Below are 72,089 nucleotides of genomic sequence, written 5' to 3'. Positions count from 1 at the left end.
TTAAACAAATACTAACCATGCAGTAAAAATATCTGTTGCTAAGTTGTATATCTTTTCTAAACAGAATATGAATATTAAATGTTAAATTTTACTTCACTTGTTCAAAACCAGGAGGAGCGCTAGCATGGAGTAGACGTGCTTAGTCTCAGCTCTGTGATTTTTCATTTGTTTAAAGGTTTATGTAAGAGTTATTTATAAAATACTTATTTATTAGGTTACTTTTGACGTAAACTCTTACCAAGTTATTTTCAGTGGATGTGTTTTAATAAACCTTTTTAACTGTAATTACTTCTGCCTCGTGCAAAGTGAGGTTACTTGTGTTGGGAGCTGAGACACCAGTTAAAGCACGTGTATCAAGTCAGCTGTGTTGATATCTGTCAACTGGAATCAGTCGTCTACTTCTATGGGCGATAACAACAAGACTGTGCGTACCCGTGCTCGGAGTGCCAGTGACATGCAAGCTACAGAAGAAAAACTTGACCTTATCCTTTCTAAGATTACTCGTATGGAATGGAACAGTGCCTCATTGAAATCTGATATTAATTCAATAAAAGAAGATAACAAGAAATTCACAGCTGAAATTAATAAAACGCTGGACTTTTATTCGGAAAAGCTGGTGGAAATTGAAAGGAATGTAGGCCATACTGAAGGCAAAGTGAAGATCCAGAGTGAAAACATCGACTTGTTGATAAGTGACAGCATTTCGCTTAGGCGAGAGCTGTCTAGCCTGAGAAAAAACTGAATTCTAATTCGCAGTATTTGAAGAGCAACTGTTTGGAAATTCAAGGTATTCCAGAAAATAAAACTGAAAATGTGACTGATTTGGTGATAGCAGTGGCTGATGTCTTGGGATTCAAGATGGTTCCGTCAATGATCGACGCGGCGCATCGCCTGGCTGCCATTCCTGGAAGATGTGGTCCATGACACATCATTGTGAAGCTTTGTCCTAGGTTCGACATGGAGCAAGTTCACCGCCTGGCCATGAAGAAAAGAGGCTTCTCGGCTTCAAACTTAGGCTTCTCCAGTGATCTGTCAGTATACGTGATCCTGGCGATGACTCGTGAAACAAGTATTCTGTGGGCAGACACTCGCAAGCTGAAGGAAGAGCTAAGTTTCAAGTTTGTCTGGATTACTGTTGCCGGTAAGATCTTTCTACGAAAATCTGATGGAGATCGACCTGAGGTGATAGAGGAGCACTTGGACCTGGAGCGACTGAGACGTGAATCGAGGACGGGACCAGGGATGGAGGGAAGGAGCGAAGCCGAAGCTTGAGCTGCCAGCTGTTATCGCAACGCCAATGTATGTTTTGTTCTTATTTTTTATCTTGGTATATCCTCTGTATTTATTCATCGCATGTGTTATTTGTTTCTCTTAGTTTATTAGGTGTTTTGATTCTACGTAAGTGCATGTCTTGCATCCTGCCTCATTTTGAATTAGTTACAATTGAAATTTCTGAATATGTATGTTTTTTTTATTCTTTAAGAATGTAGGTTCACATTAAATTATTAGTCGCATATATTCAGTTTATATATTTGTATATTTATTTTTTACTTAAATAATGTGTAGTAATATAAATATTTATTATCAAAATGTAAGGGGTCTTAGGACCAAGACATTACCTTTTACATTGGGAGTCATAAATAACAGCTATAAAATCATTGCACTCACAGAAAGCTGGCTTTATGAATCTATAAGTAACTCGGAACTATTTGATGATAGCTATAGTGTATACAGGAGAGATAGAGGAGGGTTGGGTGTAATGGGTGGGGGAGTCTTGGTAGCTATTAAAAATAATTTAAAATCTAGTCGCATTTATAGTTTAGAAACTAATGGGGAACACATCTGGGTGCGAATTAATTTAACTAAATCTTTTTCAATTATTCTGGCTGTAGTGTATTTTCCTCCTAATTCATCAATATCAATGTATAAAGGGTTTTTTGAAAAATTGGAACAATTCAAACTCTCCAAAGTTGAACAAATTTTAATCATTGGAGATTTCAATTTGCCTATAACTGGAATCAATTTTACTTTGACTAATGGAGGAGACATTTGCAGACAGTTATTATTTTTTATGCAAATGTTCAATCTTAATTGAAGAATAATGTGTTGAATTGTTCCGGGAGAACTTTGGATCTAGTTTTAACAGATATAGATTTAAAAGTGTTAGAGGAAGAGCCTTTGGTGTTGGATCGTTATCAACCACCATTGCAAATTCTTTTTGAATGTGTCATAGATAAGACAACAGATTTGTTTCTGAGAAATAACAGGTATAATTTTAAAAAAGGTGATTACTTAGCTCTCTATAATTCGGCTAATTTCCTGAACTGGGAAGATGTCTTAAATACTTATAACGTTAATGACGGTGTCGATATTTTTTATAATATATTGTATTATAAACTTAATAAACACATACCTTTAACAAAGCAACATAAAATTAAATATCCATTCTGGTTTTCATACGGTACAATAAAAGTTATTAAAAAGAAAGAAAGATTACGCAAACAATTCAAAAAGTTAAAATTTGAATACATGTTGGATGAATTTAATTTAATTAGAGCGGAATCAACGCAGTGTATCAAATCTGATTATCTAAATTATACTTCCTCTTTAGAACAAGATATTGTAAACAATCCTATGTCATTCTGAAGTGCGGTGGGGAGGTTGAGGTCGACTGATAGCAGAACTACAACAATGATGGTGGACGGGGGTGAGGTGGAGGGCGGTGCGGAGATAGCAGAGGCCTTTGCTCGGTATTTTAAATCAGTGTACGATAACTCTGCACTGGACTGTGATCAGCTGGCGGGCATTGCGCTCAGTTCTTCCGTTCACTCTAGTATTGGTTGTTTCCGTTTAGGAGCTGTTACTGACCAGGAGCTGTTGCAAACTTTTAAAAAGCTCAAATTCAAGCAATTGTGTGGTCCAGATAGCATTCCCTCTTATATTTTTAAAGGTTGTTTTCAATCTTTAATGGAACCTTTAAAGCACTTATTTAACATTTCAATTAAATTAAATGTTTTTCCTGACCGCTGGAAACTAACTAAAGTAGTTCCAATATTTAAGAAAGTCTTAAAAAATTATATACAAAACTATAGACCAGTTGCCTTGTTGTCAACTCCAGCTAAACTATTCGAGTCAATTTTATACAATAGAATTTTCAATCAAGTGCAAAATTATATTACGCCTTTTCAGCATTGCTTGTTTCCCGGGTGTTCTATTAATACAAACCTGTTATACTTCACAGATTTTTGCTCTTCAATTTTAGATCAAGGGGGCCAGGTTGACGTAGTTTATACTGATTTTCGAAAGAATTTGACAAGGTCAATCATTTAGAATTACTAAACTATTATTTTTTGGATTTTCTGAAAGTTCTATAAAATTTTTTTCATCGTACCTTGTAAACAGGAAACAGATAGTGACATACAGTGGATTTTCTTCTAGTGAATTTTATGTACAATCTGGTGTACCTCAGGGCTCTAATCTTGGTCCGCTATTATTTATTATATTTATAAATGATATTGTGGAATGTGTAAAAAATAGTAAAGTCTTGTTGTATGCGGATGATACGAAAATTTTTCGGGAAATCAATACTATGAATGACTGTGAATTGATGCAAGATGACTTAGATCGTTTATTCATGTGGAGCCAAACAGGCCTACGATTTAATGCGGACAAGTGTGTTGGCATGAGGTACACTAGGAAAACAAGGAACGTCTTACAATTTGATTACTCATTAAACAACAATATTTTGTCAGTTTGTTCAAATTTCAAAGATTTGGGTGTTATTTTTGATACTAATTTTTCCTTTTCTAATCATATAATTGATATGTGTAAAAAAGCATACAAAACATTTAGAGTTTTATGCAGATCTAGCGATTTTTTCAAAAAAGTTTTCAACGTTAAAATTATTGTACCTTTCTTTAGTTTGTTCAAAACTTGACTTTGGATTTATAATTTGGAACCCATTCCAATATTATTTAATTGAAATGATCGATCAAATACAAATCAAGTTTTTAAGATTGTTGTACTTTAAACATTTGGAGTTTATACTTATTTGATGAAGTATTCCAAACTATTGACTTTGTTTGAGTTCGAGAGCCTTCGTAGGTGGCGCTGTGTGGGTTTGCTAGTTTTCTTAAAGAAGCTAATAACTGGTAAGGTAGACTGCAGTGTACTGCTTGCCCGTTTGGACTTTAATGTTCCCCGCCCCTCGTCTAGGGTTAGAGCGTTGTTCAGTTCTCATTTTGCTTACTCAAATCTAGGCACAAATTCCCCTATCAATACAATGATGCGACTACACAACGCTCTGCCCGATCATGTCGATATATTGTCATCAACCTTGACCTCATTCACCGCAACAATCAGACACTGCTTTGAATTCTAGTTGTTTAAATATTATCAAACAATTGGGTTCAATTGTAAGGAATTCAAAATATAAAATAAAATATGTACGGTATTGTTACTGTTAGTGTGTCTATTGTTTTAATCAATTGCATTGTGCAATTTAGTACTTTCTATAATTTATTTACAAGTATACTATAATAGGGTTTATTTATTTGTTATTTTTGTTAAATATAGGAAGGCATGAAGAGCATTGACAGGGATTTAAAAGTATATTTTTAAAGTGATTTTGCTGTGTAATTTGCTAGTAATAAGATATAAATGTATAATATATTAATATGTTACAATGTAATTGGATTTTGAAATCTGTATTGTAACATTTAAATAAATAAATAATAATAATAATAATAATCCTGCATACTGCCATAAGATTTAAGAATTATGAAGTAGCCACATTTTGCTTTTGCAAATAATTTTGAAACAATGTGTACAAATTTCAAAACAGTATTTAGTCTATGAATAAATGTACATTCAAACAATAAAACTAATGCACTACGCAGAAAATATCTATGTGCAGAAGAACTACAGCCATTGGAAAAATTCTACTTTATTGCCACAACTGTTATTCAATATAATTCAGTTGCTGAATGAAAAGACAAATACACAGTTACTACCAATAAGGAGTATAACATATTCATTGAACTATGGACATAGCTACAGCTGACTGTTTACAGCAACGTTAAATTTACAACTCGTCAGTAGTAAATCCTCTTATTACCTTGACTGATGCCAATAAAACATCAATAAAATACTGGATGATTGATTGACATATAATTCATTCCACATAGTACTACTTTGTACTTGATGACATAAACAGAAAATGTTTGTCCTGTCCTTTAACTTCTTAGAACTGTCATCAAAAATTTATTTTTTTACCCAAACATTTCCAATAAATACCATATAATATAGCATACAGTATACTTAACCCCATAGAGTTTTGTCATGGATGTGAACCTCCACATGGATTACTCTTAAACAAGCTGACTTTGGTCATTAAAACTCCTGTTACTCATTTTCCTTCACTCAACAATAAAAATAACAAGTCAAGGTGACTACAACCACAATTACTCACTTGACAAATACTTTAAGAAGTGTTTAATCATATTTTTCTGCTGTCATTGCTTTTACAATAGACCAGGTAAGTGATCCATTAGTCCCAGTCAATCCAATTCATGTTTTTATTTGTATGTTTTTAGAATTTAAGTGGTGATTATAAACTCAAAATGAAAACGTTGTCTATAGTAATTGTAAGTATATTACAGCATAATTAAATATTTAGTGAGAGAAAATAATTGTAAGTATATTACAGCATAATTAAATATTTAGTGAGAGAAAATATAAGCCAAATATATTATCCTCCCAGTATGTTTCTTCATTTTTCAAAAATAAGTGTAAATTACTGTTTCTTCAATTTTTCATAACTTTGGGATTTTCGACAAAAGTATTTTAAAAATAAGAGGATTTTCATGCTAATGTGAGTTTAGTTCAATCTCACTTTCTGCTTAATACATCATCTGAGATCTCTGATACTATGGCAGACTTAACATGCAGTCCACGTCTGTGTGAAGAGATCCAGCGAGACCAAAACAGTACTTTAGCAATACTACTTAGTACTTGCCATGATTTCAGTACTCAAAACGTAATTTAGGCAACACAATGAGTTCTTAGCTTTCGTGTTGCATAATTTTGACATTATCTAATGAGATACTAGGGTAACAAGAGCCCAATTTTTTAATGTTTATTTAAAAAGTAGGTTGATTTGCAAGGTTCATGTGCAAAATGTTCATAAAAAAGTAGTTAGAGTAGTTTCTTGCTGTATAAGCTAAGATTAAGTGTTAGTTTTGTAATGCTCGTTACGTGCCTTTTATCATTCACATTTGATACATGAATTTGATTGATGAGGTAACAACAAAGTATTGAATAAAATAATGATGGGGCTAAAGAATTTCTGAGAATTATTAAATGTGTACCAGATAGACCATCATGTTTACCTAAGCATTTAGAGAACTTAATATTATGACATTTCCTATGGTTTACATTTTTTATAGTTACAAGATAAGATAAGATAGTTACAAGATACAATAAGGTACAAGAAAATGTAAATGAATACAGAATAAGAGGTGATGAACATAATTGTACTACAGGAAAATCCATGTATGCTAGAACTATTATTGATACAAAAAAGAATTTCATAATTTCATTTGATTTTTATCTATTTATGATTTTACATTACATTGTAGTCAATTATATATTTATGTATACACTCAATGGCTAGACTAAAATTAGCAGGAAGTATATCTTTGTTAGTTTTAAAATTGGCAATTATGAAATATTTGTTGCAGACATTTGAATAATGTATGTATATGAACTCAAATTTATTGTTATGTGAAGTATAAGATTAATAAAATCAAAAGAAATTGTTTTCGTATTGCCATCCAGGTAAATTGAAAATATATGATAAGGACAAAAAGAAAAAGAGTGATAGGAAGAGCACCTTATGTTTATCATGGCTAACCTAGGCTTATGATTTCTTTACGTACCTCAGCAATGTACACTTGTTTTGTGTAACGGGTTATTTCAGATTCTCCTCTGTGTGCACGAAGAGTCTTTTCAATGTTAGACATGTGTACCGTCACACCTTTAGCCTGAAAAACGGGAGATAAACTTTAACAGCAACAAAAAATTGAAAATTACAATTTGTTCAAGTATAAATATTAGATTAATGTTTAAATTACATAGTTGTGATTTCAAAGTTATCAACTTTCTAATGTTAATAAAGGTTTTGAATGTAAAACTAACTTTTGGAATCAATATTAACAATAACATATTTGTTAACATGCGTTTTCCTCTATCTACATCTGAATCAGTTACATTTTTAAATAGGCTATACAATGTTTCAATATGTGAATCAGTTTTTTTAAGGGTGTAAGTCATAACTTTGACATTATTCACATTAATATTATCTGAGTCTATGCAACCAAGTAAACTGATTCTCTTCTAAGGGCATTTTAAACATTATTCCTTATGGTAGGAAATACCAATTTTATTATTTGATTTATTTTAAAAAGTTGTAAGTCATCAAGAGAGTTTTTAACAGGTATAAGTCAGCTACCTCTGTGGAAACAGCTGTTTGATTACAGGACTTAGACCCTTTAAAAAATTTGCAAAATCACCTGATATTCTCCCAAGATAATAGTTACTTGTTTGTCGTAACCTCTAACATCACTAATTGCAAGTTTTAAATGTTTGTTAAAGTTGAGTTTGTCATAGAAAATGAGCGAAAAGAGTCCTAGGAAAAGGAAAGGTCAAAATCCACATCTTTATAAAGTTAATGTGAAAGAGGCTCGAATTAAAGGTCAGTCCTATGTGAGCCACAACGGTAATGAAGCTTTTAAGAATTCTACTGCATGTAAGATAATACGTTTATATTCAAATTTAAATTTAATGCAATACTATAGGACAATTTCAATTATCCGTTTGGACGTCCTCAAGTTGATGTCAGCAGCACCTGTGAGCAGCTTAACATGAAAATTAAATCTCCTAGCCTAAACAATGTTGTAAAAATGAAAAGAGTAGCAGTAGCAGAACTGCTCGTTCATAGAAGTAGAAGCAAGAAATTTTACACTTCATTGCAACGTGAGCAGTTGAAAGAAAGTAAAAATGATGAAAATATATGGACGTTAGCTTTTTATTGTACGAAAACTATCATTTCCCAAACTGTCTGTTCAGGGGTTTTACTATATGAGTCAGTTGTCTGTTAATTGTTTTAGAATTCACGATCTAAAGAGTAATGACATGACAACATTCCTATACCATGAGGGTGTAGCATGGAAAGTCCCAAATGAAGTGTGTTCTTTCCTTAATCTATACCTTAAATCAGTACCCAACACTGAACTTTGCCTGTTTTGCAACAACTGCTCAGGCAAAAACAAAAACCAAGTGTTGTCTAGGTTTTGCCCATACCTGACAGATTCAGGTCATTTCCAGAAAGTTACACAATATTTCCCTGTGCGTGGGCATAGTTTCCTACCCTATGATAGGGATTTTGGTATCATTTCAAAGGCTCCTAAGAAACATGATTGTGATTTTATGATTCACGAAATAACTGAGATAATTTTGCAAAGTGCATCATGTATAAACAAGTTTACTGTTCATGAAATTATGTCACCTGATATTGTATTGGGTTTTAAGAAGTGACAAAACACTTTTTACAAAACATCTTGTATATTACAATAATTCAAACGTAAGAATACCCAAAAAAGACAAAAATGTACTTTTTAAATTAGTACTCTCTTTATGTTTCTATATGAATCTAACAGTAAAGGTTATGTTAAAGCATACCATATAATACATGGTAATGTTCAACACATTTCTTCAACAACATCCAAAGTTCTTTGCCCACTTTCTGAACAGGCTTATCAAGATCGAGTACTACTAAAACCTGCCAAAATAGAGAACTTCAGATAATTGAAAGACTATATTCCAGAGAAACAAAGAATTGTTCAATGAAATCTGTGCCTGGCCAACTGTAGTTGCATCAGCTAACAATAACTATAGCGATTTTGAAATGGAGGAGACAAGTGATTTTTTTTTTTTAATTCTTTATTTGTAATTTCATGGAGAAATACAATGGCGTCATGGTAGTAAAGTCATATTTTATACAAATATACAAAAGTGGTTTTTAATTTTACAAATTTTGGTGTTGTTGTTTTAAGTTAGTGAATTCTTTGATCGGGTAAAAAGACCACTCCAGGAGCCATTCTTGAAGTTTCCTCTTAAAATATTTTTGTCTGGAGATCTTCTTCAAGTAGTCAGGAAGGCAGTTAAACAATTTTGGTAGCTTGGCTTCTCTTCATATAGGCTGAGATGGTGGTTCGGCAAAATGAAATTGTTTCCATGCCTGGTGTTGTAATAATGGAGCTGTCCTGTTCTTGTTAGATTTTGATTAGTAGTGTAAAGAATAACTTCCTGGATGTAGAGGGATGTTAGATTTTGATTAGTAGTGTAAAGAATAACTTCCTGGATGTAGAGGGATATTGATGTGAGTATCTTTAGTTCTTTAAATGTACTTCTGCAGGAGTCAAGTGGATTGAGGTTGGCTAAGATCCTATTCGCTTTTTTTTTAATTACCAGGATACGCTGCACATTTTTTGCTGAAGAGTTGCCCCAGATTGTTATGCCATATCGGAGATGAGCCTCAAAAAGTGCGAAATAGGCAATTCTAGTTATCTCCTGAGTATTGGTAGCCTTTAGTCTTTTAAGGACATAGATGCAGGAGTTAAGTTTTGAACAAAGTTGATCAATATGTGGTGTCCAGGTGAGTTTGTCATCAATAGTTACTCCCAAGTATTTAGCTTTATTATCAAGGTCAACTTCTGGGAGTCCTGTCAATTCAACTGTTCTTCTTCCAAAGTTTAGTTGTTGAGTCTTATGGTCGTTTAATACTAAGTCATTCTGATTACAATATTGTTTTGCTGTATTTAGAGCGATAAAGGATGCTATTTCTAGTTCTTGTACTTGTTTATTTGCTATGAGGAGGACAGTATCATCAGCATACATGAGTACCTGGCTAAGCTCTTGGAGATAGTTTGGGAGATCGTTGGTTAGCAGAATAAAAAGTACCGGTCCCAAGACAGATCCTTGAGGAACGCCTCTACTTAGAGGGAGTGGTGTTGATGTTACACGATATGAGGTGTTGTTTTTGGTATATGATATTTCTACCATTTGTGTTCTTCCCTCCAGGTAGCTTGTAAACCAATTGGCTGCATTTCCTCTGACTCCCATATTATTCATCTTTTGAAGGAGGATATTATGGTCCAGGCTGTCAAATGCTTTAGTAAAATCCAGAAAAAGGCCAGTCACAGCAGCTCCATCTTCCATTTGATCTATAATGAATTCTGTGAGTTCTATCAATGCTGAAATTGTTTATCTTCCTTTCAGAAACCCATGTTGTTGGGTGGTTAGGACATTGTGGTCGGTCAAATGTGTTATAAGCCGGTTTAACATTACTTTTTCAATCACTTTTGAAACTGTAGAGAGAAGGGATATAGGTCTGTAGTTGTTGATGTCAGTTGGAGATCCTTTTTTTAGTTTTGGAAACAGTAGCGTAGCCAGAAATTTCGTTCGGAGGGGGTCCGAAAGCGGGGGATCCGGGGGACGTTTTGTGTATTATTTGCCAATGAGTTCACTGGTAAAAGGTAAATACCAAAAATATGGAGCTTTAGTAACTATGCCTTATAAAAAATGGAAAGATGTAATAGGCAAATTCAACTCTCACAGCAACTCTAGTACCACAAATTTTCTTGTATAGCTACAGAAACTTTACGACATCACGTGACCGCGCCCTATAGAAATACCGTGATTACACTACACTATCTGAAAGGCCGAGCCCAAAAGTATCGTTTGATACTTTATGAATTTAACGAAAGGACAATTATATGTTTAACAACGGTCACTTTAATCAATTAAATCAATCAATTTAATGTTTGTAGACAAGAGTAATGATAACTCTCTCTTTTTCTCCTGCTCCATGCCTTATATTTTAATATGTCTTAAAATTACGGGGGGGGGGTCCGGACCCCCTGGACCCCCCTCCTTCGCTACGCCACTGTTTGTAAACACTTTTGCCAATTTTAGAGCTCTAGGTAAAATGCCTTGGGAGAAAGTTTTGTTGATAATAGATGTCAGAGGTGGTACAAGTTCCTCTGAACAGCCTTTCAAAAGGACTGATGAGATGTCATCCACCCCAGCCGAAGGCTTTTGTTTGAGGTTAGAAATGGCTTCTTCTGTTTCTTTCAGGGTACAAGGCCATAACGATATATCAGGTATATGATTCAGTAGCTGGTTGAGTTGTTTGCTTGTTTGTGTGAGTCCCATTTCTGTTAATGTTTTCATGGCATCTTTCATAATTTATCACTTGCCATAGGGCTTTTTGCTTGTTACTAGATTGCTCAATGAAATGTGATGTAGCCTGTTTTCTGAGTTCCTTAAGCTGTAGATCATACGCCCTTTTTCTGCAACAGTTTCAACTTTGTCTATGTCTCTTCCATGTAAATTTTGTTTGTCCAAGGCCTGATGACTTGTAAAAGTTGGTGTATTTGTTCTAGGCCTATTAATGATTTTATCAACACTGTTGTATTTTTCAGTACTGTTTACTTAATGATTTAATAAATAATAATATCTCATGAATTTGTGTTTATTTTTTAACCTCAAAATTAAATTTTTTTAAAGGGCAATATTTTAACATTTTTGGAACTTTGATTGTAGCGTATAATCTATTATAATAAAGAATTAAAAATGTAAAACCTTGATCAAATTTCTTCTCTCCATCTGTGAAGCATTTAAAAACAAGGATTTAATATTTATATTTTAGTTTAAACAGTTTTTTTTAGTTTTCCTAAAACTTTTATTTTGTGACATGCGCCTTTAAAAAAAAATATATTCATGTGGAGATAAATTTGTATCTGTTTATTGTTGGTCATAGTACATACATGATATTTTAATGGACCAAAATAGGGTCCAAGACACTTTCTTATGTCTTCATTCCTGAATGGGAGAATTGGCAATCAATACAGAATTGAAGTAAATAGTTGATTGTAATCATCATGATTATAATGATTTCTGGGAAAGAATTTTCACAAAATGATCCTTGTGTGAACAACTATACCCACTGTTTAATAGGAAATATTCCCTAATCTCAAGACTATAGGGAATATTATTTCCCTTTTATTTTCTTAATTATAAAGCCAATTATCTATGAAACAATATTGTTGCTTCACATATATTTTAAGAAACGCACGAGACTGCTACTACCCTACGGTTTGCAATTGTCTTGAACTATATTGGTCTATACTTGACATTGATTTATTTGACATTCAACTACTGATTAATTGATTGTACTATTTCTGTTTAAAACACATTCCACTTCTGTCATTCTGAAAAAAAAAAAAAAAAAACATTTAGTCATACAATGTTAATAATATTTAAGCCAAGATAAAGACTTAATAATAGTAGACAAGGTGTTATATAACATTTACTCTCAATACATCAAATTTGCTTGTGTTCTGTTACAGCTCGCCAAACATAGCAACATTACAGACCACACCAACCAGCATGAAGCACAGTGAGAAGATAATACGGTCCCTCAGCTATAAATAGTAGTACCTTGATGATTTTTGTTTTGTTTTACTTAGTATTATATTTTAAAGCATAAAATATATTTAAAAATACTGAAACCTATTTTATTCAACCTTTAGAATTATTTAATTTTTTTATTTCATTATTAAAAATGTGGTAAAAATGTATTTCAAGGAACCTATTGCAAAAATTACCATGCACAATATTTGTCTAATGATATATTAAACATGCAATAATTAAGGATATATTGCTATCTTTCAGACCTTAGAAGAATTGAAGTCTTTACTTACACCATCTCGGTTTTTGTTATTGGGCCGGATTACAATTGGATAATCATGCTGAAAAATAACATTTACAATCTTACAATGTTAATAACGACATCAAGATAAAGACGTAATATTAATAGACAAGGTGTTATGTAACATTTACTCTCAATACATCATATTAGCTTGTGTTCTGTCACACCTTGCCAAACTATAGCAACGTTACTGACCACACCAACCAGCATGAAGCCCCAGTGAGAAGATAACACAGTCTCTTACCTATGCAAGTAGTCTACCCTTCTATTAAGTGCAGTCCATGCACCACTGACTTTAGAGTTACCCCACACTCAACATTAAAACTTTACTGCTATGTCCCGAAATATATGTGGCCATTTAGGTTTTGAGTATAACATAAATTTTGTTTCAATAATTATGAGCCAAAGAAAAAACTATCCCCAACTGAAGAACTTTGTAACAGCATTTAATTTATTGGTAAGGAGTATCAAAGGATGGAATGCTATATTATACTATTTTTCTTTTTGGCACTCCATACTTTTTGAAACACTCATTGCAACTTCCAAAAAGTTGAATCAGAAAAACTGACTAAGGTACGTTATTGTACTGTATGGAATTGTTTTAACTAAACTAGTCTATGCTTATCATTGGATTGTTTATTTTGCTTTCAGTCTTTTAATGATAATACAATGTAATTATACTTGTATTTATAATTCAAACAAATTCCGCTTTATCAACATACTTACTCACTTTTAACTCTTTGATGGCCATTTAGCTTTACTTTTAAACAACCCAGCCATTAAATCCAGTTTACTTGCCAAAGAGACTAGCCCCAAAATTGCACTTTTTAACACACTCCTACTAAAACTGGTGTAACTCATCTATAAATAGTATTATATTGATAATTTATGTTTTGTTTTGCTTAGTATTATATTTTAAAGCATAAAATATATTTTAAAATACTGAAACCTATTTTATTCAATCTTCAGAATTATTTAATTTTTTTATTTCATTATTAAAAAATGTGGTACAAATGTATTTCAAGGAACCCATTGCAATAATTACCATGCACAATATTTGTCTAATGGTATATTAAACATGCAATAATTAAGAATATATCGTTATCTTTCAGATCTGAGTAGAACTGAATTCTTCATCTAGACCATCTTGGTAGTTGTTATTAGGCCGTTGTACGTTAGAGATTTATTTTTTTTTTATTTCATTATTAAAAAATGTGGTAAAAATGTATTTCAAGGAACCCATTATTATTATAAGAAATATACATCTTTTCATACAAATAAAGAAAAAAAATCATGTGAAAATCTACAGAAATAAAGTTTTTAGAAATACTTTTCCAAAAATTTATGTTTGATACACCACTGCCTTTCAAATTACGTCTTACTACTGAACCAAAAAAGTGAAAAAACTTAAAAATAATTATAATCTGAAAGGATACCCATTTATATTTTGTTTGGTATTATATTACAAACTATATACAAAGAAGGAAATCATTAAATCAAATAAAGGGGGCCAATATATCAGTACAATACCGGTTTGAAACTGATTTTCCTGTGCTGAGATGTCGGCTCACAGCCATTTCAGAAATATAATTCCTGAAATAGTATATTGGCCCATGGCCAAGAGAGGGTTACTATAGATCCCCTCTTCGTTGATTTCAATACTGTTTGTTTCCTTTCATGCAAAACTCTCATACATTAAGCAAAATTACCATGCAAAATATTTGTCTAATAATATATTAAACATGCAATAATTAAGAATATATTGGTATCTTTCAGACCTGAGTAGAATTAAAGCCTTCTTCTAGATCAAATTGGTTGTTGTAATTCGGCAGTTGTACAGGTGGATAAAGATCCTGAAAAAAAAACATTTAAAATCTGACAATGTTAATAACGATATCAAGATAAAGACTTAATAATAATAGACAAGGTGTTATATAACATTTACTCTCAATAATCAATAGCTTGTGTTTTATTACAGGTTGCCAATCTATAGCAGCATCTGCCATGCCAGCCAGTATGAAGCGCAGGCATATATGCAAAATATTTCAGATCTAAAAGTAAAAAACTACAATTTTAAACACAGTATAATATTATATATGACCACTAACAAATTGATAGACTAAGCAAAATAATTTGTCAGTCAGATATTTATTAATTTGTACCTGAAACAATTTATGGGTGTGTTTTAACTTCAATTAGGCTGGGAGAGAGTTCAACAATTCAGTACAATTTTACATTATATGTCTTTGAAAAAATGAAGTGTTATAAAATGGGGGACTGGTATATTGTGTGTATAAAGTGAGTATGCTGCAGACAAGATTTTAAGAAAAGCAGAAAAAGTAAGAACACACTGTTCTCTGCACAAATGTCTACAAGATTGGGTTCTCCTTAAAACCAAATATGGTTTGGAACGTTTTCTTCTGTGGTTAAAAAAATGAACTTGGTCCTAAAATCCTGGGTTCAAACCCAAGGAAATAACTAATTCTGTTCTAGTAATCATAGATTCAAGCAGCATAATCTGTGTTGTGAATTTGGTAATGTCTGAGTTTGAAGCTAAACAACGCGACCTTTGAAGTGTACTGTTTAGAACAGACCACTCAGGTAGGGAATTTAATTCAATAAAGGAATTAACCTCTAAATCTAATTTGAACTTAAATTAATTGAAAAAATCGTATTCATACATTATGTACAAGAATTAAATGTCAGTTTTCAAGAAACTATAGGACATAGATATATATCATAAGTAACATAACATGTTGATCATAGTAGATAAATCCTTAATTAAAACTGTTATATATATTAAAATCTAAATACATATGTTTTATAGTATCATATACCACAAAAACTCATCAATGGAGTACAATGGATGTTCAATTAGGTAATTTTTTAACATGATCTTAAAATGTTTTGTTCCTCTTATATGTTCCTGCAATTTATTAAAAAATCTGCTTAAGTAGGTTTCTGCTTTAAAAAATTCTAAATTGTGGTGAGCAATTACAATACTCTCCCTGTTTTGGATATGATAATTGTGGAAGTTCCCCAAAGCCTTAAATTCTGGTATGTATGATTGAATGCTAAAATTGTTTCATATATATATATATATATATATATATATATATATATATATATATATATATATATTGAAACTTGTTGTATTCAATCTTTGGAATTAGTTAATTTTTTTTATTTCATTGTTACAAAATGTGGTACAAATATATTTCAAGGAACCCATTGCAAAAATTACCATGCAAAATATTTGTCTAATGATATTTTAAACATGCAATAATTTAAGAATATATTGTTATCTTTCAGACCTGAGTAGAATTGAAGCTTTCATTCAGAACATCTCGGTTGTTGTTATTGGGCCGGATTACAATTGGATAAGCATGCTAAAAAATAACATTTACAATTTTACAATGTTAATAACGACATCAAGATAAAGACGTAATATTAATAGACAAGGTGTTATGTAACATTTACTGTCAATACATCATATTAGCTTGTGTTCTGTTACACCTTGCCAAACTATAGCAACGTTAATGACCACACCAACCAGCATGAAGCACAGTGAGAAGATAACACAGTCTCTTACCTCTGCAAGTAGTCTACCCTTCTTTCTATTAAGTGCAGTCCATGCACCACTGACTTTAGAGTTACCCCACACTCAACATTAAAACTTTACTGCTATGTCCCGAAATATATGTGGCCAGTTAGGTTTTGAGTATAACATAAATTTTGTTTCAATAATTATGAGCCAAAGAAAAAACTATCCCAAAAACTGAAGAACTTTGTAACAGCATTTAATTTATTGGTAAGGAGTATCAAATGATGATGGAATGCTATATTATACTATTTTTCTTTTTGGCACTCCATACTTTTTGAAACACTCATTGCAACTTCCAAAAAGTTGAATCAGAAAAACTGACTAAGGTACGTTATTGTACTGTATGGAATTGTTTTAACTAAACTAGTCTATGCTTATCATTGGATTGTTTATTTTGCTTTCAGTCTTTTAATGATAATACAATGTAATTATACTTGTATTTATAATTCAAACAAATTCCGCTTTATCAACATACTTACTCACTTTTAACTCTTTGATGGCCATTTAGCTTTACTTTTAAACAACTCAGCCATTAAATCCAGTTTACTTGCCAAAGAGACTAGCCCCAAAATTGCACTTTTTAACACACTCCTAACTCCTACTAAAACTGGTGTAGGCCTAACTCATCTATAAATAGTAGTATATTGATGTTTTATGTTTCGTTTTGCTTAGTATTATATTTTAAAGCATAAAATATATTTTAAAATACTGAAACCTATTTTATTCAATCTTTAGAATTATTTAATTTTTTTATTTCATTATTAAAAAATGTGGTACAAATGTATTTCAAGGAACCCATTGCAATAATTACCATGCACAATATTTGTCTAATGGTATATTAAACATGCAATAATTAAGAATATATCGTTATCTTTCAGATCTGAGTAGAACTGAATTCTTCATCTAGACCATCTTGGTAGTTGTTATTAGGCCGTTGTACGTTGGAGATTGATTTTTTTTTATTTCATTATTAAAAAATGTGGTAAAAATGTATTTCGAGGAACCCATTATTATTATAAGAAATATACATCTTTTCATACAAATAAAGAAAAAAATCATGTGAAAATCTACAGAAATAAAGTTTTTAGAAATACTTTTCCAAAAATTTATGTTTGATACACCACTGCCTTTCAAATTACGTCTTACTACTGAACCAAAAAAGTGAAAAAACTTAAAAATAATTATAATCTGAAAGGATATCCATTTATGGTTCGTTTGGTATTATATTATAAACTATATACAAAGAAGGAAATCATTAAATCAAATAAAGGGTGCCAATATATCAGTACAATACCGGTTTGAAACTGATTTTCCTGTGCTGAGATGTCGGCTCACAGTCATTTCAGAAATATAATTCCTGAAACAGTATATTGGCCCATGGCCGTGAGAGGGTTACTATAGATCCCCTCTTTGTTGAATACTGTTTGTTTCCTTTCATGCAAAACTCTCATACATTAAGCAAAATTACCATGCAAAATATTTGTCTAATAAAATATTAAACATGCAATAATTAAGAATATATTGGTATCTTTCAGACCTGAGTAGAATTAAAGCCTTCTTCTAGATCAAATTGGTTGTTGTAGTTCGGCAGTTGTACAGGTGGATAAGGATCCTGAAAAAAAAACATTTAAAATCTGACAATGTTAATAACGATATCATGATAAAGACTTAATAATAATAGACAAGGTGTTATATAACATTTACCCTCAATAATCAATAGCTTGTGTTTTATTACAGGTTGCCAATCTATAGCAGCGTTTGCCATGCCAGCCAGTGTGAAGCGCAGGCATATATGCAAAATATTTCAGATCTAAAAGTAAAAAACTACAATTATAAACATAGTATAATATTATATATGACCACTAACAAATTGATAGACTATGCAACATAATTTGTCAGTCAGATATTTATTAATTTGTACCTGAAACAATTTATGGGTGTTTTTTAACTTCAATTGGGCTGGGAGAGAGTTCAACAATTCAGTACAATTTTACATTATATATCTTTGAAAAAATGAAGTGTTATAATGGGGGACTGGTATATTGTGTGTATAAAGTGAGTATGCTGCAGACAAGATTTTAAGAAAAGCAGGAAAAGTAAGAACACACTGTTCTCTGAACAAATGTCTACAAGATTGGGTTCTCCTTAAAACCATTATTATTATAAGAAATATACATCTTTTCATACAAATAAAGAAAAAAATCATGTGAGAACCTACAGAAATAAAGTTTTTAGAAATACTTTTCCAAAAATTTATGTTTGATAATAGACAATAGACAATAGACAAATTCTTTATTTACAAATTCTTTGAGAATTGTAACTCGTCAAAATTTGTTACAGATCATATAAATACAATTGCGTAGTTTACAAACAATGAATTTACAGGTAAATGTCCAGTTTGGTTGTTAGTTTTGCTCTCTGTTCAGGTATTCTTCTAACGAGTAGAATGGATTTTGCAGCAGCCAAAACTTCACCTTCTTCTTGAATTTTGCCGCACCATGTCCCTTCAGGTCTTCTGGCAGGTGGTTCCACAGTTTTAAACCCATGTAAGAGGGCTTCTCCTCAAATAGAGAAAGTCGATGCCCAGGAAGATGAAAATCTGTCGCTCGTCTTGTGCTGTAATGATGTGTGTTACATCCTCTGGGAAAACCTCTCTTGTGCACACAGGTTACTGCCTCCAGCACGTACAAGGATACAACTGTCAGAATTGAGAGGTTGATAAAAGCTGGTCGACAACTCTCTCTTGGCTGTAAGTCAGCAAGTGTTCTCACTGCTTTTTTCTGTGTTATCAGCACACGTTGGAGATTTCCTGCAGATGAATTACCCCAGACCAGGAGACCATAGCGAAGGTTTGATTCAAATAAAGCAAAGTAGGCTGTTTTTGCAGAGGGTACATCACTTATTGATTTTATTCTTTTAACGACATACAGTCCAGTACCTAATTTCCTGCACAGGTTGTCAATGTGCGTTGTCCATTTGAGATCTTCATCTATTGTCACTCCCAAGTACTTTGCCTCTGATGCTGCTTGGATGTTAGGCAGGTGCACAGTTTGTTCCTTTTTTGGGCCCAATATGAGTTGCTGGGTTTTAGCTTCATTAACTACCAGGTTATTAATATGGCAGTACTGTACTGCCATGTTCATTGCAGTGAATGACTCTATCTCCAGGTTTTCTGGGGTTCTATCGGCTAAAAGTAGAACGGTATCATCTGCATACATCAGAGTTGTAGCAAATTCATCTAAGTACTTAGGTAAATCGTTCGTAAATAGAGTAAAGAGTACAGGACCCAGGACTGATCCTTGGGGGACGCCCCTTAGAACTGGAAGTGGACTGGATCTGATGTGTGCAATTTTATTGTTTTGAGTATTCCGGATTTCAACTACCTGTTCTCTATTGGTTAGGTAACTCCTGAACCACTCAGCTTCAGTGCCCCGTACTCCCATGGTATTTAGTTTGGTCAGCAGTTGTTCATGGTCAAGGGTGTCAAAGGCTTTGCTTAAATCTAAGAATATTGCTGTTGTTGTATTTTTAGCTTCTATTTGATCTATTACGTATTCAATAAAACTAATTAAAGCTGTCGATGTAGATTTATTTTTGGTGAAACCGTGCTGTTGATCAGTAAGCAGATTATTGTATGTCATGTAGTTTAGGAGACGATTAAGCACAATCTTTTCAATGACTTTAGAGAATGTTGAAATTTGCGAGATTGGGCGATAGTTTGATGCTTCAGACTGATCACCTTGTTTAAAAATGGGGATTACTTTAGATAGTTTTAGTTGATGTGGAAATCTACCAGATTGGAAGGACATGTTTATTAGAGTGGTTAAAGGGTAGGCTATTTCATGTTTACAAGCCTTCAACAACTTTGGTGAGATTTCGTCAATTCCTGCAGAGACTTTAGCTGGCAGTGAGTTGATCATTTTGATGACTTCTTCAATTGTTGTGTCATAGAGATAAAAAGAGCGAGTGTCAAGCTGCTGAATAGGACTTGGAGTTCTGTTCTTTAGAGGGTTGTTGTTTAAAATAGCAGAGTCAGCCATGGTCGTAAAAACAGTGTTGAAATGTTCCACAATTTGCTGAGGATCGTTGATAGTTTTATTGTCAATTTTAAGTTCTTTCAGTCCTACAGACGATTTCTTGGTTCTTCTTTCATTATTTATAATATTCCAAAGGGCTTTAGTTTTATTTTCTGAACGTGCTATTCGGTCGACCGTTGACTGACGTCTGAGTTCTTTTATCTTCAAGTCATAATTCTTTTTCTTAGTAGCAACTTCCTGCTTGTGTTCTAATGAGCCCATAAGAAGATAACGCTCATTGGCGCCTAAGAATTCTTGCCTCAAAGTGTGCAGTTCAGGGTCCCATAGTTTTTTCTTTGCCTTTGCATTGCTTATATTTTTTATAAGGACATGTTTGGTTCAGTGCTGATGTAATGATGTTAGAGAAATTTTTATAAGCGATTTCAGTGTCATTACAGTTGATGACTCTTTCCCAGGTTTCATTAGACAATGCCAGTTTTAAATTGTGGATATTGTCATCATTAAAATTTCTCTTTTGTCCTTTAACATTACCAGTATCTTCTGTAAAAACATTGAGCGTGCAAATTTGGGCTGTGTGGTCAGAAATCCCTGAATTTAAGATCTCAATTGACACATCATCTCCTTTTTGATTAGTACATACACAGTCAATTGATGTTTGTGACTGTGGTGTTATTCTAGTTGGAGGAAGAGGGATTCTTGTCATGTTGTAGCTGAAAAGTGTCTCATCAAATAGCACTTGGTCATGTTCGAGTTTAAGGCAGTCGATGTTAATGTCACCTATTAAAACAATTGGGCTCTTCCAGGTTGGCACCGTATCTAACACTGAAGCAATCACACCCATGCTCTCAGTTAGTGAGCTCTGAGGAGGACGGTAGATGCCCATTATATAGACATATTGGTTTAAAGTTTTCACTCGCACCATGGCTATCTCGCACACAAGTTCAATACTGAAATTCTGCACTTGTACCATTTCTACCTGATCGCTTAGAGATGCTTTACAATAAATTGCAACACCTCCCTTCAAATGATTTTGTCGACTATATTCTGCTATCAAACAGAAATCTTCAAGTCGAGTGTTACTGATGTGATCTTGAGTCAGTCCATGTTCTGTTAGTACAATTAAGTGTGGCTTCACTATTTGGAGAAAATGGTTTAAACGGTCAATTTTATTACTAATTCTATCTACATTCTGATGAAGGACTGTTAAATGATGTATACAGTCTTTTTGAGAAGGGATTTCAATCAAAGGACTGGTTATGATTTTAATTTGCTGTTTGTCATATTGCTGTGGCATAAAATATTGTGTGGTTGGTGGACTTCAGCCTGCACAGGAGATCGAGGATGAAAGATAGGCAGTGAGTTATTTTTCTCTGTCAAGCAGTTGTAATGCTTGATCATGTGGTCCTTGAAAAACACGATGTTTTTGGCAAAAAACTCCTCACATGTCTCATCCTTGGCTCGTGGCTTTGAGTTAAGAGGCAGGCTTTTAGTCAGTTTGAAGACAGTATCCGAGCAAACCACTGACGTATTTTCTATTTGCTCTGTTAGCTTGGAATTAGATATCTGTGTTGCAGGAGCTACAACTTGATTTTGATTACTTGACCTATTTTTAGCCATTTGTAGGGATACACTAAAATGGGTCTTTGTTTTTCTTTTATTTCTGTTAGAGTGTATGCGTGCCTGTGGCCAGTCTTGAATTTTAATGGCATAACTCTGAAACTGGTTCTGTAGTGCTTTCACTGAGTTTTCCATTTGCTCTTGACGGCTTTTCAGGCTTATCATATCCTGAATAAGAGTAAGGTTGTTTGATTTTCTAGAATTTTGTACCAGTAACTGTGATTGTATGTTTTCAGTTTGAGTTTCCGAGGTTTTATAAATTTTGATTTCCTTATCGGAGTCAGGATTCTCTTGATGAGACCGTTTCAGATTTTTTAAGGTTGTATGTAATTGTTTTATTTCTTTCTCATAGTTTAAAATTGCCAATTCTTTTTCCCTATCCTGTTCTTCGAAAGCTTGTATAAGATTGGTGTGTGATTCTTTTTCTCTACAAAATTGAAGTTCAGTTTCCTGTAAAGATTCAGCTAACCTAGAATTTCTGTTTTCTAGGGTTTGAATCTGACTTTCAAGTTCTTCAATGTTGGCCTCATATTTTATTTTCTCAAGCTCAAAAGTGACCCTCATGTGCTGAGTTAGTTGAGAATTCTTCTGTGTCATATCATACAATTCTCTTTTAAGATTTCTATTTTCAGCTAACAAAGCATTTCCAGCTTCAGCAGCTAGTGTGAGGGATGTTTCCAAGTCGTCAGGATCTTGAAGATTTTTAATCTTATCATGAACTTCCTCTATCTCATTATAAAGTTCAATTTGACTAGTCAATGGCAGAGATTCGACTTTGGAGGTGTTTGTTGAAGAGTCTTTTTTACAGGTGACGCATTTCCAGTGATTTATTTCAGTACAAGTTATTTTTTTCAGAGCTTTTTCGCTGATACTTTGGCAGCCAGCATGGTACCATAGCTGACAAGGACCATTACTTTTAACCCAGAGTATCTCACACCAACTGAACATGAGCCACAGGGATATTTTGTGGGCATTCTGAAATGTCAAAAAGAAAAATGAAAAGGTTAAGGTGTCAAACTAAATCAATTCTGTGGCTACTTCTTTATGTCGAGAACTCAAAATTCAGATGTATGGATAAATCAGTTTTTTAAAAGTTTGGCTGTTTCTTTATGTCAAAAATCTTGAGGTTCAATTGTGAGGATAAATCAGTTTTTAAAAGGTTTCTTTATGTCAACGAAGTCCAGGTCTAAAATATACAATATAATTTAGGTTGATTTGAGGTAGTCAACAACCATGTCGAAATGTAACATACTGTGAGCCAGTAAATTACTTAGTGTAGTTTGTCAGTACAGCTGCGTCTGAGGTCAGAGGTTGCAGTGTCAGCAGGTGGCGGGCAATGCTCCCGTCTGTGTGGCACACTTGCACTGTCTGTCTGGCTGCCAGCCGTATTATTCAATTGGAATGTAATACGTGACTGTCAGGTGTTGACGTCATATGAGTGATGTCATATGGTTGACTAAATAAGGTTATGTGCTTATACTCTTTATTTCAGTTATGCTTGAAGTTAGTTTAGCTTAGTTGTAAATATAACTTTATTTTGTAAAAGGAGCTTTTCATAAGCTGTGATATCTAGATGTGATGTGGCTGTAATATATCAGCCAGCTCATTGTCCAGGTGTTTGTGGCATCACTATCCAGAACAGCTGTGTGTCAGTAAAATGAAAAATTATCTTGAGTCTTGAATCAGGATGTGTCAAATCATATGTAAAATGACTTACAGTACTCCAGGTAAGGTGTTGATAAGAGGCAATTTGTTGATTTTACCTAAAACCTTCACTATTTTACTGTTTCCTGGGACCACTTTCACTATCAGTTTTGGCAGGTAGCCATTTTGTTTTGGATACACCACTGCCATTCAAATTGCGTCTACTGAACCAAAAAAGTGATAAAACTTAAAAATAATTATAATCTGAAAGGATACCCATTTATGTTTCGTTTGGTATTATATTACAAACTATATACAAAGAAGGAAATCATTAAATCAAATAAAGGGTGCCAAAATATCAGTACAATACCGGTTTGAAACTGATTTTCCTGTGCTAAGATGTTGGCTCACAGTCATTTCAGAAATATAATTCCTGAAACAGTATATTGGCCCATGGCCATGAAAGGGTTAGGGGAGATCGAGGCAATACCGTACATTGAGGTAATACCGAAACTAGTGCTGCTACCTCGCGGCAACAATACGAAACACATCTGGAGGGAAACCGCTGGCAAGCTGCACCGCGTTGTTTAACAAAACAAAGTTTTTATAGTTTCTTCAGTTTTCTTCTTATTTTGAATTCTTGCTTCATCAGAGGTAAGTAAAACTCTGCTCCAGTTATGGTCTTTACAATATTGGTATTATAATCTTTACATATAAGATCATAAATTAGTATAACTACGACCTTCCTAGTCGGTGTATTTTTTTAGGTTATGAATTTTAATGCTACGCAAGACAGATCGGGGCAATGCCGTACAAAGTGTACGGTATTGCCCCAACAAGTGTACGGGATTACCCATAATGCAATGTTATGATAAAAATTGTTCTTAAAACATTTATCTTAATATCTAATTCTAAATTCTTTAATATTTAAATGTCTATAAAAAATACTTTTTCAACAGATAGTGAGAAACCGTCCATGGCTGACGCAGAAAGCAATCTGGACTAATGAGATGATGAAAGCTGCTATCAAGGCTGTGAAAGAAGATAGCAAGAAACTTCGAGAGACTGCTCGATTTTACAACATTCCCGTGATGACACTCCGTGATCGACTACAAACAAATAATTCGAGTGAGGCACAGTTAGGACGAAAACCCAAGTTCACCAAAGAACAAGAAAACGATATAGCACAGCAGGTATTAACTTTAGCTAAAGTATTCTATGGGCTGACTCCAACTGAGCTTCGTAGACTAGTGTTTGAATATGCAGAAGTGAACAAAATAAAACACAACTTTAATATCTCATGTAAAATGGCTGGGTTGGACTGGTTGCAATGGTTTCTCAAAAGAAATCCAACTGTTAGCGTTAGAAAACCGGAGGCTACCAGCTTGGACAGAATATCAGCTTTTAATGTTGAAGAGGTAAAGTTGTTTTATTCAAACTTGAAGTCTGTTATGGATAAACATGCCTTTTCTTCTGCAAACATCTATAACTTTGACGAAACGGGCATATAAACTGTTCAGAAACCTGGGAATATTCTGGGTCCCAAAGGGGTAAAACAGGTTGGTGCTGCTACTAGTTGGGAACGGGGGAAAAATATAACCATATGTTGTGCTTTTAGTGCTGCGGGTACTTACATCCCTCCAATGTTCATTTTCCCTAGGTTGAGAATGAGCCCACTTTTGAAAAAAGATATAAATGCAATTTACGAATGCAGCAAAAATGGCTGGATTAATGAAGATTTGTTTTTGGTATGGTTGGACCATTTTATTGCCTACGCAAAACCAACAAAGGAGAGTCCTGTTTTGCTAATCATGGACAACCACACCACCCACACGACCTTAGCTGCCTACAACAAGTGCAAGGATAACAATATTTTAGTAGTTACAATACCTCCACATACATCACACCGACTGCAGCCTCTGGATGTAACCTTTTACAGTTCCTTGAAGGCAGCCTTTGCTCGAGAGTGTGATTCATTTATGAAAGTATATGCATTTACCAAGATAACTCCTTACGATATTGCATCCCTGTTCAACAAGGCATATATCAGAGTTGCAAACATTGAAAAGGGAGTTTCGGGATTTGACAAGACTGGAATATTTCCTTTAGATACAGAAACATTTTCAGAAGAGGATTTTACAGTATTGAATCCTAATGAATCTGCACTTGTATCAGTTGTCGATGAAGAGCCACAAAAGAACATCCACGAAATTGCTGTACCAACAGTCGGGCAGGTACAACACGAAGCTTTAAATCATGGTCCTAAACCATCAACGTCAAGACATGACATGGATGTTGATGAAACCAACCCTAATGAAGATCTTCATCCTCCGAAGTCAGACAATGCATCACTTGTACATTTTTTCTATTATTTCTCCTCTTCCATGTCCCAAAAAGACTTCTAAAAAACTGAAGTCAAGAAAGCAGCATTCATCAATTCTCACTCTGACCCCTAATAAAATAAAACTTGAGTTAGCAGCTCTCGAAAAAGAAGAAAGGAATAAGCGTAAGGAAAATAACAACCTTAAAAAAAGCCTCTAAAAAGGTTCTGAAACCAAAAGGTAAGAGCAAGTACAGAAAGTGACAAAGGCAAAGAAAAAGTTATGTGGCAGAAACATTTCGTTCAGTTCATCAGAGGACGAAGATAAATGCAAGGAAATAATTCTGTGCGATGACAATGAAATGGATGACGTAGACCTTCTCAGCTTTGGAGATTCTGGGGCCATATCATGAAAGGAATTGCCTACTGAAGCTGGTTGCTGTCTTCTTTGTGGGGAGATTGGGAGGGACAGTGAACTTTGGTTCAGGTGTGGGTTTTGTGCATGTTGGGTACATGCAGAATGCAGTGCTGCCGATTCGGTCAGAACTTTGTATGTGACTATTGCAAAAATGTATCATAGCTTTTTGTAATATTTTCTTAAAACTTAGATTTATTGTTTTCTTATATTTTGATGACAAAATGTGAGCTAACTTAGCTAATTTGTAATTTGTTTGAAGATTGTAATTAATACGTAACACTAAATACATTTTAATTGTGTTGTATTACAGTTTTTTTTCATAGCTGATATAGTGTACGGTATTACCCTACCCCAACACAAGTACAATGCAATGTTGTAGTAATTTTTATCTTAACTATGTACTACTTGTAGAAAAAAATTTTTTTTTATCTATTTTGTAAATAACCATTTAATAATTATTGTATAGAAATTTCAGATAGAAATATTGAAAAATACAAAATATAGGTACCCTCTTTTCTTAAGTGTACGGTATTGCCTCGATCTCCCCTACTATAGATCCCCTCTTCGTTGATTTCAATACTGTTTGTTTCCTTTCATGTAAAACTCTCATACATTAAGCAAAATTACCATGCAAAATATTTGTCTAATAATATATTAAACATGCAATAATTAAGAATATATTGGTATCTTTCAGACCTGAGTAGAATTAAAGCCTTCTTCTAGATCAAATTGGTTGTTGTAGTTCGGCAGTTGTACAGGTGGATAAAGATCCTGAAAAAAAAAACATTTAAAATCTGACAATGTTAATAACGATATCAAGATAAAGACTTAATAATAATAGACAAGGTGTTATATAACATTTACTCTCAATACTCAATAGCTTGTGTTTTATTACAGGTTGCAATTCTATAGCAGCGTCTGCCATGCCAGCCAGTGTGAAGCGCAGGCATATATGCAAAATATTTCAGATCTAAAAGTAAAAAACTACAATTTTAAACACAGTATAATATTATATATGACCACTAACAAATTGATAGACTATGCAACATAATTTGTCAGTCAGATATTTATTAATTTGTACCTGAAACAATTTATGGGTGTGTTTTAACTTCAATTAGGCTGGGAGAGAGTTCAACAATTCAGTACAATTTTACATTATATGTCTTTGAAAAAATGAAGTGTTATAAAATGGGGGACTGGTATATTGTGTGTATAAAGTGAGTATGCTGCAGACAAGATTTTAAGAAAAGCAGGAAAAGTAAGAACACACTGTTCTCTGCACAAATGTCTACAAGATTGGGTTCTCCTTAAAACCAAATATGGTTTGGAACGTTTTCTTCTGTGGTTAAAAAAATGAACTTGGTCCTAAAATCCTGGGGTCAAACCCAAGAAAATAACTAATTCTGTTCTAGTAATCATAGATTCAAGCAGCATAATCTGTGTTGTGAATTTGGTAATGTCTGAGTTTGAAGCTAAACAACGCGACCTTTGAAGTGTACTGTTTAGAACAGACCACTCAGGTAGGGAATTTAATTCAATAAAGGAATTAACCTCTAAATCTAATTTGAACTTAAATTAATTGAAAAAATCGTATTCATACATTATGTACAAGAATTAAATGTCAGTTTTCAAGAAACTATAGGACATAGATATATATCATAAGTAACATAACATGTTGATCATAGTAGATAAATCCTTAATTAAAACTGTTATATATATTAAAATCTAAATACATACGTTTTATAGTATCATATACCACAAAAACTCATCAATGGAGTACAACGGATGTTCAATTAGGTAATTTTTTAACATGATCTTAAAATGTTTTGTTCCTCTTATATGTTCCTGCAATTTATTAAAAAATCTGCTTCACTGGTAAGTAGGTTTCTGCTTTAAAAAATTCTAAATTGTGATGAGCAATTACAATACTCTCCCTGTTTTGGATATGATAATTGTGGAAGTTCCCCAAAGCCTTAAATTCTGGTATGTATGATTGAATGCTAAAATTGTTTCATATATATATATATTGAAACATTATATTCAATCTTTAGAATTATTTAATTTTTTTATTTCATTGTTACAAAATGTGGTACAAATGTATTTCAAGGAACCCATTGCAAAAATTACCATGCAAAATATTTGTCTAATGATATTTTAAACATGCAATAATTTAAGAATATATCGTTATCTTTCAGACCTGAGTAGAATTGAAGCTTTCATTCAGAACATCTCGGTTGTTGTTATTGGGCCGGATTACAATTGGATAAGCATGCTGAAAAATAACATTTACAATCTTACAATGTTAATAACGACATCAAGATAAAGACTTAATATTAATAGAGAAAGTGTTATGTAACATTTACTCTCAATACATCATATTAGCTTGTGTTCTGTTACACCTTGCCAAACTATAGCAACGTTACAGACTACACCAACCGGCATGAAGCACAGTGAGAAGATAACACAGTCCCTTACCTATGCAAGTAGTCTACCCTTCTATTAAGTGCAGTCCATGCACCACTGACTTTAGAGTTACCCCACACTCAACATTAAAACTTTACTGCTATGTCCCGAAATATATGTGGCCAGTTAGGTTTTGAGTATAACATAAATTTTGTTTCAATAATTATGAGCCAAAGAAAAAACTATCCCCAACTGAAGAACTTTGTAACAACATTTAATTTATTGGTAAGGAGTATCAAATGATGATGGAATGCTATATTATACTATTTTTCTTTTTGGCACTCCATACTTTTTGAAACACTCATTGCAACTTCCAAAAAGTTGAATCAGAAAAACTGACTAAGGTACGTTATTGTACTGTATGGAATTGTTTTAACTAAACTAGTCTATGCTTATCATTGGATTGTTTATTTTGCTTTCAGTCTTTTAATGATAATACAATGTAATTATACTTGTATTTATAATTCAAACAAATTCCGCTTTATCAACATACTTACTCACTTTTAACTCTTTGATGGCCATTCAGCTTTACTTTTAAACAACCCAGCCATTAAATCCAGTTTACTTGCCAAAGAGACTAGCCCCAAAATTGCACTTTTTAACACACTCCTAACTCCTACTAAAACTGGTGTAGGCCTAACTCATCTATAAATAGTAGTATATTGATGTTTTATGTTTCGTTTTGCTTAGTATTATATTTTAAGCAAAAAATATATTTTAAAATACTGAAACCTATTCTATTCAATCTTTAGAATTATTTAATTTTTTTATTTCATTATTAAAAAATGTGGTACAAATGTATTTCAAGGAACCCATTGCAATAATTACCATGCACAATATTTGTCTAATGATATATTAAACATGCAATAATTAAGAATATATTGTTATCTTTCAGACCTGAGTAGAATTAAAGCCTTCTTCTAGATCAAATTGGTTGTTGTAGTTCGGCAGTTGTACAGGTGGATAAAGATCCTGAAAAAAAAAACATTTAAAATCTGACAATGTTAATAACGATATCAAGATAAAGACTTAATAATAATAGACAAGGTGTTATATAACATTTACTCTCAATACTCAATAGCTTGTGTTTTATTACAGGTTGCCAATCTATAGCAGCGTTTGCCATGCCAGCCAGTGTGAAGCGCAGGCATATATGCAAAATATTTCAGATCTAAAAGTAAAAAACTACATTTATAAACATAGTATAATATTATATATGACCACTAACAAATTGATAGACTATGCAACATAATTTGTCAGTCAGATATTTATTAATTTGTACCTGAAACAATTTATGGGTGTTTTTTAACTTCAATTGGGCTGGGAGAGAGTTCAACAATTCAGTACAATTTTACATTATATGTCTTTGAAAAAATGAAGTGTTATAAAATGGGGGACTGGTATATTGTGTGTATAAAGTGAGTATGCTGCAGACAAGATTTTAAGAAAAGCAGGAAAAGTAAGAACACACTGTTCTCTGCACAAATGTCTACAAGATTGGGTTCTCCTTAAAACCAAATATGGTTTGGAACGTTTTCTTCTGTGGTTAAAAAAATGAACTTGGTCCTAAAATCCTGGGGTCAAACCCAAGAAAATAACTAATTCTGTTCTAGTAATCATAGATTCAAGCAGCATAATCTGTGTTGTGAATTTGGTAATGTCTGAGTTTGAAGCTAAACAACGCGACCTTTGAAGTGTACTGTTTAGAACAGACCACTCAGGTAGGGAATTTAATTCAATAAAGGAATTAACCTCTAAATCTAATTTGAACTTAAATTAATTGAAAAAATCGTATTCATACATTATGTACAAGAATTAAATGTCAGTTTTCAAGAAACTATAGGACATAGATATATATCATAAGTAACATAACATGTTGATCATAGTAGATAAATCCTTAATTAAAACTGTTATATATATTAAAATCTAAATACATACGTTTTATAGTATCATATACCACAAAATCTCATCAATGGAGTACAACGGATGTTCAATTAGGTAATTTTTTAACATGATCTTAAAATGTTTTGTTCCTCTTATATGTTCCTGCAATTTATTAAAAAATCTGCTTCGCTGGTAAGTAGGTTTCTGCTTTAAAAAATTCTAAATTGTGGTGAGCAATTACAATACTCTCCCTGTTTTGGATATGATAATTGTGGAAGTTCCCCAAAGCCTTAAATTCTGGTATGTATGATTGAATGCTAAAATTGTTTCATATATATATATATTGAAACATTATATTCAATCTTTAGAATTATTTAATTTTTTTATTTCATTGTTACAAAATGTGGTACAAATGTATTTCAAGGAACCCATTGCAAAAATTACCATGCAAAATATTTGTCTAATGATATTTTAAAACATGCAATAATTTAAGAATATATCGTTATCTTTCAGACCTGAGTAGAATTGAAGCTTTCATTCAGAACATCTCGGTTGTTGTTATTGGGCCGGATTACAATTGGATAAGCATGCTGAAAAATAACATTTACAATCTTACAATGTTAATAACGACATCAAGATAAAGACTTAATATTAATAGAGAAAGTGTTATGTAACATTTACTCTCAATACATCATATTAGCTTGTGTTCTGTTACACCTTGCCAAACTATAGCAACGTTACAGACTACACCAACCGGCATGAAGCACAGTGAGAAGATAACACAGTCCCTTACCTATGCAAGTAGTCTACCCTTCTATTAAGTGCAGTCCATGCACCACTGACTTTAGAGTTACCCCACACTCAACATTAAAACTTTACTGCTATGTCCCGAAATATATGTGGCCAGTTAGGTTTTTGAGTATAACATAAATTTTGTTTCAATAATTATGAGCCAAAGAAAAAACTATCCCCAACTGAAGAACTTTGTAACAACATTTAATTTATTGGTAAGGAGTATCAAATGATGATGGAATGCTATATTATACTATTTTTCTTTTTGGCACTCCATACTTTTTTGAAACACTCATTGCAACTTCCAAAAAGTTGAATCAGAAAAACTGACTAAGGTACGTTATTGTACTGTATGGAATTGTTTTAACTAAACTAGTCTATGCTTATCATTGGATTGTTTATTTTTGCTTTCAGTCTTTTAATGATAATACAATGTAATTATACTTGTATTTATAATTCAAACAAATTCCGCTTTATCAACATACTTACTCACTTTTAACTCTTTGATGGCCATTCAGCTTTACTTTTAAACAACCCAGCCATTAAATCCAGTTTACTTGCCAAAGAGACTAGCCCCAAAATTGCACTTTTTAAACACACTCCTAACTCCTACTAAAACTGGTGTAGGCCTAAACTCATCTATAAATAGTAGTATATTGATGTTTTTATGTTTCGTTTTGCTTAGTATTATATTTTAAGCAAAAAATATATTTTAAAATACTGAAACCTATTCTATTCAATCTTTAGAATTATTTAATTTTTTTTATTTCATTATTAAAAAATGTGGTACAAATGTATTTCAAGGAACCCATTGCAATAATTACCATGCACAATATTTGTCTAATGATATATTAAACATGCAATAATTAAGAATATATTGTTATCTTTCAGACCTGAGTAGAATTAAAGCCTTCTTCTAGATCAAATTGGTTGTTGTAGTTCGGCAGTTGTACAGGTGGATAAAGATCCTGAAAAAAAAAACATTTAAAATCTGACAATGTTAATAACGATATCAAGATAAAGACTTAATAATAATAGACAAGGTGTTATATAACATTTACTCTCAATACTCAATAGCTTGTGTTTTATTACAGGTTGCAATTCTATAGCAGCGTCTGCCATGCCAGCCAGTGTGAAGCGCAGGCATATATGCAAAATATTTCAGATCTAAAAGTAAAAAACTACAATTTTAAACACAGTATAATATTATATATGACCACTAACAAATTGATAGACTATGCAACATAATTTGTCAGTCAGATATTTATTAATTTGTACCTGAAACAATTTATGGGTGTGTTTTAACTTCAATTAGGCTGGGAGAGAGTTCAACAATTCAGTACAATTTTACATTATATGTCTTTGAAAAAATGAAGTGTTATAAAATGGGGGACTGGTATATTGTGTGTATAAAGTGAGTATGCTGCAGACAAGATTTTAAGAAAAGCAGGAAAAGTAAGAACACACTGTTCTCTGCACAAATGTCTACAAGATTGGGTTCTCCTTAAAACCAAATATGGTTTGGAACGTTTTCTTCTGTGGTTAAAAAAATGAACTTGGTCCTAAAATCCTGGGTTCAAACCCAAGAAAATAACTAATTCTGTTCTAGTAATCATAGATTCAAGCAGCATAATCTGTGTTGTGAATTTGGTAATGTCTGAGTTTGAAGCTAAACAACGCGACCTTTGAAGTGTACTGTTTAGAACAGACCACTCAGGTAGGGAATTTAATTCAATAAAGGAATTAACCTCTAAATCTAATTTGAACTTAAATTAATTGAAAAAATCGTATTCATACATTATGTACAAGAATTAAATGTCAGTTTTCAAGAAACTATAGGACATAGATATATATCATAAGTAACATAACATGTTGATCATAGTAGATAAATCCTTAATTAAAACTGTTATATATATTAAAATCTAAATACATATGTTTTATAGTATCATATACCACAAAATCTCATCAATGGAGTACAACGGATGTTCAATTAGGTAATTTTTTAACATGATCTTAAAATGTTTTGTTCCTCTTATATGTTCCTGCAATTTATTAAAAAATCTGCTTCGCTGGTAAGTAGGTTTCTGCTTTAAAAAATTCTAAATTGTGATGAGCAATTACAATACTCTCCCTGTTTTGGATATGATAATTGTGGAAGTTCCCCAAAGCCTTAAATTCTGGTATGTATGATTGACTGCCATAATTGTTATATATATATATATATATATATATATATATATATATATATATATATATTACATTTTTTGTTCCTTAAACACCACTTGACAGATATAGAACAATCCAAATTCAATATAATTTTTAAAGATCGTCTTTGCAAATTTAATATTCAGTAAAAATTAATTAATAAAACTATAATATAAGAATTACAATAATAATTACTATACTATTTTTCAATTAGCCATATTATGGAACAAAATGGTTGATATAGGTTAATATTAAATTTAAGATCAGATAATCAAAAGTATTATCTCATACCTGACCACCAGTTACATTTCTGTATTCATAATCAGGGTAGTTTGGTACAGCTTCTGAGACATACTGAAAAAATAACATACAATAAAAACTTACAGCTATAATCAGTACACTATGATACAGATGTAATATTAGTAAGCAAGATTCCCTAACATTCATCATCTATACAGAAAACTATATTATGCCCTACTATATTTTTGCCGAACTATAACTAAGTTATCTGTTTTTGTATTATAATACAAAAAGGCTGATGGCCACAAGGTTTAAGAAGTTAAACTTTGTTACTGAGTTAGAGATAGTACAAGTTTATATCCTGTCTGTGACTGTAGCACTTTTCATCAGTACCATCTTCTCCTTATTCTGTTTGTTAAGCAACTGGCACAGGCCGGTGGCACATGAGGACAGAATAAGGCTTAAAAGGAAATAGACCTCTCCTTAAAAAAAATGTTCATGGACATTGGTAAACTTAATTTATTTGGTATCTTTTCTTACTAGGCGTACTGCATAAGAATATAGAGATATAGTATAGAGGGAGAGACAACAGAGCTATAATTTAATAAATATATGTTTTTTGTAATGAATCTACCATCATATCTCTTAATATGTGAGAAAATGTATTGATGATTTTCCTTCAGCCTTATATAACACAATTAGTACTAATTTCATGTTAATCAAGTAAATGAGAGTGTACTTTTATATCAGACCTGATTACAAGGTACAGATTGATCTTCAAATGCACCGCGATAGTGGACTGGTACAGAATGGATAGGCTGCAAAAATAACATAACATTTACTAAAAACAATATTAATAACAATAAAATATTGGTGGGGTAATAATAATAGGAGTGATTTTGTATAACATTCATCGGCAATACAGAAAACTACCCAGTGTTTTATGGTTTAATTTTGTCATGTAATAAAATATATGTTTATTTAACTTATTAAGATTGACACATATGCATTTGTGTTACCCACACCTTATGCAACAATGGTAATGGGCAACAATGGCATGATAAAGTAGGCCGACACTGCAGAAGAGCGCTGCTGTTAGTTTTATTTGCAAATCTAATCCTTTATTTTTTATTAGATTAAAGTTTGAAAGATCCAAGAACCATACATATAATTGACAGTCTGATAATCACGGTGGTAATCTCAAAAGACACAACCAATGATGTACTAAAAGCAAGGAAACATTGTAATCTTTACACTTCCTTGTCTGATAATGGTAAGATCACTGCAGCAAATCCATTTTAGATTGTGCAGAATAATAACCACTTGCGTATTATAAAGACCACTGGCATTTAGGGAATTCATCTTTATTATCTACAGTTTCATAAGCCTTGTTAGGGTATTATAGGTTGTTTATCAGAAATTTCTACTGACTCTTATTTCATCATAAAATCTATGTTGTTACTGACTTGTTGTTCATCCACAGAGCTCAGCATTGTCACAGTGTTCTAACATATTTATCCCCATACTGTTCACCCACTGAATTGTACATCCTCAATAAAGAGGACTATCTTATTTCTACTACAACTCTGCGTGCCAAACTATAATAATAATAAACAGTTTTAACAATTACAATTAAGCCCCAAGTTTAACTGAGTTAACATTTTTTTTGTTAATCTCTTTTTAATTTATTTTAATCAAGGTATCAAAGATTCTCAATACCGCGACTCGATTCCACAAACCTACCTTTCGAAGTAGTTAATTACAAAATGATGAATTAATCAACAGTAGTGATTAAATTAGCAGAAAGTGGAAAATCAAGAATTTTGATGTGTCGAAATTGAATTTCCATGTAATCTTCAGTTGATCTATTCACGGACGACATTATCCTGGTAGTATACCAACTACTTATTGCTAAAATGTGCTTTTCTCGTATTATGCATATTAAATCACATTTGTAAAAAAAACTTGACAAAATATTTTTGTAAATAAAATTTAGCTTGCAATTGCCTTTCCATGTTTATCTATGTTCGTGTATCATATCTGTTACATGTATTCACACATGTCCACTGCTCGCAGGTGCATGTGGCAAACAGGTGTTTGTTAATTTTTCATAATTTGTGTAGTTGTATAAAAATATGTGTTTACTAAAACAATGTCTATATATATTTATATCTTTAAATTTTTTATCATAGCTAGGGAAGTTTGAAATAGTTTAGCTGGCCACTCCTACTGGATTTGCTTTGAAGGTAACAAAACGAAACCATCTTGTGCAGTACATATAACAAGTTCAGTTGTAAATCTTCAATTTTAAGGATCAGTTTTATCATTTCTTGTTTTGGAGTTTGTGATATGTTTATATCAGGTATTATGAGCAGTATTTTCTAAATATTCCATATGGAAGGTTTGAAGTAAGGTTACTTAATCTAGTTTTCTAAATGTAGTTTAGAGTGTAAAGGTGACGATCCATAAAGAAGGCTACGTTCAAGTGAAGGTTACGTTTACCTATACCACATACATTACTCATATAAAATTAACAAATACTTAATATTACCAATATATTTAACATGAGGTAAAGAATATACTCTTATCTCTCACCTCAGTATCATTAGGTGGATATCCAATCTGGGGGTTCATGGCTGGGAGTAGTGGGTAATTGAACTGCAAAATAAATAACATTAATACATTCTTATAACATTTATAACTATATCAGTATAAAGACTTAATAATGATAGGTTTTTCTATGGAGAAAAGCACTTTTCCCTTACCATATAACATTGGTCCTCAATAAAGAAAACTAATTCGTTCTCTACTATGTTATAATTTTGTTTTGTAACAAAAATACATTTATTATAATTTTCTAAATAGAAATCCATTATATGCTTGTATGTTTTGATATGGTGTCACTTTGAAGATGAAGTGTTAATGTCTTGTTGACAAGAGAGATTAGTGTCTATATTTAACATGCACAAAAAAAGTTGAATCTAATGCAACAGGGATCCTTACATTCCCTAAGTAAATTTCATTGAACTTTACAAAGCAGAAGCAACAATATCATTTTACATTGAATAGCATTTAATTAAATAATTAAGTAGGCAAGGTAACCAACTAATTGAAAGAAGTTTAATAGAATTTCAATGATAGCTTACTAAACTATTGTTACGAATTGTATTTAATTAACTAAACTGATATATGCTCAACATTGGATTATTCATTTGACCTGAACTCTACTGATAATACTATTTGTAGGAACACAGTATTTTAGGTCAATAATTCATGTATTAACAAATATTTTAAGCATAATCATTGCTCAAAATTTAACATGTTATAGCCTACATAATTCTATTCATAAAAGAACACTAAAAGCTAAGTGTTAATTACGATTTTTATTTACTAATTTTACGATGTTTTAACAAATATTTTAAAATATAAAGAAACAGACTCAACTCCTAAATTCTGTTTTATACTTCTGTTTGTTACTTACTGTATAATGGAAATATCCAATATATACATTTGATTTAGAGTTTTATACTAGTTCAATTAATATATAGCTTATAATGATTAATAATATAACTATGTGTGTTTTAAATATAAACTTATTTAATCATTTGTATACCTAAAATTCTCCTTCAAGTGTACATAAAAATAAATCAAATACAAAAGATCTATCCAGAATTTTATGTTGGTTTTCTTTTAAGAGTTTACAAATTTTACTTTTGTAATATTTATGTAATGTTAATAATTCTTATAAGCTATTATTAAAATCATAAATAAAGGAAATTATTCTTCAAATAATCATGTCTGTTTTAATAAGAAAAGTATATTACTTAATAAAAACAATGGTGCCGTTGTTGTTTAATCTGATTTGTTTCTGAAATTGGATAATATTTAGTTCTTTAAAAGTTACGTAGTATAGAAGTATGTAAATATGCTGTATACACATCAATTCCACTTTATCAATTGACTAATGCACCATATATGCAGCACATGGTACTTCTAGCATTAATATAAAATATCTGACACTATTTTTTAGTAATTATAAATTAATTAAGAAGATTGATTTAGAGTTCACATTCTGTGCTCAAAGTTTACACTAGCTGATTGCAGTGCAATACCAGTATACAATATATGGCCCCATGGGAGCAAAAACATTTTATACAGTAGATAGTTGTTGTCATGTAACACATTCATTTTCAGGGCTTAGACAATCTTATCTCAATGCACAGCCCAATATTTATATAAACACAATCACTCCTGCTTGGTAAAAAATTTATCATTTATCCCAAAATCTGTTAATGATCGTGTATTGTAATGTATGTGTATATCGTGTATATATTTTCTGTTCTGGTGTATATAGAAAAATCACAATGGAAATAAACTAATTCATTCATTTATTCAACTACTATAATTAAGAGTATACTTATATCCAGACCTGCCCATAGTTGTCGCCTGCAGCTTGATATCCTCCCCAAGAGTTCTGAAAAAATACAATATTAAGTAAAAACATGCAATATTAATAACTACATTAAGGTAAAGACATAAAGGTATATATAATATTATATATATATATATATAATAAAAAAGTGTGTATATATATATATATATATATATATATATATATATATATATATACAGAAACAGGTTATTCTCTTCTAACAAATAAACCACGGTATATTGGTTCAAAACATTTATAAATTTTCGTGTATCTAGGTACACTTCTTCAGATAAATATAACTTATATATATATATAACAGTATAAATATTTACATAAATTGTGACATAAAAATTGGTAAGAACTCAAACAAGAAAAAAAAACATTATAAATAAATACAGTAGATCAGCAGCTGATGGTCCATGACATGATGTGTGTGAATAAGTAGACGAAAAATAAATTTATCTTTAGACTCCTTGGATGTCTTGTCTGAAGTACCAATTGGTGTGCAGTTTCACTTTGTTTCAATTTCAATCTATTAAGGCTTTTGTTTGAATTTTCAGGGATCTTATTTATGCCTTTGATGGTGTAAGAATTTTCTATATGATTTTGTTTATGGACATTGATAGCGTGACTGGCTGAAGGTTTTTCTATATCACTATGGACAATGTCAAATCGATGGCCAGTTACTCGTATGCATAACTGTTTTTCAAAAAATTTACAGTTATATTGGTAAATAAGGATTTTAGTGTCACAGTTGATAGTTCCTTTGATAGGATATACATGATTCGTTTCATTACTTTTGAAATTTTGACTTGTAGACATGATCTTACAGGTTCCACAACGAGGTTTTTGGCAAGGTTTACAACCAAAGGACTGTGATTCCTTATTTACCTTTTTTACAGGATCAGTACAGACCAAAATCTGTTTAATGTTGGTGGGCTTTTTGAATACAACTCTTGGAGATTTTGAAAATAAGTCTTTAGTTTCTTGAGAATTTTGAAGTAGGTTAAAGGCTGTCCTCATGATTGAGTTGATTTTGTGAAGGCAGGATAAAATTTTGTTATGAATTTCGGATCGTTTTGGGGAAAAGGATTATTATTTTTGTTTGATGGTTGACTCAAATTGCTCTTGATAACTTTATCGGGATATCCTAATTTTCTAAAACCACAAGTTAATTTATTGATATAATTAATAAAATCATCCTCATTACTGCGAAGATTTTACGCACGAGTTGAAAGACTCTTCGGAATACTTTTTTTTACATAAGTGGGGTGACAGCTATTGTAATTCAAATACTGCATAGTATTTGTGTCTTTTAGTTTTTAACAAACCAGACTCTATAAAGACATATACGTCCAAGAAAGAAAGAATTTCATGAGAGAATTTCTAAGAAAATTTGAGGGTTGAAAACATGTTCAATGCATATAGAAATTGTTGAAGGAGTTCATTGGTTTGCGCCATATGTAAGCTTGAGATCAATGCATGACTACATTGATATGATAGAGTGTGTCATTAATGAATGTGACACACTTCTATCAGGTTACCCCATAAGTTAAACTGTTATAACATTTCAAAAAAGTAAGATCTGAAGTAATATGATCTGAAACTGAGAAACCTAAGACAAACTTCAACAGCTGAATTCATCGAACAGTCCGACAACAAATCTAAAGCCTTATGGCAGATAATAAACTCAGAAAGAAGAGGGAAAAAAGAAAGGAATACAAAAATACAGCTGAAAATCAACAATCAAATGACCAGTGATCCCGCAGAGGTGGCTGAACACCTGAACAAATTCTTCACCCGGATAGCTGAAACCACCCTTCAACAACACTCGGACTTACCAGAGAAAGTCAATGATATGATCAACCTACAAACATTAGGAAACACCCATCAAGAGCTCCTTTTGAGTAGAACCACCCCTAAAGAAGTGGAAGATATAATTGACTCCCTAAAATACCTGGTACATGGACGGGTCAAAGACTCTGAAGGGTACTGGGGCAGGGGTCTGGGGAGCCAGACCCAGGGTTAACTTAAGCTTTAGCCTAGGTAAACTGGCAACTGTCTTTCAGGCTGAAGTTACAGCCCTTGCAGAATGTGCAAGAGTTAATGTGGAAGGGGGCTACAAAGGCAAAACCATCTACATTAACTTGGACAGCAGGGCTGCTCTGCAGGCCTTGGCCAACCATGACTGTAATTCGAAGACAGTCTGGGAATGCCATAAGGTCATGAAATTGCTGGTGAAAACCAATAAAGTTATTCTAACTTGGGTGCCTGGACATAGAGGAATCACAGGAAATGAAGGGGAGACAGTTGCACTAACTTGGGAGCCAACTGTCCTCTTACCGGTCCTGAACCAACGTGTGGGGTCTCATATAACTTAGCACGTAGATCAGTTACCAAGTGGATGGCTAACAAACACCTACAACATTGGAGAAATACTGAGGGGAACGTACAAGCAAAGCGGATGCTCAAGGGACCATCAAGGAACATTGCAGCAGATGCCCTTAGAATGAGTAGAACGGAGATCCGAAAGGTGACTGGTTTTATTACAGGTCATTGGATATTCCGAAGTCACCTGAACAGAATAGGTATTCCATCCAGTTCAGGAAACACTGTGCAGTAAATGTGGCGAGGCTGACGAAACAGCCAAGCACGTCATATTTGAATGTCCGGCATTACAGAGCAAACGCTCAAGATCCCTAGGTGTTCTTATGCATACGGAAGAGGGGTTGGAACAGGAAAGCATTGTACAGAAGATCTCATGGTTTTGTAAAGGCCTGGGATTTGATACAGCTTAAACCTGGGAGAGGGTGCACAATAAGCCGGATGGCTGAGAGGCAACTACCAGGCCTAGTAAACCTGGCCCTCTGTTACAAAAAAAAAGACTCCCTAAAATCCAAATCCTTAAGTGGTGTTGATGACTACTCATCAAAGATGGTGAAACACCTCGAACATGAATTGACAGCCCCCTGGCAGGCATAATAAATAAATCCTTTCAAAATGGTCACTTTCCCTCAGACCTGAAAATAAGCAAAGTATACCCTCTGCACAAAAAAGGAGAAACGACAGAAACCCAAAACTATAGACCGATCTCTTTGATATCAACATTCTCCAAAATAATCGAAAAAATAGCACTGAGAAGACTTATGAGCCACCTCAACCACCAACATCTTGTAACAGAAAGCCAACACGGATTTTTAAGAGGTAGGTCAACGACCTCTGCCATAGTGAGCCTGGTAGAGTTTCTTGTAAAACAAATTGACAAAGGAAATTTTGTCACAGCTGTATTTCTAGACTACAGCAAGGCCTTCGACTGCCTAGGACATGAATTAATCTCAGAAAAACTAGAAGGCCTTGGAGTAAGACATTTGTCAAAAAGCTGGTTCATAAGCTACCTGAAAGGGCGAACGCAGGTCACAGAATTGCAACAAACCAAGAACCGTGTCACGAGCAAGCACCGCTCCAACGCATTGCCAGTGACACGTGGTGTGCCCCAAGGATCCGTCCTGGGACCAGTCTTATTCATACTGCTGACAAACGATTTTGCTAGCTATATTCAGAACCCGAATACAATGACAGTAATGTATGCAGACGATACAACGAAATTGCTCAAAAACACCAGTGCAAATGATCTTTACACAGACACAGCAACCGCTCTGAATAAAGCATTTCAATACTGTAAAGCAAATGACCTAGCAGTAAACCCCTCCAAGACATCCCAGATGAATTTCAGCAGGAAGAGAGAAGAAATTCTTGAGACCCCAGGCGTACTGATGGAAAGACATATGAAATTTCTCGGGCTAACCTTGGATGATAAGCTTTCCTGAAATCACCACGTAGACAGCATGTGCACAAAGATCAGCTCAGGTATTTACGTTGTGCAAAGGATCAAACAAATTGATGGCCCTCAAGCAGAAAAACAGCATATTATGCACTAATAGAAGCCCATATCAGATATGGCCTCATTATATGGGGAGGAACATCAGCTGCTAATGTCAGCCGAATACTTATCCTTCAAAAAAAAGCAATAAGGGCTCTTGCAGACCTTGGGCCGCAGGAGTCCTGCCGAAAAGCATTCGAAACACTAGGAATATGACTGTGGTGGTTCTCTACATACAGGAAGTCATACTGCACGTCGACAGAACAAATGTCCCTACAGGAAGAGACCTCCACTCCTATGAAAACCGGGCATGCGTCACAATGCATCCTGCCAATACATCGCACATCCCTTAAGGAGAAAACACCAACATATGCTGGCCGAAGACTGAAAAACCTGCTCCCGCCAACCCTGGGAAGCCTGACAGGACTGGAGCTGAAGAAGGAACTTAAGAGGTGGCTGCTTGAGAGACCTGTCTACACTCTTCAAGAATTTATAGAAAACACCAACTGCATCAGGACAACATGAACATTTGAAGCCTTTAGTTTGAATCACTAATTTTGTACCTTGACTCTATCACATGTCTTGATGATATTGTAATAAAGAATGATTGATTGGTCGATTGATAAGCCAAAAGTTGTTAAATATTTAATGATAATAATGGTAAATTTAACTCACTTCTGCACTCCTTCCTGTTTCCATTTTGAAGAAATTATATTCCAGGAAGAATACAGTTCCTGGATTCAACTGGAAAATCTAAAACACATTTAACATTAACATGTATTTGTATAAATTCCTAATTATAACAAAAGTGTTTAATATATTTGCAGGAACACAAAATAATGCACATATTGGGTATCCACAGTCATCTGCTGACTTATGGTTTAACAGTATATTAGATTTACGTTGTAGGCAGTCTTAACATCTTACTCGAGCTCACTGAAATCTGTGTTTGACACAAGTATGATTAGCGTACATAACAGATTCTTAGTAGTTGGAGCTTATTAGTTGGCAAGTCATTTATGTGATACACTTGTAGTTACAGAAATTAGTTAATGATTTGGCTTGGACAGATAAATACTGAGAAAAATTAGTCAAATAAGATTGAAAATATCTAATTAAATCTCTTGATCAATCAAGCGCCTCACTTAATTCATACATCATCTACAAGACCGATTGTTTTCGCATAAAGGAGAGAAGTGAATATTCTACAATATTTAAGACACCTCACATTGTTGATTTATTTATTCTTAAACCATGCTCATTGTTGAAAGACTAATTTGGGTATATAGGCTAATACATCAAGGGCTCAAAAAGTTTACGAATAATAAATAAATTAATTATGTGTGCTATGAAAAATATTGAAGCTGAGGCAGATATTAATTTTGGTAATTGTTTACTTTAGCCATTTCACTGTATTTGTTAAAATATCAACTTAAAATAAAACATTGAATATATAGGAGAATAGTACAGTGGATATAAAAGGGAGGAAAGCCTAAATAAAAATTTAAATATGTATTAAAATCAAGACACCACAAATATTTAATAGACGCCAAGACAGATATTTCGTTTGCATAAAGCAAATATTTTTATTTGTGTTAATTAAGAAAAAAAATAACAGAAAATCCCCTAACCTCACATCTCACTGCTACCTCAAATCATGTTTCAGATCGTTCAATGTGATCTAACGTTGAAAAAATACATATCTGAAATGCCTCTGACCATCAGTGCAGGCTATGGTGGCACCCCCTCACTTCTGGCGGAAAAGAAAAATACCCCTCGATACGGTACATAAATTCAAGCTCAGATTTTCATGAGCGCTTGTTTACACCCTACAAAAAGTTTATCCATCCATGTGAAAAAAAAAAACAAAAACTCACTTAACCTTACTGCATGACTGCCACGCTTACCCGGAGGCCAACTGGCCTACATAAGAAACAACAAAATAATCAAAATTAAATAAAAATATAAATATAACTGAGGATAAGAAAAATAAACTCTTAATAAAATAAATATAAATAAATAAAAATAATGGCCAACTTAGAATATCTAATGAAAAGTAAAATAAAACTTGGCGGCTGCTCTGAAAAAGTTATGAAGTCGGTCCAGTGGTTCTTAACTTTGCTTGAATTGGAATTAGTTAAGATATCCAATAAAATGTGTTTTATCCAAACTCCGTACCAGGGAGTAGCAGCCCGTACCTCTCTAAGCTGGCTCAACGGTGTTGCTGTAAGCACTATTATGTGTATCTTTGAAATTTACCAAATGAGCTACATGCAAACGTCGGTTGTCCTCTTGAAACAAATAGTCAGGCCTTACATTAGTCACTGATTACAGTTGTCCCAGGAAGAATCCACTCCTCGATTATTGCCAGCATGTCGTAGAGTCTCTCGAATCCACAGGAACGAAGAAGGATTTTGCCGTAGAATGGTCAATACAAACATCCACTGTCCCTTGATGCAACGTCCAAGGTCATAATTCCTCTTGCCGAAGTTTGCCTCATCAATTTGCACAACAGAAATAGGGCCGCCAAGTTTTTTGGACTTCCATCATATGGTGTATGAACACCTCTCTGGTAAAAGAATACCAGTCGACCACTGTCCTATTGCTTAAACCTAACTCCCTTTTTCACATGTCTTGACGGATGGGTTTTAGATGAAGTTGCCTATTGGCAAACAAGACCAAGAGAATAGATGAAAAATAGACGATCAAACTTCACGATAGAAGTAGGAACTTTTGCAAAAATTACGAAAAAGAGGAATAGTTTTAAATTATCCTCATACACAGTTGGTAGCCTTCTCTGACCTATACATTTTCTATTACTTTTATTAAATTTCTTACGCATTAATGTTGGTATCCTGATTATCTTCTCCACCAATGCCAAATCCTCCTTAACTTATTATTGCCCCACCTAGAAATCCTGATTGACCTTGGTCCCCTAGACTGATGGACTATTTAGGATATGATCTAAATTTCCTAAAAAACATATTATCAGTTATTGTGCAATATATAGATAGCGACTACCTAAAACTTGTTTCTGGAAATGAAAATATACTACGTTAAGAAATGGATCAAAGTGGTTTTAGATCATTACAGCTAATTTGGCTAATGTAAACATTATCCTTGATGTTTTATCTAGAGTAGGCTACATAAGAAAATCTCTTTTATAAGAAACGAAAGTAGCCTAGTAAATTTGTTGTAGGCTTTAGAGTAAATAGAGGCCTGATCTAGTACAATTGTTCATATAGGCTAGCCTATATCTTTCTGGGTAATTTTTATAAAGTTCTAATGAAATTTAATACAAGAGGTAATCTTTAGAGTAAAACTGTAACATGGCATTTTTCAAAGAATTTGTATATTAGTTTTCTATAGTATACTATTATAGGCTACATAAGAAAATCTCTTTTATAAGAAACGAAAATAGCCTAGTAAAATTTGTTGTAGGCTTTAGAGTAGAGGCCTGGCCTAGTACAATTGTTCATATAGGCTAGCCTATATCTTTCTGGGCAATTTTTATAAAGTTCTAATGAAATTTAATACAAGAGGTAATGTTTAGAGTAATACTGTAACATGGCATTTTTCAAAGAATTTGTATATTAGTTTTTTATAGTATACTATTATAAGCTTGAGTAATGCAATTATGAACTATGGGCGTGTAATGGAACCAACCCTTCGTTAAGATTAATAATAAGTATTACTCCTATCTTTCAAACAATACTTGATAAAAATAAATGAAGTGATATGAAAGGTAAATACATACATCATTATGATGTATTTCCTTATAATACTAGTATTGTGTATTTATACTTACAGTCTTGAAGTTAGAGTACAGCTGAATAAGAAGGAACTTTTACCTGAGTGAGTGATTTTTAATACCAGGCAGTGATGGGCGGCATTTGACGTAACAGGATAACAACTGAGTTGCAGCGTGCAACAGTTGTCCCTGTAACATGTTGCAAGAATTCCCAGTTGTTTGGACAACAGGATGACAACGAACAATGATTTCATTCTTTTCGTTGACGGCAACGGTTTGCTTGTTGAGCTGAATACAGTCAAAAGTAACATACTCATTACTCTTCAGCTGTTGTTTGAGTAACGGGGATATAACGAATAGAGTTTTAGTATGACCATTATTGTTTCATTGCCAGAAATCCATCTACAGTTCGTTAACAGCAGTTTGGTTTAAAGTTTTATTAATTGGTCCAATAAAATTTTATGTTTAAATTTAAATTTATTATAAATGATAAAAATCATAAATAACTTTTATGAGTAACGTGAGATTAATTCTTGAAATTTTGTTTTTAACTTATACCCAATCATGCCTTAACATGCCAATGGCGCAGTGTAGTGGGTACGGCGGTTATCGCAAGATAACCAGATCAAGCAACGCCGAGCGTGGCTGCTGCTTGGACAGGTGACCGCTGAGCGATCCTGTCCTTGCAAGCGGCCCGCCTGCCCGGCCATTGGTGGTGGTTCGGAAGTCACCTTTAAGCCGTTGGTCCCCAGGTTAAGTGTTAGAGAGGGCTTCTTAGCCCTAACTTCGCCTGGTAAAATAAGACATTCTTTACTTTACTTTTTAAACTGTCTCAAAATAAATTATGATAACGATACTAAGCAGATTTAATGATAATGAAGTTTGAATACATTATGATGGTAACAAAGTCAAATATTAATGGTCCAAGTTTTATTAATTCAAAATTGATCCATAAGCAACAGCAACTGGAAAAACGTTAAAACAGAGTTGCACAGTGAACAGACAGAACACTTCTCAGCGGTCAGTCAGAAACAGTTGCTGAGATAACACTTTGCCACAACCTGTTACTAGTTGACAGAATAACATCGCAGCGCGTTGCCTCTAAACAACGACAATCTATAAAACAGGTGGTGACAAGATTCCAACAAAAAAATCGATTCCGCCATCGATAAAATTTAGTAACACACAGCCTTTCAGTTAGAAGTGAGAATTTATTTATTTAAAATATTTAAATAAAAAAAAATCCTTAACATCACCAACAAAATATTAGATTGGCTGGATTGATTATTTTTACCAAATAAAAATTATATGCATAATGTATGAGTAATTTCGTACAGCGTGAACGGTATAAAGTAATGTCAATAGATTAATGTAACCAATATATTAATTATACTATATAAATAAATTCATATGTAAACATACATATACATATGAAATGACACTCAACGTTAATATTATCTATCTGTAATATTATATACGGCGTTGCTGAGTTTGCGGACCATAAGCCACAGTGTTAAGGGGCTGACATATTTAAACGTCCTTAGTTATGTTTTAACATTTTTATTGTGTTGTAAAGTTTTTAACAATTTTTAAAATGTTTAACCACTATTTACGTATTTAAAATTTTACTATTTTAATTATATAGGTAAACTTCTTGATTATTTATTAAATACTATTAAATTTAATTTGACGTAACCAGTAGTGGTTGTATGTTTAATGTCAGAACTAAAGGACATTCTATAATAGGAATTAAGGGCATTTCAAACTAGTTATTATTAAAACATATAATTATTTTTGTAAAAAGTCTCGGGTCGTTTCTAAAATATCTTCCAGAATAAAATTGTAGAGAGACAAGTTACCAATCCAAATCCCTTGTAGCCCTCCCTTACAAAAAGTCCTTTACTTTAAGAACGTACAGGTATATGTGTGTGTGTGTGTGTGTATATATATATATATATATATATATATATATATATATATATACTGAGTAGTTCTAACATGAATAAGGTTTTATGATGAATACAGAAATTACAATATATATATATATATATATATATATATATATATATATATATATATATATATATACAATACAATACAAAAAAATACAAATGGACGATTGTAAATTTTTGACCAAAGACCGTACATGATTATGACGTTGAGTTTGTCTTGTATTTTCCCCAACACTTTCTTGTTGACTCGGGTCATGTTGTAAATGTTTGGCTGAGGGTAATCGCTGGTGTCGAACAGATCAATCATGACTTTGACGTTGCCGTACCAGTCAGCCGTCTTGATATGGTGCGTGAGCGAGTCAGTGTCCGTGTATTGGAGTTGACCTTTTTTCAAAGTACCACCTCTTGATGACGTGAGTCAAACATGAGGGACTAGGATACGTCCAAAATGCTTGTGCCAACGTAAATGGCTTTGTTGAACAACTGTTTAGTTTTGCTCATGTGAGCAGCCCCCAACTGTTTGATGAATCATTCTGCTCTTACATTGTTGTGCCATCCACTTATCAACCCGTTCATTTTTCGTAGCTAGTCGAGTATCCACTCCGTTGCGAATATTCTCGATCGTCTTGCCAAAGTCGCTGTTGTTCTTGAGCTTGAAGAAATCTTTCTCAAACTTTTTCCTAGCTTGTGTACACATCTAGGACAGGGAAAGTAATACTATCCACACACACACACACACACACACACACACACACACACACACACACACACACACACACACACACACACACATATATATATATATATATATATATATATATATATATATATATATATATATATATATATATACGTCAAGTTCATGCTCAAATGGTTGGTAATGATGGAGTCGCTCAGGCTTGCTGGTCCATGGGGTGCTGTGCGGCAAAGATCGACTACACGAAACATTTGTGTTCAGCGTTCTTTAAATTTACCACTGCATGTTTAACTATAATCTTTTTAGGTAACCCAATGTAGATAAACCCTCTGATCGGTATATAGAATTTTATCCTAATCTTGAGGTGGAGGATCCCGTGTAAGGTCCAGCGAGATCCCTTGGCGTGGAATCCGTCCATTTCAGGTAAGAGTTGTTCTTTTACTTGGTTAATAAACTTCGGCTTGATAATTTTCTTAAAACTCGTCTTTGTTAGTGACCGTTATTTTGTATTCGACTTCAAACACAATGTTAACTTTGATATTGTGTTCTTCGGTGTGTTAACGAAAATAGCAGGTCACCAGCGAACTCCGTGGTGGAACAACTCACTCGGTTTGTGAAGACGAATAAACCTAGACATTTCGTAGTGGTAAATTTATTTCACCGACATTATCTCCCTCCTAAAGGACTAATAGAGAAATTAAAAGAATTAATGAAAAATTAATAATAATAAAACAAGAAAGAGTACCTAATTGTGGACGTTAGTACTTTCAGTAGAAATGTATTATTTACCCGACATGGCCAACAACTTAATTGGCCTTGGCAAAAGTATATTATGCAGAGAAATACCGAAGTCCATAAATAATGTAAATCGTCAAAACTACGTTCCTACCCATGAGATCGCTTCATCTTCGACAGAGGACACATTGCAGCTGGCTCCTGAAACACAGCAAATCTCTGCAACTGAGCTGACCGGTGAGAGGTGCCAGAGCATGGACGTGGCGGCGGCAACTGAGGACTGCGGCCGTGCATCGGTGGAGGGCAAACCGACAGCAACATCGACCTGGGATCCCGCAGCGCTTCCGACATCAATGATCAAAGATGGACTTATGTTATCGGATTTGAATAGTTTTCCGTATTTATTAGTTTATTAGGTATTTTTTACATATGTTCAAAGTAACATCCGCTGTGAGATAACATTTAATGGATTGTCCGACCATCATTCTCAAATTGTTTATCTCACAAAATGTCAGAGGTTGGAAAAGGTTCTATTCTAAAGGGAATGTTCTCCAAGAACCAAATTCAAAATTTCAAGGCCATTATGTCTTCAACGTATTGGTCCATTTTATCAACATTGGAGGAAGTGAATTCAAGGTTTGAAACATTCATGAGCTTAATTAATAAAGCTTTTTCAGTCTCCTTCCCGATTAAAGAGTCGAGGCCTCAAACAAAATACAATGCAACTTTTGAGTTTTATTACAAAATTATGGAGATGGCGTCCAAAAACGAAGATCTGTCAATTTTGGTTAGGGATTTTGGTGATCCAGATTTGACAGACTTTCTCAATCGGCGTCGTACTATTCTGAAAAATATTGTAAGCTCCCGTAAACGGTTACTAACATCTAAAGAAATCTCTGATAGAGACAACAAACAAAAGACAGTTTGGGAAATTATCAAATGTGAAACGAGAGGCACGAGACCATATGAAAATATTGCTTTGCTGAATGGAGGAGTTGAGGTTGATTCACCTGAGGAAGTTGCTAAGATATTTAATTCAGTCTTCTGTGATGTGCAACCAATTGATAGCTTGCGTTTGGATATTGGAAGCTGTTCACGTGGAAGAGTAGTCCCTCAATCTTTCTCTTTTACGCCAATCATACAGGATGAGATAGAAAAAAAGCACCTTATCAATGAAAACCAAAAAGTCTTCGGGTGTTGACGAAATTTCCGCTTGGTTGTTGAAGCAATTTTATGGTTGTTTTCTAAATCCAATGGGTATTCTGTTCAATGAATCAAATGCAGATGGTGTTTTCCCAAATTGTTTCAAAATAGTTAAGTTGCGCAGTTTTTAAGAAAGGTGATCGGGAATCTGTGGACAGCTACAGACCGGTGTCTCTCTCTTGCCTACTTTATCTAAGGTGCTGGAGAGGCTCGTTTGTTCTCGTTTGTCTGCCTTTTAAGAGCGCCACAATGTACTGATCCCAAATCAGTTTGGATTTAGACAGAATCATTCAACAGGTGACGCAGTGATTTCTCTTGTTGACCAAATTATTGATCACCTAGAAAAACGCCAGGCAGCCTTAGGAATCTTTTGCGACCTTTCAAAGGCGATCGTGTAGATCATGGTATATTGTGTTCTAAGCTGGAAGGGTATGGAGTTAGAGGCGTAGCTCTTCCATGGCTACAAACGCATTTGTCCCACAGGACACAGTTCGTTCAACTTGAGTTTTCAAAATCAGATTTAATTGAGAACAAGTATGGAGTGCCGCAGGGTTCCATTCTGGGCCCATTATTTTTTATCCTCTATATCAACGATACTCATGTGTGCAGGGGAAACGCCAATTTGGTACTCTACGCGGATGAAGCTATCGTTCTTCTTGGTGGCTCAGATAGTGACCTACGAGCATCTTCTTCCCTAGTAAATATTACAGTTGGCTGTCAAAAAATAACCTAATGTTGAACACTAAGAAAAAAACCATATTTATTAAGTTTCTAACAAAAAAAAAACAACCCTCTGATTTAGCATAAATGAAACTTTAATAGAACCATCTCAGTCTACGTGTTTCCTGGGTGTAACCATCGATAGTAGATTGCAGTGGTCTACTCATGTATCTAGGTTCTGTGGTAAACTGAGTCAAGTGTGTTTTGCATTGCGAATTCTGAGTACATTTATGGACAGAGATAGGTTGGTGACTGGTTACCACGGGTGCTTCATTTCGTTGTTAGCGTATGAGATTGAGGTCTGGGGTGATGCCTCTCCTTGCAAAGCATACACTTTTGGTCCAAAAGAGAGCTGTATGGATCATATGTAGGGACCCAAATCTTCATTCATGCCATGGTTTATTTAGGAATCTCAACATTCTAACAATGACATCCCTTTGCATTTTTACAGTTGTCATGTATGTGAGGAAGCATCTGTGTCAGATTTCGTCAGTGAGAAGCACTCATGTCTACCCGACGAGGCACAGCACTTTGCTTCGTACTCCCTCACATCGTTCGTCCCTGCACGAGACTAGGGTGATGCACGCAGGTGTAGTTTTTATAATGCTCTCTCTCCCTCAAAATTTGAAAGATGTTTATGAGGAGACAATTTTACTAAGGAACCTGAGGAGGTACTAGTAAAGGAATGTTATAATGTAAATGAATTCCTCTCTGACAGTGGCTTTTAAATTTTAATGTAAATGGTTGTTTTTTTGTGATTATTTCTTTCTTTTGAGTACTACAATATTTGATTTTATTGATAGCATTTTTATACTTATATTTATATTTATTCTATATTGACGATTGCGTTGTACTTATGTGTACCTTGTGCAATAGAAAGAATGTATTGAATTGAATTCCGTGTGCAATGGCAGATGTACTAGCAGTTGGTTCTTGGTGTGGTACTTTTGGCGGTGATGATGAAATGATAGCTAGAGATGCAACACAATTCTTATGTTTTAAAGCCACATGCTCTGGGGGAGATCACTTTGAAAAGTGATGGCTCAAGTTAGACACGGTTATCGATTGTTGGCAATGCGGGCACAGTTTCTTAGGTTCAACAGTTGTTTTAGATATACCGCACACTTTAACATGGTGACCCATGTTGTGTGCTATTATCAACTTCTTCCATTGCACACATTGTTCTATTGCCTTTGACAATGATGATAATTGTAGTCTACAATGGGCAGTCTATAAAGTTTTAACAAATCTGGCACGACTGGACCATGTTGCAGCACACGTGGTCCACCTTAACTACTGGAATTAATAATCAATAAATAAAACACTTTGTTTAAAACTGAAAATATGTAATGTGATTTTGACACAAACTACTATTACAACGATTATGAGTGGACTGTATAATACTAATGAAATACAGATTGCTGTTGCTCTCTACCTACTAACGAGTTTAGAATTTGACTGATTCGAGGGGGGTGACCGTGGGCCCTTGTCATGAGGTGAGAGTATTGCTCTTCTCACAAAGCATGAGGTCCAGCCCTTCACACCCCAAGGCGAATCTACCATAAGCTTGGGGATGGTTCATGGAACCATCTCTATCTCTATCTCTATTCTTGGGTGTGAGAGCTCTGTCACCTCCTACGCTCTGAGAAGTAGCAATTGCCACCTCTAGATGACCCAGTCATGATTATTGTGGATGTCACCCGTAATATTGAAGACTGCACCAATTCTTCTCTCTAACAATAAAATAATGTCTACATGAGCTTATACTAAGATAATAAGCTAATTACAATATATTTCTATGCAACATAAATTAGCTCTTATTAATAGACAAATAACATACAAAGAAATAAGGCAGGTAACACTATTGATTACTTAATCCAGTATAAATGAATAAATTTTGTTGATGAACAAAATTCTATTAATGTCATGAAAATAAAGAAGATTTTCCCAGTCTTAATTGCAACCAATGATTAATTAATTACTTGATCAAAGAATAATTTATATGTGCGCTCATATCCAATACTCGATCAATATCATCAAGAGATTAATCATTAAGTCTATTCAGTTCTAGATGACCTTAAGCAGGGTTTTATTATTAAAGAGAGCTTACTGAATGCTTTCTCACCAGACTTTGCAGCAATTGAATGTCAAAGGTATGTTATTCTAATCCTATTTTATAAACTAAGTTGGGGACGTCTAAAGCTAGCAAAATGCTATTACTTTCATAAAGTTCAGCTATTTGAAAACTTTGTAAAAAGACAAAGTTCTTTTTGCATGTCTAAGGGAAAGCATATTCTAATTTTTTAGTTTGATTTTCTATTTGTTTTTCTCTGCAACCTTGATCTGCAAATACTGTGAGGTCAACTCCTGTGTTCAATCTTGTGGTCATTCTTCTTTTTATATTTAATCTTCAAAGATGCTGGAATCATCAATGGTGGAAACTGTCTTGAGGCTGGGATGATCATTCAGTCAACAGTGGGATGATAAAATTGCATTTACTTTATCTGGTGTGAAAATGTATTTGTCTTTACCAGTTTCATCATAAAATCTTTTTTCTTTCGTGTCCTAGTCATGTTTAGCTCAGAACCAACTTAAAGTGGTACTTCAAACTTTTTTTAAATTCTTTAAGAAGTTGAACACATGGATTTCTCATTAGTTTATTATAAACTATAAATTCTTAATTTATTAACCTTAAAGTTAGAAAAGCTTGGAATTTATTAGATCATATTTTTAAATCAGTACTCTTCAATAATTTGTACCAAATTGTTGTTAAAGCAATAAATTCATAGCAACCATAATTTATAGCATGCAATCAGTCCATTAATATCATCATGAACTTTGACTGGTAATTCAAGGTATTCAAATTCATTTAATGCCAACATTACAACACAGATGTTTTGCTAAGGAATTTATCCATTCTATTCCAGCACACTATCTTGTTATTGGAGTTTAGTGAAGACATTTTAGCATTATTTAGAAAAATCTTCCATATCTAGGGTTCATATATTGTTCAGTTTGGAACATTTCCCAAGTAGAGCTCATCTCAATACCAATTACCATAGCATCTGTGTGACACAGATTCACTTGTTCAAATGGAATTAAAATTCACTCAGTAAACATTTTTTTATGTGTTATTTTTTCTCTTGGTTTCTTCTGAGTGTCAGTGAGCTTCAAAAATATTTATGAACTTCTTAGTTTGTCCCCTTCTTGACACAAAACATATGAAATAATAAAATCTAACTACTCTTTGCGAGACAATCTGTGGTTTTATCTATGATTGTGCTGAAATAACGAGCTGATTTTATTTCTTCAATAAATGGGTATACTATTTTATCAGCACACACTTTCAAGAACTAATTTTGACTTCACCAAGATAAGTAATGAACTTGAAGTTTTCTACTTGATTCTTGTTCTGTTGATATTTTCTAGATGCTGATCAAAATCAACACTTTACCCTGTACATACAAATGGAATGTTACCAAGAAACCCCACTGTGGTGATAATTGATCTCAGAATAAGCTCTTTAAAATAATTTGAGCAACAAAAAATTATCTGACAGTTCTTGAAGTTGAGTATGTACCCTCCACAATTCCAACTCACACACTCAACGGGTTAAAAGTAAATTTATTTTAGCAAAAAAACTTGATTAGAGCTTTCAAAATATTTTGCAACTTTTTCGCTCTTACTGTCTAGTGATTTCTAGCAATTTTACATTGCTGCATCCTGTGACTTTCAGTGCAATGTAAAAATCCTTCCACATGATGTAAATTTTAAAACTGATTAACATTTGGTAAACGGACTGTAGGTCCACGTCGTAAAACTGTCAGAAACATTTCTTACCCACTTCTTAAGGGGTGGACAGTGGGTCCACAGTCCCAACTTCTCAAAAAATGCATATTGAATGTACTAAATTTTTTCATTTTTAATATTAAGGCACACATTTTAGTTTTGTAAAGACTGCCAGGATGGAATTTTTCTCTCTTGAATGTAATATTTTCAACATGTGCAATTTTGTTAATATAAAACAAAAAATATAACACATTTTTTATTTTTTTCTTATTAATTCAAACCTATTCTTTAGCTTAATTAGTTTTAGAGATAATCATTTTTTATACAAATACAAAAAGGAGGCTAGTGGCAAATTAAGTCATTTCTCGATCTATCTTTTATAACATATTTTCTTTGAAATGATGAATACTATCACCCACAGAAGTTTGTGACACCTTTTTGAGAACACTGTATATATTTTTGGACGATTGTGATTTGGATTCATGGTATTATTGGAGAAAATCCAAAAATAACCTGGAAATTCCATCATTACAAAATTATTATTTGTTTCTTGTACTATATTCTTTACAGTAGATCTGAAAATTAGAAGATAAATATACTTTACTAAGTACCTCCAGACTCACGCGTGTAGAGTAGCAGAAAGAAATTAATTATTTAAAATATTTTATAACACAATTTAGTTGTTTGTACCTTATTTTATATCAGGGTTTTATAAAGATTAAAGCAAACACTGAAATGCCATATTTGTAAATCCAATAGATATACTACTAATATAAAATATAATTGCTACTGAGCGAATTTCTTATCAAACGTATTTCCAGCCCTTATAAGTTTCGAAATCTAATATTCTACCCAGAATGAATAAACTAAACTAATTTGCATAAGGTTCATATAGTTACCTACATAACATCAGAATATTTTTAATTACTAATTCTATCATAAAAATCTAAATGTATTAGCTTTCAATTCAAGTTAACTTTGTATGAGTGTAAAGATTTCTTAGCCATATGTTTATTGCTCTAATTTTTGACAAAGGAACATTTAGAACATAACTTTTAATTGCTTATTATTTAATGGGCTTTATAGTATCAAACCCTGGTCTGGTTGGTGTCCTCCCCCGCTGGCCTCTTAACACATCCATGTGCTGAAAACTGTTGGTGATGACCAGTCATGGTAGCAGTGTCCGTGGCAACACATTGCGGTACTTTGTCTTCTTCAAATTGTTGCAAGACTTGCTCTCAAAGAGCAGCAATTCGTTTGTCATAAGCCAGAGTACAACCCATTATTGGAATTAGAATTAAAATCTCCTGTCAATATTACAGGATATTATATGTCAACAACGTACATATCAGGTCATATAACAAAGACAAACACACATAATATTTTAAACGCTATTTTAGTAGTATAACAATTACATTAAATCAATATATTGATTGCAAGGAGTAGTGTGAATAAAGTACAATATGGCTGATGTAAGATCTTGCACTCATTCATTGGAAGTATATATGATGTAATTTAGCTGCTGCATGTGTTTATTTGGCAGCCAATATTAGTGCCAAACATTACTTTAGAATTTATAATACCTACAATCATTTGACAGCGCTATATTATAGAACTTTCTCTTGAATATACATTCCTTGTTCATAGGCATGCATTGTTTGCTCATGGCACCATGTATCTACCTGAACATATTCTTCTTTTATTAAGCGTATTTCATTTAACAAAATAAATTAATCTCAAGTGTTGTATAAAAGCAACACTTAATGTGCAACTTAAACTCGTAACATTTTTATTTAAGAAATGTATTTTCATTATTAGGATTGCAAAACAAAGTGATTCTTACAAAAAATAAAAATTCATTTGATTATCTGTTAGATTAATTTGTGATTAGAAGAAGATTAATACTATACTAAAAAGTTATGTGACAAAAGTTATATAATCTAAAAATAGGTAATAAAATTTAAAGTATTATAAGTCTTACTATTGTATTGCATGTAAGTTTTATTCATTTTTAGTTAAAAGCTCAAAACTCCAAATTCACTTAAGATACAGTATTGTATTTTTGCGTGATAGCTTATTTTTTAAATTGAACATACATGTGCATAGTATATTATATTATTGTATTGTATATTGATATATAATTGCCTCCTATAGTTTAAATAAATGTGACTTGATTTGACTTAAAAAATAATCCTTGTACTTTCCAATTTCTCTACTAGGCTTTAGTATTTGGTAATAAAAATTTAAACATATTGCCTTTCTTCCTGAAAAGAGCTTCATTTTCTTGCATTTTTTACTGTTCTGGAAATTTTAAATAAAAAGCAAAACATCTCATAATGGACAGGGTTAGGCCTGAGCATTAATGAATTGTATAATTGTTAATACCTTTCTAACAAATGAGTTTACTTTCAATAACTTTTTACATAAATGTACTCTTTACATAAATGAACAATAAAAAAATAACCAGGCCCAAGATATGAATATAATACTGAAAATCTATTAGTAAAAACAAATATTGTAAGGATTAATTATCAAATTAATGGCTAACTAGTTATGAATTATTGTTATATTATTTAGTTAAAATTTACTTGTGCTTTGCATTTATTGAAGAATATTTCCTGAAAGTTTCATTAAAATATATCATAATAAATAGGGTTCATAGATTGTTCTAATTATTGTTGTATTCTCTGAAAAATAGATTTTCTTATCCTTTTTAGAAGAGAATAACCACTATGTCAATGAATTTGGCTTACAGACTTCATTATGGCATATAAATACAGTTGTGCCAAGTGTTGTTGCTATCAGCTGGATATTATAGTGATGATTTGGTTAACTTGTATTGTCACAATATACTTCTAACAAAACAAAACAAAAGTTGTTTTATATTATGTTGAATTCTAAAATCCTTTTTGATGTAGTTCATAATGTTAAATGGCTTAGATATAACTATTTCCTTTTAAAACTTCAAATGGTGCTATTTTTAAAATCTTTAGAGATGGTGAAAAATTAACCTGAAGAATTAAACTTGGTTAAAATTGCTTGAACATTTTGTCTTTACTGTGCAGTTGCTAGAATTAAATATCGTAGAAATTCAAATGCCTGTCAATTGTTAACTAGGTTTGAAAGAGACTAGCTAATGCAAACTTATCCAAGGCATATGCACTATTCTGATATCAATTTTGATCTGACTCAGAAATTACAACAGTTATTGCATAATCCCATAATACATAAAAACTAGGACTGGGATGGTTTTGGGATGTGGATATCATGATTAGCGAAGATATCTAAAACATTTTTGAAAAGTCCATTGTGAAGGAATTGCAATAGGCCAATGAACTGTCTTTGTTCAATTAAAGGTAACTGAGTGAATTTAAAGGTGTGATTTATTACTTGCATGGCTGATAAAAGAGTTTAAATCTGTCATTTAACGTTTTGACTTGCATATGTCATAGCATTTACAACGCTTTGAAAATTACAAAATATTTTTAATTACTATAATTATATTGATAGGGTATTTGTAAAAATGGTATTGCATTGTGATAATCAAATACGAAAAAAAAAATACTGGCCAAAACATATATTTGTTTTTACATGAGTTCAGCTCTATTTCACCTTCCGCTCAGCGCAGGGTCTGAAATCTGACACTGTCGCGGACTTGACGTCTGGAACAGCTCTTGTTTGCTTCTTGCCATCAATGCATGTGCTCGTACACTTCGCTCGCCCAAGCAAGGTCTCAATAGTTACGCAACTAGTTCGCCAAGGGGTCAATAGTTACGCATCATAAACTACGTAGTAGCATTTACGACTTCGACAGGGGTCTGACTCGTGTTTGAATAATCAACAAATAACAGGGAGAAAATCAATTAGACTGAGCGAATAGAATGTCATGTCACAGATGGAATCCCGGCTCAGAATGTTGTCGCTCCGCCTTGTATTTGGACTTTATTATGTACACAATCAATACTAACTGCCAACAACAAAACACAATGCTCTGCCACTCGGTGGTAGACTTATGTATAAAATAACATGAAATGATTTCCAAAGGGACATAGATTGTGAGTGGAAACCAGCAGCAAACAAACAAACAAAATATATTCTTATATAGGGTGATTCAAAAAGAGCGCCGGTTTTGATATATCAAATTAAGAGATTTATTTTAATGAAAATCTGAAATCAAATACATAAATATGTTCATCTAACCTTCCGATTTCAGGTATTAAAAATAATGTTATGCATGTGTCCTCCTCTGCCACGCTGGCACGCAACAACTCTGTCCTTGAAATTAGCCATGACTGCACAAGTTTCCACTTCAATTTGGCCGACAACCCGTCGAATTTCCTCCTTCAACTCATTGATGGTTCGGGGTTTATTGGCATAAACTAATGACTTTAGATAACCCCAAAGATGAAAGTCACAAGGTGTTAAGGCACACGACCTTGGTGGCCATTGATGGTCGGTATTACGAGAAATGACGCGATCCTGAAAGCGGTCACGGAGCAACACAATTGTTTCACGGGCAGCGTGGCAGGTGGCACCATCCTGCTGAAACCACAACTGGTCAACGTCTATGTTATCCAAATGAGGCCACAAAAACTCCCTAATCATCGTACGGTATCGGTCTCCATTCACTGTACAGCTTGCCTTTCCTGATCTTCAAAAAAATAAGGGCCGATGACGCCGCCCGACCAAAAGCCGCACCAAACTGTCACTCGTTGTGGATACATTTCCCTTTCGTTAATCATGCGAGGGTTTTCTGAATCCCAGATACGGCAGTTCTGTTTATTAACAAATCCATTCAATTGGAAGTGCGCTTCATCACTGAAGATGATATTCATTGCGAAGTTTTATTCATCCTGCGAATTTCTCAATACCCAATCAACAAACTGTCGTCACTTCTGGTGATCTGCCACTTTCAATTGTTGCGTCAGCTGAATTTTATAGGGGTGATATTTGAGATCGTACCGAAGAATTCTCCGTTCAGAAGAACATCTTAAACCCAATTGTTGAGAACGGCGACGTATTGATTTCGCTGGGCTAACAGCCACACTGTCACGAACCACCTCAATGTTCTGTTCAGTTCGGGCACAACAACGACGTCCAGAACTTTTGAGGTCGACTGCTGAACCTGTTTCTTGAAACTTTTTCATGAGTCTGCGAACTGTTGATTCATTCTGTGCTTCATTACGTCCTAGAGTACCGCGAAGTCGCCTAACAGTAGCCGCGGATCGTAATTTATTCCAGACTTAATATATTTTTTGCCCTTGTTAATGTTACTTAGTTTCCTTGAACAAGGTACATACAAAGGTCTGAGAAGCCTACTTCTGTCAAAAGTAAAAAATCTATGCGTTTTATAAGAGTATTCAAATTTCTAGAGACAGTTATATAGTAAATTACTTCGATATCTGCATTACAGTACTCACCAAGCACTGCATACTCAATATTTACTAAAGTGTACAGTTAAAAGTAGACTTGTACTAGAACTTTTAGTTTTATTATATAAATATTTTTCTTACTTGCGCCCAACAGTGGTTGCAAAAAAGTTAAAAAAAATAGTAGTCTATTGTTACTATCAAGCTTACTCCATGCTTTCACGACAACATGTGAGAAAGTTAAAATAGTGAATAAATCAAATTAATATACGATTGTGCTACCATAAAACAATGTTTACACAGAACAGTTTACTAAAGTGAACAGGCTCTTATAATATTATATACTAATATTATATAATATTATAAGTCTTGTTCTCTTTACCTGATTTTTCGTGCACTCTTACGATACTTGAATCGTTGTTCTGCTACTCGGGGTGAAAACGTATCCAATAAAGCAAAGACCATCATAATCGTTACAGCCATTCTTAAATTAGAAATGATGTAACTAACCTGACTTTGTTTTATGTATATAGATTTTGTTAAATTCTTTCTGTGGCTGTATCTTCTGTAGCCTACTAAACATGTAACAGATATAGAGTATACATCTGGAACACTCTTTCTAATGCATTGTAAGTACAACGATCCCCTGTCAACCCTTTTATTTTAACTCAAGAATGGTGTGTAAAAGATTGTAAAATAATAAAAAACATTCCAACCAAAAAGTGATCGCATAGTCCCAAGGAGGTCTTACATTTACTGTAAACGCAGTTATAAGAAATCGAACATTAAGAAATCGGAATCGTGAGAGGTAAAATCTAATGTTCAAAAAGTGAGATTTTAAAACAATGAAATAAAACACATATATCATGAAATATTGTATTCTTAATTATATGACAGTTCGTTGAATCGTGGTTCAAAGTTTTTATTAATTTAGTGTTATGAATATATACAATAAATAAATCCTAAATTATTATATTCCGCATTACAATAGAATGAAATTTGACGGTGCCAGTCCAATTGAACTAGAATTTAGGAAATTGATCTATAACTTAATTTAGCTAAGGAAGATCTTGACTAATAGTCCTATAACACAAGCCATATTCAGCGCTCGAGTAACTAAGTTTTTGAAGTGAGCTATCATCAACATAGAACATTAGTGATTCAATTTCAATTTATTCAAATTAAATATTGACTATAGCAATGATTACTACATTTTTGCAATGATCCAGGTATAATATATATATTTTTATATCAGAACATGTATATTAGATATATTTACATATTATTCACAAAATAAATACTATGCGTGTTCCAAATAACAAAGATCAAAGTTCAAATACATCAATTTTTAAATTAAGACTAACAAATCTTCACATCAATGTACAAACATAAAATAATTTTTTTCTGGAAATTTTTACAATGTCATTATTCGTTGTAATGCAGTAATAAGCACAACACTATTAAAATTAAAATAATAGGATTGAATGCTTTGGTTGTTGTTTAGATACAAACGTATTTTTTCCCAAATCGTCTAAAAAATATTTATAAATTTAGAATAAGTAATTCATGAGAACTAATTATTTATTGTTGGGTTAAACGTCCAACAGAAACTGAAACACTTAAAGTTAAATGAGCTAACTACAACTTCTTACTGTTTATCTTCAAATAAAAAAAGTCTTGAAACTAAAAGTAATAGAAATTAGACACATAACTTTAGACGATGTTCTAGAACTATATCTAAATTAAATTTAAAACGGTTACAAAGTTTAACAATTATTATATTATTATTTATAATATATAATAGTATTATATATTATATTTTATATCCTTTCAAGGGTTCACACAGGTTCGGACATAAAGTCTTTACTCCTTACTATTAAAGAACATGATATAAAATATTCATTAAAATTCAATAACTGTTTCAAATCAATAATATTTCAAAATTTAATTACTTCCTGTAAAAAACAAAATTAAATTATGTACAATATTAAAGTTGTATCTAAATTCACACATGTCGATCCCTACATGATTGGCGGCCATTAAAAAAGGTTGGTTTCAAAGTTATTTAGGTTTTAATATTTTAAATGGCCGCCATTTTGAAAATACACATAACATTTAAAAAATATTTTTTTTCAACTTATGTTCATGTTTATAATATTTATGCCAAGTTTCAACAAAATCGGTAAACCCGTATTGAAAATAAAATTACTTGTATGTAAAAAACAAAATGGCCGATCTAAGGTAAACGAAGCAAGATAGGACTATACATTATAATAACATTTCGTTCAGTTTGACCTCCTGAGCAATTTGGTGAAGTTTGTTCCTGTAATTTTGGGACACCAGTATGTCGTCAGTACACAACACGTACAAATGTTCGCGTCTTTGAGGTTAATGTCTGCAGTAATATAATATATATTCCGTAATATTTTCTTGAATTAGCAGGTATTTTCTTTTTCAGAGAGATCTGAGGTTTTCGATAGTATACATAGTTTTATTATGAAACTTTGATAAATAACAGATTTCTTACCAGTTTTGCCGTTAACTCTCGCAAAATTTTGAGTGGTAATGTGCGCTGAGCCATCTGTCCGCCGTGGCCGTCTCTTGTCAGCGGCAGCCAGCTTGCCTAGCGATAGAACGTCATTTACATCTGGTGGAGAGTTGCTATTTTTTCAGTACTGAGGAACTCACCAGTAAATCTATGTAGTAATCGAGTTTAAAAAAAATTGTTCTATTACTATTCGTCAACTTCCGAGACGCGTTTACACCTAATGTTACCAGCAATAATAATTAATTATTACGCCAACATTATATATATTCGGGGGAAATCCTGTTTCCTTTACAATATTTCCATTGTTAAATACAAACTTTATTCATACTTAACTATTCATAACAATACCATAATAACCCATTTGTTACATAAACAATTTATCACTTCTACCTTAATTTTGACCAATTGTTTTTGGAGATACCACCCCATTTGATTCATATATCTTGAACTTGTTAGCACTCGATAGTAAAAATATTCTTTATGATATACTTTATGTTTATAAAAGCTTTAGCAATATGAGTAGGATCAATATAGAAAATAAACGCTTCAGAACAAGCACGAGTAACACTTGGTTGAACAATTTATAAATTTTAAGCAGCAAGACTAATATTTTAAACCAGTTATCGTATAACGAAATCATTGATCAGTTTTCCATAACCACTAAATATAGGGATGAGTGGAAAACAAAGAAATTTATGAGAACTAATTGTATTATTTCAATTTAGCCCTAGGAAAATCGAATTAATAACTACCAAAATATATATAATATAAAAAATATTACGGGAGTTAAAGTAGAGTTTTAAAGTTGAATATCTATTTAGTAATTTAAATACATTAACTGCAGATAAGTTATGTATTACAAAAATTAAGATCTGAAATGGTTGAAATTTTTAAAAACGAAAACCTAATTAACGTCGAGATTTTATCACCGCCTAAGGGAATATTTAAACAACATATTCAAACAAATTCAATTTAAAATTACATTCATTGTTCAAATCTATAACTAATCCAACATCTCTCATAAAGTTTGCCCCTAATATCATATTCCAAGCAACATTTTTCCCTATTATAAATTTAACATACCAAGTAAAATTTCTAATTTTAATTTTAACAATGCAACTGCCCACAAACAATCATTTCTAACAGTAAAACATTCCCTGTCATAAGGATATAAATGTTTTACAGGTTTTTCCTAAACTATCATACTCAACCTCGTCTCATTAATTAAATTAACACTACTCCCTGAGTCAATAAGGACATTTTCTACTAAATTTTTAATAAAGTAAACTTCTACACGAGGTAAAGTACAGCTTGTATTTTGAGATTTAAACCTGTTTTTACTAATTTCATTATTTATCTTTATTTTTACTTTATACATTTGCTTTTAAAATTGTTTCCTTTCATCTCTGGTTTTGTCAATAAATAAATGTACATAACTTCGCTTTTTATAGACATTGTTTTGTAAAGTACAAAAAATTATTACTGTGATGCATGCATTTACTATTTACAAGTTTACCGTTTATTGGGGAGAGGTATCCTGAGAGGGTGTAAAACGTCTCCCTCGAATCAAGTTTTTTGTTCATAATTTATTAAATTATTGTTCAGTCTGAAACAATTGTTTGCAATATGACCTACTCGATTACAATTATAGCATTTCTTAACTTCCTGAATATTACTGACAAATCTTGGCTTAACATTAACATTTTGAACATAAACATGTCTTCTTTGGTAATTTGAATATAACACATTTTAACATTATAACACAGTAGTTCAACAGTGTAGTTTGAAATACTGCTGTTCAGCTTGTATTTAGCAAAGACGTGTAACTCGGGTATGTAGTACGCACACTTATACCTTTTTTGATCCTTGATCTATCAGTAAATATTATTGTACAATTTTGTTATTAGTAGTGGATAAACGACAGGAGTTTTCTTTCCTTCGCCAATAAACTAGATTAGAGGTTAAAATCCTCAAATAAACTAATTTATACGATGTTGTATCTTACATAGTTTTGCCAAACTTGAAGGTTTTGTTTACGAATGTTACCTTTGTATGTTAACCTCTTAAAATTAATATATAAAAAGACAAGTGTGTATTTATTAGCACAACAATAAATTCAGAATATTATGAAGACAGTAATACCAATTACTTGATGTGTTAAGTATAAAAATATTTATTACAAATTTCTAAAATCACAACAGTTAATCCTGCGTCGGCCAGGTGGACATACGAGTTAGTTATAACTGCGGCTACTAGGTGCGCTGACTTCTGTTTTAGTTCTGCAGTGAGCCGAGAGGTGCGGTAGTGTTTTGCGTAGTTCCGCTGTCCACATAAATAAATTATATATTTTAGTATATTGAATAAATAATAATTGATTGCTGCAAGGTAAATAAACTGTAAAAAATAACAGAAATCATTAGTATTTAAAATAGTTGTGCACAATGTTATTCAAATTATATATTGTAACCGTAAACATAGACCCTCTCGATTTCATAAGATATTATTGTCTATTACAAGTACCTACCCCTGCCCTCACTATTCACCACAGTACTTCGTATTTACTGTCATTCTCGAAGTAATTTTTAGAAGCTGCTGAACCGTCACCTTTACCTAGGTGCGGGGAAGCGGCTCATTAAAATGAATTAATGACTGAGAATGAAGAAGGTTGTTTGTTTATGCTCAGTGTATCAGAGCGTAATGCATACCAGACAATAAGTGTTTAACTAAAATTCATGGAATTGTCAACCTGAGTAATAAATTGATAGCTTAACTGAAGAGATCAAATTGAGGATTATTGTTTACGAGAGGTTTACAGACAAGTTTAGAAACTAAAAATCCACTGTCTCTTTGTAAACGGCTTAAAGAAAGTGGTCTACAGGAACTTTATCCCAATCTAGAAGTATTAATAAGGATGTTTCTCTTTACTTAGTGACGAACGCATCAGCTGGGTGGTATGTATCAAAATACAAACAGCCTAATTTAATACTTAAATTAAGATTATTTCACTATGTAACACAGTTATATGTTATATGAAAGTGAAACTATTACGTAACATATTATTTACTGTGATTAGTAACATATTTTTAGAAATAGCATATAAAACTAATATCATATGTGTTTTACTGTGAATGGTATCGTTATTATAACCTTTGTTATTCGCGTATTTGTAACGCTTTCAGTCCCAATAGTAGTAAACCCTCTGCTCCCTGTACTTTCACAGAGCTAAATATTGGTACTGTGAGGGTTAATAATAACCTAATCGCCAGAATTGTTACTAATTATTGGTTTCTCTCAATGCAAAAAAACATCATCAGCAATACGCGTTTTGAAGATTAAAGAAAAATATAAAAAGATAAAAAATTTAATTTAAATGCTCTGTGTAATACACCATAAATAATGCATTGAATCAAACAGAACATTTCAAGTTTTTTTATTGAAAGATCTGTAAAGAATAAATGACAAAATAACTGCCTGTTGTTCTGGACAATAAATAAAATGTATGTTAATAAAAATTCTGTTAAAATCAGTTAAAACTTTCCATTCTACCCGTTATTAAAAGGAAGTTTTTGAATATCATTATAATTGACAATTCAATTCAAAGCTGGAATTTCCATAATTGATGGAAACAGTCTTAGAAGTAATAAAAATATCATGGGCTATATCTCTCTTTAAAATTCCAATATGAAAAAAATGTTAGCGAATAGCGAAACACAAACTTATTCAATGTATTTTACAATTGAATCTGACATGAAGTTTTGAATGCACTATCATATTTTGTTTTACCTGGAGATAATACAATTAAAAAGGCTGTACGATTTTCAAAAGTATTTTAGAAAAAAATCCGATTATTTTAGTAAAAATAATTCTATAACTTCCACTAAAACTAAGATACAGAAGCATATTCCTTAAGGTTTTACATTATATCACGTTAGCTTACAAATCCGACTCTAGCCTTAAAACAGCCAATTTGGATATTTTCACTTTTACTAATAATGTTAATGTTGTTAATAATACTTAAATTGTTTATAAATTTAAAATTACATTCATCATTGTTCAAATCTATAACTAATCCAACATCTCTCATAAAGTTTGCCCCTAATATCATACTCCAAGCAACATTTTTCCCTATTATAAATTTAACATACCAAGTAAAATTTCTAATTTTAATTTTAACAATGCAACTACCAACAAGCAATCATTTGTAGCAGTAAAACATTCCCTGTCAGAAGGATATAAATGTTTTACAAGTTTTTCCTAAACTATCGTACTCAACATAGTCTCATTAATTAAATTAACACTACTCCCTGAGTCAATAAGGGCATTTTCTACTAAATATTTAATAAATTCAACTTCTACACGGGGTAAAGTACAGGTTGTATTTTGAGATTTAAACCTGTTTTTAGTACTTTCATTATTTATCTTTATTTTTACTTTATACATTTGCGGTTAAAATTGTTTCCTTTCATCTCTGGTTTTGTCAATAAATAAAAGTACATAACTTCGCTTTTTATACATACTGTTTTGTAAAGTACTAAATTTGTTACTGTTATGCACCCATTTACTATTTACAAGTTTACCGTTTATTGGGAGGGGCATCCTGAGGGGGTGTAAAACGTCTCCCCCGAATCAATTTTTGTTCATAATTTCTTAAATTATTGTTCAGTCTGAAACAATTGTTTGCAATATGACCTACTCGATTACAATTATAGCATTTCTTAACTTCCTGAATATTACTGACAAATCTTGGCTTAACATTAACATTTTGAACATAAACATTTCTTCTTTGGTAATTTACATATGCCACTTTTTTAGCTTGTATACATAACCTATCAAGGTCCTCAAAATTTGTTTGATTGTTCATGAATACTAACCTAGTCCTATCTTCCTGATATATTCCAAGCTTAATAATTTCCACTAGTTCTTCTTCACTGTAGTTACAGTTTAAAATATTTGAGATTTCTCTAACCTCAGTTACATACATAGAAAGGGGTTCCCTTTGTTTTTGTTGTCCAGTTACCAGTTTCATTTTTTAATTTTCCTTTAAACCTAGTGGTGCAAAATAATGTAACAATTCACTATGTAACTCTTGAATGTATTTTTTCCGATTTACACTCCATTATTTTGGAAAGTAAAGGTTCGGTCGCATAACCTAAGCACGATTCTATAGATTCTGTATCCAATAAATGTATTTCGTTATTTAATTTTAATAAGATTTTATAAACTCAAGTAATTAATTAATATTCAAGCCACTGGTAATTTAAAGATTTTTAAATGTCTCTTAACCAGATTAGGAAGTTTTGATAATATGGTAGTAATAGTAGCTTCAGCATTACCATACACTCCCTCTTTTCTGCGAGTTATATTAACTATTGGGGTATTATCACTATTTTTAATTATACTGAAATTATCTTTATTTTTCAAAAACACCCCTTAAGTCTTCTTCCTCCATATCCTCCAAAGATTGTTTAACAAAGCTTTATTGATACTTAAAATATTACACAGTAAAAATATATGAATATGTATTTAAGTTAGAACAATTAGTTGATTGATTCGAAGTTCTAATAAAATGTACATACCTGTAAACTGAGGTCTTTTTTCAATCCGGTAGATAAACATAAAAATAACAGAAACGGTTGAATTGTATAAGCTTGTCCTATTTTTTCAGCTTTAAGTTTTTCAGTTCTTGATATAAAAAACAACCATTAGGGACAAAGCCGCAGCTACATATTTTTCCAGGAGGGGCAAGCCCTAAATTTGCCGCCCTTTTCTACCACTCCAACTTTTATTTGCTGCTTCTAAATCAGCATGTAAATAATCCAGAAGTACTTAATAATTATTATTATATTTGTTAATATTAGTTACCCACGGCCTCGCACTCAATTTTCAAGATCTAAGGGCGTCCATCTTAGTGAAATAATTTATCACGTAATATAATGGAATCTTATGACCATTTTTTCACTCAAATGTAGTCATATTAATTATGTAACAATGGAAATTGATGCAAAATACGAGTATATTAGTAAAATATGTAGCAATAGGCAATACAGAGTAGCCACCTGCCGTTTCTCTGTTGCGTGGTTCTGTAACCTAGCGGAAAAAGTATCAACTGCTTCTATTTACAAAGAAGAGTATGGAAGAGTATTGAGCTGACAGGATTGTTTTGGAAAACGTTATAAAGTTTTTTGGTGTTTTAGAACTTCCTCATCTAAGGTAAGTGTTATGTAATACTTACTACCGCTATTTAAACATTATATTATCAGTATTTAGCAAGTCACAGACCTCAACATAACATTTAAATCATGAACTAGCATGCTGAAATGAAAGTCACGAAAGAGCGTCAGAAAGTAACCGTTTCGCCAAACAATAGGTTATTTTTTATAATAAAATAAAAATGAATATAAGTATAAATATACTATGCACTATAACCTGTTTAATTTCATCAGGAGAAATAGTTTCCAAATAAAAGAGGAAGATGCATCAACAGTCAGAGATGCAGTTACCATGACAAGAAGCATTGATGTGGCCAAAAAGAAATTGAAATTAATTAAATGTATTTACTTTTAGTGGATACAGGGCGAGCTAATTCGTTCACCTGGTGGCAAAAGCTCAAGTTAACTCAGCCTTTTTTGTTGGCCAAAGAAAGACCTTATACAATAGATTGTACTGACGACATCTTCAGAAACGCTTACACCCTAATATTAAGGATTTTACCAGATATATTCTCACATAATTACTTTAGAGACAAAATAGAAAATTAAAACCCTAAACTAGTTCATATTTCTTTCAGGAACATAATAACTAGAGTCATACACTAAAGTATTATATAGATGTTAAATATTTGAATAGCAGATTTAAAATTTTAGTGATATTGTATGTGATCTTTTGTTACTATTCATAATAATACTACAATAACGCATCTGTTAGACAAGAAATTTAGTTAAGGAAAAACTTGTAAAACATTTATATCCTTCTGACAGGGAATGTTTTACTGCTACAAATGATTTCTTGTTGGTAGTTGCATAGTTAAAATTAAAATTAGAAATTTTACTAGGTATGTTACATTTATAATAGGGAGAAATGTTGCTTGGAATATGATATTAGGGGCAAACTTTATGAGAGATGTTGGATTAGTTATAGATTTGAACAATTATGAATGTAATTTTAAATTTATAAACAATTTAAATATTATTAACAACATTAACATTTTTAGTAAAAATGAAAATATCCAAATTGGTTGTTTTAAGGCTAGAGTCGGATTTGTAAGCAAACGTGATATAATATAAAACCTTAAGGAATATGCTTCTGTATCTTAGTTGTAGTGGAAGTTATAGAATTATTTTTACTAAAATAATCGGATTTTTTCTAAAATACTTCTGAAAATCGTACAGCCTTTTTAACGGTATTATCTCCAGGTAGATCAAAGTATGATTTTGCATTAAAAACTTCATGTCAGAATCAATTGTAAAATACATTGAATAAGTTTCTGTTTAGCTATTTACTACCATTTTTTTCATATTCGAATTTTAAAGAGAGATATAACCCATGATATTTTTATTATTTCTAAGAATGTTTCCATCAAATATTTATTATCAGGTCTCATTGCAGAAAGGTATGTAAAGAGGCATACCATTTTCGATTGAACAAATGAATTTGTTTGAATATGTTGTTTAAATATTCCCTTAATCGGTGATAAAATCTCGACGTTAATTAGGTTTTCGTTTTTAAACATTTCAACCGTTTCAGATCTTAATTTTTGTAATACATAACTTATCGGCAGTTAATGTATTTTTCATTACTAAATAGATTTTCAACTTTACAAATTTACTTTAATTCCCGTAATATTTCTGTATTATACATATTTTGGTAGTTATTAATTTGATTTTCTTAGGGCTAAATTTAAATAATTTAATTAATTCTCATAAATCTTTTTTTTCCAAATGAATCTATGAATAATTGTCTATTATAATGATATTCAAAAACTTCTTTATAATAATGGGTAGAATGAAAAGTTTTAATTGATTATAACAGAATGTTTATTAACATACATTTTACTTACTGTCCAGAACAACAGGCAGTTATTTTGTTAATAATTTTTTACAGATCTTTCAATAAAAGAACATGAATTAATATTAATAATATTTTTACCAGGTTATATATTTATTTCGTATACACATGTAGTAGGACATATGAGTTAGTTATAACTGCGGCTACTAGGTGCGCTGACTTCTGATTTAGTTCTGCAGTGAACCGAGAGGTGTGGTAGTGTAGTGCGTAGTTCCGCTGTCCACATAAATACATTATATATTTTAGTATATTGAATAAATAATAATTGATCGCTCCAAGATAAATAAACTGTAAAAAACAATGTAAATCATTAGTGTTTAAAATAGTTGTGCACAATGATATTCAAATCATGTAATATAATCGTAAATATAGACCCTCTCGTTTCTATAAGATATTATTGTCTTCTACAAGTACCTCCCCATACCCTCACTATGTTGTTTTATATTGACGCAATATTAATTATTATTTGGAAGCTACTGACCTATGTGAGGTTCAGTAGCTCATTAAAATAAATTAACCCTATCCGGGCCAGGCGGCAATATATAGTCGCCTTGGTATTCGTCGTTTTCTTAAACAAATACGACGTCAAATGATTAAAGTTTTATGTTTTTTTTATTCCCTAGTATATTTGTAGATAATTAATATGAATATCATTTTTATTTCATAATTGTCACGTGACATTATCAGCTGACTCGATCTATTGTTAATTCTTTATGCTTTAGTGTAATCGTACTATTGTATGCTGGATTCTTCTTAATTATTTTATTTTGTGGTTGTAAATATTAGTAGTGTTAGTAGTTACGTGCTTAGCTATTGTGTGTAGTAGTTACAATGACTGACAATTTGCGATCTCACGGGAGTGAAATTGTAAGTAGCATATTTGTAAATAGAAA

At 32.6% G+C, this 72,089-nt stretch overlaps 2 protein-coding genes and 1 long non-coding RNA gene across 3 annotated transcripts; 1 reads left to right on the top strand and 2 right to left on the bottom strand.

The window, feature by feature from the left end:
- The first annotated feature begins 24,187 nt into the window (after positions 1-24,187).
- On the top strand, positions 24,188-26,467 carry LOC124369575 (MFS-type transporter clz9-like). The gene is made up of 4 exons (XM_046827607.1): positions 24,188-24,235; positions 24,694-24,927; positions 25,255-26,069; positions 26,347-26,467. The coding sequence occupies exons 1-4, from the start codon at positions 24,188-24,190 to the stop codon at positions 26,465-26,467; spliced, it is 1,218 nt and encodes a 405-aa protein (XP_046683563.1).
- A 695-nt stretch (positions 26,468-27,162) lies between these two features.
- On the bottom strand, positions 27,163-36,690 carry LOC124369574. Its single transcript, XM_046827606.1, has 8 exons — positions 36,652-36,690; positions 34,809-34,874; positions 34,108-34,170; positions 32,505-32,579; positions 31,335-31,409; positions 29,833-29,907; positions 28,670-28,744; positions 27,163-27,243 (listed from the first exon to the last, which is right to left on the bottom strand). The coding sequence occupies exons 1-8, from the start codon at positions 36,688-36,690 to the stop codon at positions 27,163-27,165; spliced, it is 549 nt and encodes a 182-aa protein (XP_046683562.1).
- A 1,796-nt stretch (positions 36,691-38,486) lies between these two features.
- LOC124368581 lies at positions 38,487-46,228 on the bottom strand. Its single transcript, XR_006922967.1, has 3 exons — positions 46,177-46,228; positions 43,044-43,121; positions 38,487-38,530 (listed from the first exon to the last, which is right to left on the bottom strand). It is a non-coding gene; the product is annotated as an uncharacterized LOC124368581 (long non-coding RNA).
- Between the last annotated feature and the right edge of the window lie 25,861 nt (positions 46,229-72,089).

Source organism: Homalodisca vitripennis, chromosome X, assembly GCF_021130785.1.
Source record: "Homalodisca vitripennis isolate AUS2020 chromosome X, UT_GWSS_2.1, whole genome shotgun sequence".
NCBI lineage: Eukaryota > Metazoa > Arthropoda > Insecta > Hemiptera > Cicadellidae > Homalodisca > Homalodisca vitripennis.
This window is presented reverse-complemented; position numbering and strand designations above follow the sequence as displayed.

What these genes read in the sequence shown, in the direction of transcription:
- LOC124369575 (XM_046827607.1), top strand. Translation starts at nt 24,188, where the DNA reads ATGGCCATGAAAGGGTTAGGGGAGATCGAGGCAATACCGTACATTGAG. An exon ending in AGGCAATACCGTACATTGAG is followed by an intron (nt 24,236 to 24,693) that starts GTAATACCGAAA and finishes CTTTTTCAACAG; the next exon opens with ATAGTGAGAAACCGTCCATG. An exon ending in AAAACGATATAGCACAGCAG is followed by an intron (nt 24,928 to 25,254) that starts GTATTAACTTTA and finishes TAAACTGTTCAG; the next exon opens with AAACCTGGGAATATTCTGGG.
- LOC124369574 (XM_046827606.1), bottom strand. Translation starts at nt 36,690, where the DNA reads ATGAACCCCCAGATTGGATATCCACCTAATGATACTGAG. An exon ending in AATCTGTACCTTGTAATCAG is followed by an intron (nt 34,171 to 34,808) that starts GTCTGATATAAA and finishes TTATTTTTTCAG; the next exon opens with TATGTCTCAGAAGCTGTACC. An exon ending in AAGGCTTTAATTCTACTCAG is followed by an intron (nt 31,410 to 32,504) that starts GTCTGAAAGATA and finishes GTTATTTTTCAG; the next exon opens with CATGCTTATCCAATTGTAAT.